General features: G+C 42.1%; 4 protein-coding genes and 1 long non-coding RNA gene across 5 annotated transcripts in view; 4 read left to right on the forward strand and 1 right to left on the reverse strand.

The window, feature by feature from the left end:
* Positions 1-5,104: 5,104 nt before the first annotated feature.
* Positions 5,105-8,170, forward strand: LOC121648689 (C-X-C motif chemokine 10). Its single transcript, XM_041998957.1, has 4 exons — positions 5,105-5,284; positions 5,557-5,674; positions 6,793-6,873; positions 7,795-8,170. The coding sequence occupies exons 1-4, from the start codon at positions 5,221-5,223 to the stop codon at positions 7,844-7,846; spliced, it is 315 nt and encodes a 104-aa protein (XP_041854891.1). The 5' UTR covers positions 5,105-5,220; the 3' UTR covers positions 7,847-8,170.
* Positions 8,171-8,172: 2 nt separating this feature from the next.
* Positions 8,173-28,172, reverse strand: cnot6l (CCR4-NOT transcription complex, subunit 6-like). The gene is made up of 12 exons (XM_041998912.1): positions 28,052-28,172; positions 24,778-24,899; positions 23,955-24,141; positions 22,398-22,483; positions 22,210-22,299; positions 22,010-22,078; positions 19,827-19,984; positions 19,135-19,289; positions 18,900-19,051; positions 17,726-17,953; positions 17,387-17,589; positions 8,173-15,247 (listed from the first exon to the last, which is right to left on the reverse strand). The coding sequence occupies exons 2-12, from the start codon at positions 24,887-24,889 to the stop codon at positions 15,026-15,028; spliced, it is 1,662 nt and encodes a 553-aa protein (XP_041854846.1). The 5' UTR covers positions 24,890-24,899; positions 28,052-28,172; the 3' UTR covers positions 8,173-15,025.
* Positions 23,276-23,482, forward strand: LOC121648698. Its single transcript, XR_006012019.1, has 2 exons — positions 23,276-23,368; positions 23,411-23,482. It is a non-coding gene; the product is annotated as an uncharacterized LOC121648698 (long non-coding RNA).
* Positions 28,173-28,562: 390 nt separating the features above from the next.
* Positions 28,563-44,728, forward strand: mrpl1 (mitochondrial ribosomal protein L1). The gene is made up of 9 exons (XM_041998944.1): positions 28,563-28,686; positions 31,445-31,553; positions 31,746-32,016; positions 35,312-35,395; positions 35,606-35,677; positions 37,145-37,256; positions 37,467-37,567; positions 39,452-39,533; positions 44,584-44,728. Exons 1-9 carry the CDS (start codon positions 28,656-28,658, stop codon positions 44,673-44,675), a joined length of 954 nt encoding a protein of 317 aa, XP_041854878.1. The 5' UTR covers positions 28,563-28,655; the 3' UTR covers positions 44,676-44,728.
* Positions 44,729-51,707: 6,979 nt separating this feature from the next.
* Positions 51,708-71,289, forward strand: part of fras1 (Fraser extracellular matrix complex subunit 1) — a 290,358-nt gene continuing 270,776 nt past the window's right edge. Inside the window, exons 1-2 of the mRNA XM_041998958.1 lie at positions 51,708-52,148; positions 58,486-58,517. Of these exons, the coding sequence (XP_041854892.1) occupies positions 52,082-52,148; positions 58,486-58,517 (99 nt within the window). The 5' untranslated portion in view covers positions 51,708-52,081. The remainder of the gene's footprint in view (positions 52,149-58,485; positions 58,518-71,289) is intronic.

Below are 71,289 nucleotides of genomic sequence, written 5' to 3' on the forward strand. Positions count from 1 at the left end.
CAAATCTAAAAACAGTTAACATTAAACTTTGATTACAAACATATGTCATGCCTATGATTGAAGGTAATCAGGAACACTTGAAGCGGTGTAAGGAAGTGTTTTATAAGCTTACACTTCCCAAAAACTCATTCAAAGTTCAGCTGAAACTGATTAAAAGTTTTCTTCTGCATAGTTCATCATTTGAACTTCTAATCGTCACAGACTTCTAGTATATTAGGTAAAACGTTAACCCTGTAAATGATTGTAAGTTGTCATTTAAAATAATATCTTTTAAAATAACGTACTCTAGTGGCGATGTAATCTGTTAGTCATCATGTGTTTGATTTTTACAAGCCAGCTGTTCAGTACACAGCCTGCTAACTCCTCTCTTTTCCTACAATCTGCAACTGGACATTTCCACATAGAGATTAAAGAATTTTAATCAGCAGAGGACCAGTGAGAGTTTTTAATTAACATCATAGAAGCTGAAGGTAACTTACGCTCCACTCCTGAACTTTTTCCCACATTAACACCCCTAACAGCTAATTCAGCATCTGTATTGCATCCTGTCTCTTTTCTGAGATCTCTCCAGCCAATAAGTCAGTCTTATCTTGACTCTTGTCTTATCTTTTGCTCTGTCCCTTTCTGTCTTTTTCCTTTCTTCTTCTCATCCTGTCTTCTTGCATGTTGTAAACACCTCATGTGTTCATATCCACTTGCTAGCGTGTGACGCGGTGTGAAAAGCGTGACTCAGCTGTAACGTAAGGAAAACAACGACATGCCTCATGTGCAGGGCTGAAGTTTCCAGAGGCGGCACGAATGCTGGCAAATTTACCACCAGCTACTTTATAAGCATGTTGGTCGTCGTCACATGAAAGAGCACGAGGAGTTTGTTGCCTTAAAGAGGTTTCCCTGCAGTTCTGCCTTCTCTTCCTCTGCTCCTCTTCCTCCTCTCTCTCCGGCTGTCGGCGATCAGCTGATCGGCTTTCTTTGTTGCTAGCACCGTCTTTCTTGTTACGCTCGTTTAATCGTGATTAATGAATTGATTAATCTGATATATAAATTTAATGTTTTATAGTTTAACCTATGCTAGGCCATTTAATGACAGTAATAAATATAATTATTTAAATTGTAAATTTAATAGACCTCTTAATAAAATAATGCAGGTATCGGATCGATACTTGGTATTGGCTTCAAACCATGGTATCAGAACATCCCTAGTTTTCAGATGATTACATTGCAGGCATTTAGCTTTTATCCAAAGCGACTTACGGTGGTCAGGCAGTAGCGTTAATGGTCTTGTCTAAGGACCAGCTGGAAGGTGTGAATGTTTGTCCTTTGGGGGAATCAAACCCTGGTCTCCCACATGGGAGATGGATGCCCTGCCAACTGAGCTATCCACGTCATGATGAAATGCACCCTAAAATATTTTTTAAATTACAATTTCTTTTTTGGCCATATTCCCTGTTTTTTAAAAATAGACTTCAGTTTTCCTTATTTAGCTTCTTTGTTCCGTTACTGAAATGACAGAAATAATTTAAATAAATAAAAAAAGAAGCTCTTTGCTCCTTTGACCCAGTAAAAATTTGGGGGTTCCCACCATAATCCCAGCAGACTTCATTATTTATTGTATATGACTCATTCTAAATTTAATTAGGGAACATACATCTCATTTTCATATGTGGGAAGTACAGTCTCATTTGGCTGAGGGGAGTGTTGGGGGGAGGGTTAGATTTCCCTCAGGTAATTACTTACCAGAAGGAAGTGGTTATATTCATAGTCTCTGGGGCAAATGCAGAAGTGCGGTTCTGCTTGGGTTTGGTTCCTGGTACTCTCCAGTATTTTCTGTTCCTGATTGTGGACAGATCCAACCCAGACTGGTGTAATAAGACGTTTTCTGTTGTTGACCAAATTCTTTTTCAGTATATAAAACTATTTATGATGATGTAACAACTGAGCTGTCGACAGCTGATTTCTAGCATAGGACTGGACGTCCCCTTGGAAACAGTTTGAATTCATGTGACGTTACTTCTGCCTTGTAAGCTGTCATTTGAAGTGGTGGTCAGCCAAGCTCATTGTAGACCAGAACCTGTGGCAAACATGTTCTTGATGGTAGAAAAACCATTCAATGCCTTCAGTTTGAATTTTCTTTGCTGGTCTAATAGTCCAAATCATAAAACCAAACTAAGTTACTTCAGGACTCAAAGTGAGTGAAGAGAAGGTTTTATGAACCTTAGGAGGAGGTTCATAGGAGTCTTTCTGACGAAGACCACACAGACTGGACCCACGATAGGCCACGATAGCTAAACACACGTAGCAATGACGCTAATAAAACAGCAAAAGTGGTAGTTTCAGGAGCAGAAACATGTAGGATTTATCATGAATGGTCTTAATCCCACCTGCTTTCACCATCCACACACCAAGATTTTCCATGTTTATATCTGCTTGGTTGTTTAGAAACTGGTCTAAAGCAACAAGCAGTTCCACATATCTGGAACCGAACCGACGGGATTTTCTTCAGTTTGAAGCTTAAATCTTTCTTGCACAGCGTATAAGGATCTATGACATTGGCATCACTTTACTTCACATCTCCTTTAGATGACACACAACACAGAGAGGATCAACGCTGCCAGCAGCCCTCTCCCTTCAGAACAACGCCTTATCATCGAGTTAGCTTTTATTTTTATTTTACTTTTTAATTATTTATTATTCATTCATTTCATTCGCCATTTTGGATCATTTCACCACCACTTTGTGAGTCATGTGAACAATCAATAGCATCTAGCAAGAAATCCTGAGAAAGCAATAAAAACGTTGTTGTCGACCAAAAGACTTAGTTCCCTTTGTCTTTATTATTTATTTTTTTATCTATTTTATTTCTGTTTATCTTATTTATTTATTTGCTCTTTTTTATGTTGTATTTTTACATTATTGATGTTTCTTTAATTGGTTTTTGCTACTTCATTCTTCTTTTTTGTGTTATTTTTTGCCTGATATTCTCCTGTATTAATGAGTTTTTTAGATAATTGTGAATAAATGTAGGTTTTAAGGGGTCAACGACGCCAATGTTTGGGGTAGTTTTCAGTTCAGGTTGAATATTCTTCCCTGTTGCCATTTTGTACCTGGTCCTCGCTGCAAAGTGTCTCACCTGTTCCCTTTTAGTAATTAGCTCCTCAGTTTATTTAAACCTCTTGGTTTCTTTGTTCTGGCCAGATCCTTGTCCTTCCTCGTCCAGCCTGGCCCTGGTTCCCTCGTGTCTTTGCAGCCTTAAATGGACACTTTTCCTTGTGCTTAATCAGTTTCTGTGTTCTTGTTAGTGTATCCTGCCAGTGCAGCTCCCCTTTTACTAAATAATCTTTATTCTACCTCCAACTGCCTGCTCACCTGGAATTTGGGTCCTTCAACCTCCATGCCTAGTGACACAGTGGTTGTAATACTGCATAACATAAAATTGTTCTCAGAAGTTTAACACCAAACTTCTCACAAATGAACACGTACAACAACTGATCCGTCCATGTTCTTCTTTAATGCCCTCTGAATAGCACTTTGGTGATTTTCAGTGTAGAACCAACTGCACATATAATATGAAGTGGCCAGTTCATCAGCTCTAACTTTTCAGCTGCTTGTAGCCATGTAGACATGGTGAAGACGATTTGCTGAAGGTCAATCTGAGTGACTTTGAACATGGCATGGTCAGAGGATTTTCACATGCAACCATGTCTAGAGTTTCCAGAGATGGTCTGAAGAAGAAAAAATATCCAGCGAGCAGCAGTTGTCTGGACCAGAATGTCTGGTTGATGTCAGACGTCAGAGGAGAATGGACAGACTGGTTGGAGATGACAGAAAGACAACAGGAAGTCCAATCAGCACTGGTTCCTACCAAAGATCTGCAGAACAACATCTCTGAACACACAACACGTCCAGCCTGGAAGCAGATGGGCTACAGCAGCAGAAGACACACCGGGTGCCTCCTGCCAGCTAAGAACAGGAAACTGAGGCTACAATTCACACACACTCACCAACACTGGACAATAGAAGATGGAGAAACGTTGCTGGTCTGATGAGTCTCCATTTCAGCTCCACATTCAGATGCTCGGCTCAGAATCTGCTGGAAACATCATGAAAACATGGATCCATCCTGCCTTGGATCAGCGCTTCAGGCTGCTGGTGTGATGGTGGGGGGAGATTTTCTTGGTCCACTTTGGGCCCCTTAGTACCAACGTGGCCTGGTTTAACCAGCACAGCCTACCTGAGTATTGTTGCTGACCATGTCCATCCATTTATGACCACAGTGGAGCATCTTCTGATGCTACTTCCAGCAGGATAATGCACCATGTCACAAAGCTCAGATCATCTCCACCTGCTTTCTAGAACATGACGATGAGTTCACTGGACTCCAACGGCCTCCACAGCCACCAGATCTCAGTCCTAAACTAAATTTAAAGAACTGAACTAATAACTTATTCATGAATGCTGAAAGACCTGGTATCATAAAGCAGCTTGTAGATTAACCTGTATTTACATCAAGGGATGTATTAGATATTAGATTTTCCCAACATCTGTTACAACAAAAGGTTCCTACTTTCAGGGATTGTTGTTTTCAAGTCTATGAGTGCACATGCTTTTCTTTCCGTTGCAGAGAGGAGAATGACTTTATTGTCACTGCACATGGTGTTACAGTGAAATTAGGAGAATGACTCTTACAAGGTGCATAGAAAAAAATACACATTAAACCTTCCATACTGAAACATCAAGAGAACCTGAAGTCTCCACTGCAACTGGAAAATTAAAGAGACTGATGGCTCACTGGAAGATTTAGAAGTGAAGCTTTCTGTAGGGATGTGCAGGGTTTAATTTTGGACTGCATCCTAAATACTGATAATAAAATTTAAAACCTTTTCTTCAAATATCACTGCATCCCAATTCAAACATTTGCATTTACAAAACTAGTGGCTAGATCAGCAAAAAACACCCAGATTTAGTTCATTCAGTAACCCCCCCCCCCCTACACACACACACACACACACACACACACACACACACACACACACACACACACACACACACACACACACACACACACACACACACACTTCCTTATCTGCAGCTTTATAAGCCCAGACTCGACTTAATTCATTCTCACATCCTCACTGGGGCTGAAAGATCAAACCAACCACCAAGAAGAAGAAGAAGAAGAAGAAGAAGAAGAAGAAGAAGAAGAAGACGAAGAAGAAGAAGAAGATGTCTAAACCACTGCTCCTCCTGGCTGCTCTCCTTCTCTGCTGCTGCATCAGCTCCCTGCAGGGTAAGAAATGATTCAGATGGATACCATTCAGTGATAGTTGTACCTGTATTTATTGTTTTCAGATAATTATCCTCATTTGGTTTGGAAGTAAACTTTAATTTATGCTGCCATAAAACACAATGAACATTATTTGAATTGAGTATATTGTAAAATATGTGTTAAAAACAAACAAAAAAACCCTCAAATTTAAGATAAACAATCATTTAATGGTCTATTAAAAAGTGACTGTTTCCACGCTGACTATGATAACAGCTAATATTTATTTTTCACAGCATTTCCGAGACAAGGGTGTAACTGCATTCGAACGGTCTCCAGTCCCGTTCCTCTCAGGACCATCATGAAGGTGGAGGTGGTTCCTCCATCAGGACGGTGCCGCTGGGTTGAACGAATGTGAGTAATTATGATAGATTTTTAAGTTTTTTAAAGTTTTGTTTTTCATTATGATCCAGATACAGTAAATATTGGTATCATTGGGCAAAACCCTGACATCTGTATTAGCTCCATCGCTGTGCAGTCGTCCCACAAAACAGTCTGATAATCACTAAACGTCAATGCCGTCATTTAAACTTGTGGGGAAATAAGTGAGATATAATTTTCTAAATGGGAAAAATAATATTTTTTTAATCTAAAGTGTTTGACATAATGTAAAAAAATATATATATATTTTGTATATATTTACTGTTTATTACTGAGATTATGTCAAGATTATTGTAGTGCAAAAGGTGTCCAGCAGGGGGCAGAATACAAATATCAAATGTTTTTACCATGAAGTGATGCAAACGGTCTCAAACTGTGTGTATCAAATATGATACATACAGCATTAAAGGGATAAAATGTTTGTATTTAAATTTAATTTAACATAAAGTTTACAAAAGGTGTTACGGGCACAATAAACTAATAATGAAAAATATATTTTATGGATATCTGTCATTATGAGGCATCCTATTGCATAATGTTTATTTTAATCTATATTAGTTGTAAAAACAAAGCAGAAAATAAATAGAAATCTCAGTTAAAGCACATATATCTTTTATGTTTTCCTAATGCAACAGTTTTGTGAGAATACACATTATTTTTTCTTTCATTAGCTCAGTGTGACATACGTTTTAAAGCATAATAAAACTGTTACTGTACATATATATGATTATATAAAACTCAACTCAACTCAACGATTCAGTGATCAGTGATCTAATAACATTGATCCAAGCTGAATATCGATCAAACATTGATACAGGAATCATTTGTCAGATGCTCCTGAATCAAACTGAAATGGTTTCGTGGCAGATTTCTGATATCTTCAAACATCAAATTGTTTCCAACTGAATAGATTTATTTGCAGCCGTGATATTTAGTTTGATCCAGAAGCTGTCATTTATTACCTGTATCTATGTGTTAGTTTAGAATATGTCCCTCGTTTTAAGCTGAACTGCACCCACCATCACTTCTACGTTTACTCTGCATGACAAAATGTGAAAATCTAGAATGAAAAAAAAATTCTTTCTCTACAGAATCACCAGGAAAAATGGCTCTAAAGTGTGCATCGATCCAAAGGCCACATGGTTCCCACAACTTCTCAGCCTCTTGGAAAAGTAAGAACATCACAAACACTTCACAGATCAACTTCGTTTCAATCTACAAATAGAAAATGTTAGGAGATGTGGTGCTTCGGTGGAATCTGAAAGCTCCTGTGTAGCTAAGTGAAATGATGGTGGTCATGGAGATGCCTGCAGCCAACACCAACAAGTCATGCTTACTGATGGCATAAAACTCAACTACGCAGCTATAAACGAGCTGCAAGGACATGTTTTGAAGTAATTAATTGCATAATTGAATCCTGCTGTGTACAGTTTGACACATCTTCTGCCCCCTAGTGGATGTATGGTGGTTCTGCAGTTTAAACAGTCCCTACCTGTTTCCTGGTGTCCCGTCTCCATTTGTTGTTTTGTAGCCGATTTATCAGTTAGGTGAACCCCTTTAAGCTCACTTACATCATTATAATTAATCTCACATTTAAGATAAAGTAAAATTCAATCAAAATGATCCACGTTACATGTGTTATAGTCATAAATTCCCACACATGACGAACACGTGCCAAGAGATTAAAACCTTTTCTGTTGATGTCACCTGATGGGCTCCGTATAATCATCTAAAATTATATAAAAAATAACTCTGGAGTGAAATTTTTAAAGGTTTTTAAAAGTTAAACCACTTCTGTGTTCCTGAAAACAAAGTGAGAGTTTTTGCCGCCCTCTGCCATGACACTGTTATTCACATGAATGTTGTTGTGTCCCAAGGAGGGGCTGTGGCGTAAGGGGGACCACACCTTGTGTTCACCATCGGTAATTGTGATAATGGTAATATATAACTGCATTTTACTAGAATCATATGAGCATAGTTTCATCCCTCTTCAGCACAAAAACACTAAACAGCTGTTTTAATTGTGGCTTTTAGTTCGTTTTCAGCCCAGCTGTTACAAACAGACCTTTTTTCTTTTCTTGGTTTCATTGCAGGCAGAAGATCAACTCAGCCACTCAGATGCCCCCTGCTTCTACGACCTTCTGATCACATAATCTGCTGCAGAACGTTCCTCTGTAACTCCTTCTTCAGCTTTGTTTTAGTTTAATTATGCCATTTGTATTATAAAACAATCTTAATGGAGCCATTTCTATCCACTTCTACTGTACTGTTGTATCGTTTGAAGTCTGTTTTGTTGTTGGAGCTCATCCTAAAACACAACTGTGAACAGAAGCTGCAAAATGAAAGCTGATTAGTTAGAAATGTACTTAACCTGGGATTCAATGTGAAATGTGCATCATCTCCTTCTGTAATGTCTAATAAGCTTATGATGTGTTTAGTTTAATAAAGAAATAAAGAACAGACAACAAGGCTCTTCAAAAAAGACATTTTATTGCCTATGAGGGGGTCTGTGTGGGAAGAGATGATACAAGTGCTGCTTGATCGGTTTCAACTGAGCTGTAAATCCTCACAGAAAATTCAGATGTGTCCTTTGTAGAAGTCTTTATTCATGGTGTGTGAAAGGCAGATGTTCCAGGCTTATTCCTGCAGTATACCTTCAATTCTCCTAAAAGCTCAAATTTAGTGGCAAACTTTTACAACAGTGAGTGAATCAGATCTCTGTAGAAGCTGTGATAAGACCTGATTTATGCAGATGATCCTGCTTTTTATGTTTGCTGTGATTAGAATCTTTTCACTCATTTATGAAGCGTTTAAATTCCACTTCCATGAACAAACAGGACCGTAACAGAGGACACATCCATCATGGGATTAAAACAAAATCAGCACCCAAACTGTGCTGTCACCTCTCGCTGCAGTTTTCCACATTTCACTGTGAAATCTGATGCATAATTTGGCTTCCACAGTTCATAACCTGCCTTGTAGAGCGTCCCTCAACTCTGGTGGAGGTTGGTTGGATTGAAAACCAACGTGGTGGAAAACTACCTGCTGAGATGTCACATGGCGGCCTCGCTACATGGACCAGGTCAAAGTGAAGCTCTGAAATAATGTAGCACCTCTGCTGGTGACTGCTGGTGGCTTAACAACCAGTTTTAGGTCACTTCCTGGATGCTATTTAAACAGATCTGCTTTCATTAACACAGAGCCAGGACTTGAGGTTATTATTCTGGGTACACAATACATTTTTAATAGTATAAAGTTTAAATTGTGCATAATCTCTTTTTTTCCTGGTGTTTGTTTTAAAATATCTAATGTACAAGTTAATACACTGGGAAAAAAATATTTATGCAGCATCTGTAAAAGTTCAACAGCCTTTTATCTTTCCATCAGATTCAACATGTTAAACAAGAAATCACTGGGTTTAGATGGGCGTCGTACCGGCCACCCAAGACCGAGGGCCTCCTACAGCAACCTCCATCTGCATTAACACAATAAATTAAAACCATGCTCACACAAAAGTCTTCTATTCAGAAATGATGAACAGAAATCACAAACATGCGTGAAGTTTGCGTTTAATGACTGACGGCAGTCTGAGGCGAACCAAGAAGTGGGTTTTGGAAGGATGAAAGGATGTCTGGACGGATGAGGACGGGATGGCTGAGTTAATCTCTGAGCATCTTGGTCTCATGGGCAGTGCTGCTGTTGGAGAAACTGTACAAACTAGGCACGTTCTTTGTAGAAAAAGTGTATGAGGTGCGCCCTGCAGTGACAAAAATCAACATGTCACCTGCTGACAGGTGAGGGTAGCTGGATATGATGGAAAACGTAAAAGATGTGGCCCAAGATGGAACAAAAATATTTGGTTTAAGCATCTTTGACATAATACTGGAGACAAAAAAAGAAACAAGACACACTGCTTTTAAACCTAAAACATTTATGGGTTTTTTCTCAAAAATTGGTAATAATGAAGAGTACAAAGAACCAATTGAAAGACTGGACGTTAGAAAATGCCCGTAGTTCAAGAACAAACATGGACAGATGTTCGGTCTCTACAGGTGTACCAGAGGCAGCTGGAGGTGGGATTCACATAAGAGACCTTAGTGCACCGGGCAAAGGAAAGAAAAAAAACTAACAGAAAAAATAACACCAATACCTCTTTGAGAAACATGACACCCCTTTTATCAGGAGAATGGAACATTCCTCTCACAGACAGGATAGACGCCCCATCACCAAAGACAGTTGCATTTCTATACAGCTGTTGTACAAAAACCAGAAATCCCTGTGAGCTTAGTTCAGGAGTGAAGTATAGGCCTGGAAATGCTCCCAAAGGTGACCTCCACGAGGACCGGATCAGCACATGCTGCTCGTCAGGGCTGCGTAATCTCTTCAAGCTCATCGCATTAAAGGCTGCGGGAACTTTTTGTCCCAAAACATAAAATGTTGTAATGAATCTGATCTGAAACTGAGTCAGATGAGCTGATTCGTCAGTTCATTTCTTCTTTTCTATTCATAGATTTTGTGATTCTTAAAGCTACTGGTTGAGGAAACATGTAAGATTTGGATTATTTGTGATTAGAGAAATGTTTTACCCAAATTATTCAGAATTCTCTGTATATTAATTTAGCACTGAGAAGAGAAACTGCCCTAAGGATGCATTCACATCAGGACAGTCCGGCAATTCGGTTGGATAGGGCGGCGAAATCCTGAATGTTGCACCTTTGTTTGGGTTGTTTGCTTCCACGCTGCCTTACTCAAGCACGAAACTGCCTCGACCACATCACGCAGCTACAACAGCTCCTCGCTAGGGGGCGATATTCCCTGAAATAACCACTGACCAACAAGAAAGAAGAAAATCCAGCTCATTGATTGTTAACCGCAAGCAAACAAATACTTCGGTATTAAAACTTAATCAGGTTTTCACCAGAATCTGTCCAGTATGAGCAGCCAGATTTCCACCATGTTGCCGTATGACGTGTCTTACATCACTTCCTGTCTCTGGTCCGCTGGATGGTCTGGTTGCTTTCACACTGCAAGTGAACCGCACCAGAATTTACTTGGAAGTAAACTGAGATCCTCTGGGTTTCAAGCTAACAAGAGTTAGCTTCTTTGTTCTGTTCGAGTGCAAATGTGTGTTCACGCAGCTCCAAACACACCAGACTCTCGTGGAAGCGGACCAAACAGTGCCGGTGCATCCGGTTCATTTGAAGCGAACTCTGGTCAACCTTCAAACCGAGGTCTCGGTTCACTTCAAGTGAACCAAATGCAGGAAGTGGACTACAATGCCAAGGTCATTGTGGGTAAACACAACCGAAACCTATGCGAGTGTAGGACGATAGCCAAAGAAACATCTAAAAAAAAAAAGAAGTAAAGGTTTAGATAAGAAATCTCCAAAGATCTCCGCTAGGATCTGATGACAATAAAACAAAAACACCTAAAACGTGGGTTAAAAAGACTTAAAATAAATGTATTAATTTGTATTCATTTAAATGTTGAATTGTTTTACTGATTTTTTTTATTTACTTATTTTACTTCTACTTCCTTGTACTTTTTTTTACTCTTATTGTTTGGTTTTGAAGTTTTATCTGCGTAATATAATTTTTAGGTCTGGTTTTTCTTCGTGATTCGTCCTTACTGTGTCGGTGGGTGGGTTTGGATAGTTTGTCAACATAACCTTTTTTGTTTTGTTTTTATTTTTGTACAGCATTCTGAGCTACACAATGTGTGAAAAGTGCTATATAAATATTTAGTTTTATTCTGATGTGACGGAAACAGAAGATGTTTGTTTTCCTGTGAAAACAAATAGATTTCCAAGTGTTCGTATCCGTTGTGTCTCGTCTTCTCCTTCAGTAATTCTCAATGCGGCGCCGCCTCTGGTGAGGAGGGGAATTACTTATTTAAAAGGTCCGGTTTGAGTAGTGCAGCATAAAAGCAAACTTGTATTGGAAGAATGTTGCACCCACAAATCGTACCAAGTCTAGTGGACTATTTGATGTGAATGCCCTGTTAAGATGCAGTAAATCAGCATTGATACCAGTTCTAATGCTGCCACAATCAAAACTTTTGTGGATTGTTTTTAGTAAATCTCAACTCTTATCTTATTGGCACAAATCCAATGACAGAAAAAGTCACAATTTTCCGTTCCCAGGTTACCCAAAAGGGGCAAAAGTGCATCAACAGTTTATCTCAAGAATGCAGAAAGACAAAAACAACATATGCGTATGTATGCATGTACACACATTACCTGTGCTTGTTAAGGGTTTTCAGGACAACAGCTTCCTGTTTTGTTGAAACAACGCAAGTCTTTAGTGTGAGAGTTGCTGCTGAGTGCATAGCACAGCCCTGAGTTAAAGCTTACATAAAGGGCTATTACATCAAATTATCTGACACAAATACATCACGGAATCTAACTAACACCCAGTTTCATGCTGAGCCTTTTGGTAAATACATTCGACTCTTGATTAGGAACCTTTAGCTGATTCTTTACAGGAGTATTTTTAACCCTCTGGCACAGGTAAATAAACATGGACAGACAGATTGTACGTCACTTGCTGTGGGGGGAGATTCTTTGGCCAGTCAGGCGACGTGAAACACGGCAAAGCTCTGAGGTGAAAAATAAAAAATCTGTTTCACGTCAAAGCAAATTATAGATAAAAAATTAAGGGAGGCGGATTTCAGTTTTAGATTTGTTCACTGGAGCACTCCACAGAAATAACTTTGACTCAGACGTTCATGCATTTCATCTACATGTAAATTTTCCATCCGATTTATACGACCTTAGGATTTAATGTATATATTTTCTTGGCAGTTTGTGGGTGAAACCACCTTATCTAGACATAAATAAAACCAATGAGATGATTGTGGATTTTAAGGCGAATCAGGAGTACACAAAGCACCATTTACATCCGGTCCTAAACGGCTGTAGTCCTGCAGGTTTTAGATGTTTTCATGCTCCAACACACCTGAATCAAATTAAATGGCTCCAACAGCTTGTTGTCAACTTCTGCCCATCATGTTGACCCCTTATCTGATTCAGGTGCTGCAGCAGGAAACATCCAAAACCTGCAGGACGGCAGACCTCAAGGACTGACTTTGGACACCCTGGGTTTAGATCCTGGAAGTAGAGGTGGAGGACCATAAACACCCGTTAGCTCTGCTGGATGACTAGACTGGAAATCCCTCAATGTCCAAGCACCAAGATGCTTCATATCGTCTATTAACCTGTTTCGTAAAGAGCAATCAGCTTTGTAGAATTTGCTGGGGCAGCAGGACCAGAACCAGAGGCTTTAACAGAACAAACTAATCCAGAAGTTCTGGTTCTGTTCTGATCTGGAGCTTCTGAAACTGATTCTCCAGAGAAGAATGATGCACAAGCTGAACGTAATAAAAGACTCTTCACATCTTCTACACCAGTAGTTCTCTAACTCTGGACTCCCATGGGGGTCGCAAGATAATATCAGTGGGTTACCAGATAACTGTAATGTGTTGCCTACATTTATCAAATAAATTTGGGATTTTTACCAATGAAATGATTAATAAGAAAAATCTTTAAAATTAGCACCTTAATTTTTTAAAACATTAATGCAAAAACAACAAAGTCAGCACACATGCTGTATTAAATTTCTGAATTTGACATTTTCTCCGCAAGAAAAGCTGATTTCGGGCATGTAGGTGCCTTGTCACATTGGTGACCCACCAAAAACCCTTTTATCCTCCTTATTTAGAAGATTCTGACAGTTTTCCAGCCTTAGATTTAAAGGATGAGTGTGATACATCACACAATTAATCCCCAAGTCGCCGCGTGGAGGTGGGGATTGGAAACACACACACGTTATTTTGGGCGTTGTGGCTCAAAAAGTTTGTGAAACCACTGCTCTACACAACACAGTGAGGAAACAAGAGAGTGTTCAGCCAGAGGCTTCTTCAAGTTCACAGCAAGACAGAAAGAGACAGGAGGTCATTCCTGCCAGCAAACCCTCCAGAACATCTTGGACTGTCAATAATAAATTATTTCTCATTAAAAATCAACGTCAGTACAGTTTCCTGTAGGATATGCATAAAGTTTTTTCCATTTCATGTCACTAAAACAATGTAAACAGTCACATTTTACAGGATGTTTTTATTGTGTTGAGTAAATGTTGATGTGTTCATTTATTTCCACGAAATCAAGACGGACCTCTACATAAACTTTATTTAGTTATTATATGTTAATTATGCATTTCAAAAGGTTAATCTATAATCTGTATGTTTATTATAGTTTTATTGGTAATCTGAGGTTTCAGTCAGAAGCCAGAAGTTTTAGTTTGATAAAAGAACAGAAAAATCTAATGGAAATAAGGAAATTAGTGTTTGGTGGGTTATTTTTTATTAACGGTTCTTCTTACACCACTGGAAAGCCTGTTCACATCCGACTTTATGGAACATTTTCACGTTTACACAAGACAAACATCTATTTAAATGTGACTGTTTACATTTAATGCATGTAATTAAATTGACGGTATAATTTACAAGTAACTGAAATGCATGAAGTCAAAATTATTATTTTGAGTGCAAGATATTTATAAAGTTTCCTATTTTCCTTTTTATTTTGATCACAACAGATTCTCAAAGAGAGAAGGTGATATAATCCAGAAAAAGAGAAGCGTAGAGGCTGCTGTAACATCCCTTTACATAAAGCAGGCTTTCTGTCTGAAAGCCCCCCTCAGTGATCTGGGATCAGTCTGAGCTGGTAGGGGATGGTTTCATGTTCTACCGCTCACATTTTAAATATCACTTTAAAAAACTTAAAGCTTCCATAAGATTGGACTAACGGAGGTACTTTGGTGTTGCTTGGCTGATGAAAATTTAAAATGTGCAGACGTCTGGATGCCTTACATGTTTTACATGTTACCTGTCAGCTAAAAACAGCTTCCATGTTGTGGTGCAGCAATAAAATTATCTTGTGTACTACTCTTAAAAATATTTATTTCATATCTGTGTGGGGAAAAAAACAAAAAGCAAATTCATTTAAAACAGTTGACGGTGTTAGTTTGATGTTGGAGGACAAACTACGAGCCGCCATGATCGTATCTATGAAAAAAAAAAAAACTGGAGATATTTTAACATTTTCATCTCAAGCCCAATATTTGGCATCAAGCTGTTTTTTAAAGGGGCAGAAAAAAAATACCCAAAACACAAAAAGGAGCAACAAACGGGGCAAATACTTCACTCCTTTTGGGTCGGTGGGGTTCAGATGTGTCACATGATTGGTAAACTGTACAGGGTCCAGTGCAAAGCTGGAGGGGGAGGACAGTGTTTAAAAGCTGAGGGGTGTGGGGGTGTTGGGCTGCACTACCTGTGGACCGGCAGGTGCAGCCCATTGAGCGGGTTGAGCGGGTGGGGCAGGGGAGGGTGTAGCTCCAGCTGGGCCAGCAGTGAGAAGTGGTCTGAGGGGATGTGGGGGTGGGGGCACCCGGTGATGTTGTTGTCTATAAGCCACTGGCTGTCAAGCGGTCCCAGGACACCCAGGACACTCATATGAGTCTTGGAGTAGAAGATGTAGTCGATGACGCCCTGCAGAGACGAAGACAGCTTCAGTTTGGAGAGCAGTTCATAGAACTGGACATAAAGACAGAGAAAGATTATTAGCTTTGCTTGGTGTAAAGATAAAAAATACGGGCAGCTCGTGCTCACGTTGGTCAGCGTCCACTTCGTCAGCTCCACCTGTTTAACTGCTGTTAACACGAATCTAATCAGCCAATCACATCTGACCATGTAGACATGCTGAAGACGACTTGCTGGAGTTAAAACGGAGCATCAGAACGAGGAAGAAAGAGGATTTAAGTGACTTTGAACGTGGCGTGGTTGTTGGTCTGAGTGTGTACTGGGATTTTCACACACAAACATCTCCAGGGTTTCCAGAGATGGTCTGAAGAAGAGAAAATATCCAGCGAGCAGCCGTTGTCTGGACCAGAATCTCGGTGTAACGTTGGACAGTGGGCTGAAACGTGATTAGTTTTGTTGTTAGAAGAAGCTTTTTTCAGCTTCTGGCTCTTTCTCGGTCGGCAGGATCTTAAGGCAATCCATGCATCCAAGTTCAAGACCGGACTCATATAATTCCTTTAACTTTCGCCTCAGTCAGTTTTAATTGTCTTGTACAGAAAGCTGCTGCCCGAGTTGTAACGAGCACATCCAGACGTGAGCAGCCCTGCTATCGTTGCTATTAATGCGAACGCCGGTAATGGCCGGGTGTGGTCTTCTGCTGCCATCATGTCAGAACGGAGTAAACTTCTGAGGAACGTCTCCTTGTTCAATCCATGACACCAAGAACTGAGGCAGTTCTGGAGGATGAGGGGGGGCGGACTCGGTACTAGAAGGTGGAGCCGGTAAAATGGACGATGAGTATAGATGACAACAGTCAAATTTACATGAGTTAAAATGACAAATTCAGACTCAAAGTTCTTGGTGTAAGACATGTAATCCTGAAACTGACGATCTAATAATGTAAAAGGGACAGTTTGGGGTTTCTTTTCCTTTTGTGTCATCACAAGTCACGCAGAGGAAAACTGGATTAAACTGCTCTGGTCTTCCCACTTTGGAATTAAATAACACTGGAATCCCATTAAAAACCAGATGACAGTTTTCCACCAGCACTTAAACGCAGCATGTGTCTGTGGAACTGAAGAGTTGTGTGTGTGTATGTGTGTGTATGTGTGTGTGAAACTCTACATGCACAGGAAAGCTGATTCGTGCACATCGACCCTTTTTTGATTACATACAAGATATTCAAACTCGATTTCATCACAATTTTCTCAAGTTCAGTGGAAGTAAAACAGAATTCCTTCTCATTCTGACAATTTTCATCATAAACACCGTCCGTGCCTGTTCGCTCCTTCACCGTCACCCCGTCTGCATCCTTCCCCCAGCACCAGTCACCCCGACGGCCCGCCGTACTGGTAATGCTCCTCACATCTTGTCTTTATTCCTGTAAAGCTATTTTATTTAGTTTACGCCACAAACTCCTCTGTAAACATCCCAGTCACTTGCTCCCAGTCTGTTTCCACAACTGTTTCACACACCTGAAGAACATCTGTAAACGTGATGAGACTAATTTCTCTCCCTTTTTACTCACAGCAACATTAAGTCGCCGGCAACGCTTTGGGTATGAGGACTCGGTGGTTCTGCTTCCTACGATCAGTTATTCATCTGAGTGTCTCATTTGTTTGTAGAAATGTGCACTGATACAAAAGAAAAGGAAAGCTAAAAGAAAAAAGGGCAGAACAGATATTTTGACTAAAAAACAAAACCAAAACAGTCAAAAACGCCTTGAAGATGAGTCGACGGCAGCATGACTCATTCCAAACCAGAGCCAAGAAGACGAGACATAGCAACACGTTAATAAAAACCCTGCTGCGCTCCGAAGGCTCGGTTACAGCCGACATGCTGCAGGGTTTGAGGTGTTTTTCCACAGCAAACTCAGCGTCATGTCTGCAGGATTTGGGTTTTTACCGCTCACTGTTGCACGTCATGCTCTATAAGTTTATACCCGTAATGATATATTTTCCGGTTATTTAGAAAGGCATCTTAACTTTTAGCAGTTCCCTTTTTTTAAAGGGGAAAATCAAATCAGGGTGAAAAAAGCTGAAAGATTCAAAACTGTAACCGGGAAGCCCTCAGACAGCTGCTTTTCCACCAGTAAAGGGGATGCTCTACCTTGAAGTCGTAGGTGTAGTTGGTGTAAGGCATCAGATTGCTGTCGTAGGCGCTCTTCAGCTGGAAGCTGTGTGTGATGCTTCCGTCCGAGTTGCCGTTCTTGCCGTTGCAGCTGAAATTGGTCAGACATTCGTTGTAGCGTAGCTCCTTAAAGTCTTTGTGGTTCTCGGCCACTCCTCCGTTGCTCAGGTATTCCACCACACCTGGATCCAACAACAGGAAGCAGTCATTGGAAATGTCCAGAAAAATCTACCTGAAGTTCTCCAAACCCAAAAAAAGCTGAAACAGTTGAAATGTGGGGAAAGAGAAACGTTATTTCTTCATTCAGCAGCAGTGTACCAGAGTCAGGCAGTGAGTTGAGGTCAGCACACAGGACGATGGGGATGGAGGAGGGGTCTGAGGTGGGCGAGCCCGTCGCCATGGAGCCCGAGGCCCTCTCCGCGATGCTCTTCAGCTCCGACAGGAACATCATGGTTTGGATCAGCTTGACGTCTGAGTACTCGGGGTCCCAGTGCATGTGGGCGTTGGCCACCAGGATCAGCTGTTTCTCTGGTGGCAGCTTCACACCTGAAAACAGAGAAAGCGAAACGAGGCGGGTTTACTGACGGCACGCTGCATCTAGGCAGAGTTTACGTCTAAATTTGGATTTATATTTGTTTCCTAAGCAACCCTGGGAAGACTTTCTGGATTAAAACACATTTGATGGAGGCCCCACGACCAGAACAAGATCCATGTGGGAACAGAAAGGATCAGATTTAGAGAAAACAAATGGAAAAGGGATTTCCACAAGTTGTACATGTGCCGGAGTCTTTCCCTGAGGTCACGTTTCTAAAACTACATGATAAAAATCTCCCCAGGAGGACGGATGTCTTCAGGACAGGTTTGAGGACCTTTTAAGATCAAGTCCGAGATTCTGGGGGATGTACACAAGACCCCAGAATTGTGGTTTATTTACTTGTAAACACCTAGAAATCCTGGTCTTTAGAACTTTAATAGCACTTTGGCACCTTTTGCTTGACTGGATGACCAACAGGCCCCGCCCCCTTTTCAACAGCTGCAAGATTTGGCCTCTGACTGTAAACAGCTGTGTTTCAGTTCATAAAAGGAAATAAGGAAGACTGGATCCAGATGTTACTGATACCACATTGTAATATCTGTCAGGCTTCTCAATAAAAAACAAAAACGTGACAAGACCCTAAATCCTCAAATAAATCCTGAACTTAATAATTTGGGGTTATGGAAACCAGCTCAGAGAAGAGCCGGCTGAAGAGAAGAAGAGGAATTTCTGAATGTAAATAAACACAAACTGGGACATTTTACAGCATCTGGAGAAAAAAAAAGAAGAAAAACTGAAAGTAAACCAGCTGAATGTCTGATAGAAATAACATCATAATGTTCAAATTCTACATTTTTGTCTCCTTGTGACACCTTGAGGTGAAAAAAAAAATCACAACTGCAGGAAAACAATCTTTTAAATGTCAGATCTCAGGCTGACGGGACGACAGAGTCTTACCACCGGAGACGGCGTCCTTATTGACCTCCAGCAGAACGGCCACGCCGATGTTGTCTTTGGTCATCACTCTGTTCAGCATGACCTCTGAGCCCTCGGAGTTGGCCATGGCCACCTGGTTGAACTCCACCGTGTGTTTCTGGACCAACGTAAACCTGCAGAAAGGCACGTTTCCAGTCATCCTCTGCAGAGCATGTTCTGTGCAGCATAGAAACACAGAAGCTGGAAAAAACCTGACTTTTCAGTCTTGAAGAATACGGCGCAGCCGTCCACGTGTTTCCGCTCCTGCTCAGAAACCAGTTTGGCACGAGATTTGGGACAGAAGTAGCCGTCATAGCCGCGAGCTTTTAGTGTTTCCAGAAACAGAGTGTAGTACTGCTCCGTCTCCACCTCCTGCAGAAACAACAGTCATCATCAGACGGCTGGAACACAGACAGAGAAGCTGAATGATCAGAACTTTCTGGAAATCACGTGCAGAAATGAATGTTATTTCCACTCGTTCATTTAACGATGTCAGTAAGCTCCTCCTCTTTTCTGACTCAGAAGACGACTTGTTTGTGCCGACTGGAAAACTGTTGAACTCGTGGTTGCAGCTTTTCGCTCTGCAGGTTAACGTTTGGTGCGTCAGCTAACGGCTCTGCAGGGCCGATATCGTCTCCACTAACGTACTGGTTAGACCGATAGATGGACAAGTTATTAGCGGTGTTTACTAGAAACATGGAGCTGAACAGGTGGAGCTGATGAAGTGGACGGTGAGGTTGTCTCTTTATCTCTGATCTGTCTTGTAAGAGGAATCCATTTGCAGAGACAAAAACCATTTTGTTGACAAGCAGCACAAAAGCTAAATTTTATTCTTGTCTTTATTTATTCTGTCAGTTCATTTTTGGGGGTTTCTTTCGCTCGTGTGTCATTTTAAACCGTTTCCTTCACCTGCAGGCTGATGATGTCAGCATCACAGCTGGTAATTTCCTCCATGATTCCCTTCTTCCGGTACTCCCAGTTCAAGGCCCAGGATGGACAGTATCCGTACAGCTGTCGCGTGGCGTACTTGTCACACAGCACGTTGTAGCACATGACGGTGAACACAGCTGCGAGGAAAAGACACACACTGAGCAGGGAAATTTAAAACACCTAAAAATATCTCAACTGATCAAATGCTCTCTTCAGTAAAACCCTGAACACACCCTGAAACATCTGACTGGTTTTATCCTGTTTGTAACAACGTTCAGGAAGTTCTTCAGCTTCCAACATCAGTGTCTTAATCCACCGTCCTCATTTAACTCATCAAGTTTCAAATGCAGCTAAAAGAGAGACATCAGTTTGTTTCCATTTTCCTGGTTCGGAGAGAATAAACCAGACTACAGGTGTTATTACACATCACTGTAATAAACAGAGCGCTGGTCTCTAACCAGACATAAACTGAGGAAGAAGACCAGCCGGTGCAGGAATATACAGGTTTAAAACCAGCGAAAAATTCAGGAATTTATTTCAGCCGCATAAAACATTTATTCTGTCATGTCAGAGTTTCAGTTCTATTCATTTTCTAGAAATGTAAACAGAAAAAAATAAAATAACTAAATAAATAAATAAATAACTAGATCAAACAGACGGTAAACCAGATCAAACAGATGGTAAACTGGATCAAACAGACGGTAAACCGGATCAAACAGATGGTAAACTGCATCAAACAGATGGTAAACTGGATCAAACAGATGGTAAACTGGATCAAACAGATGGTAAACTGGATCAAACAGACGGTAAACCGGATCAAACAGACGGTAAACTGGATCAAACAGACGGTAAACTGGATCAAACAGATGGTAAACTGGATCAAACAGACGGTAAACCGGATCAAACAGATGGTAAACTGGATCAAACAGACGGTAAACTGGATCAAACAGACGGTAAACAGCATCAAACAGATGGTAAACGGTATCAAACAGAAGGTAAACGGTATCAAACAGATGGTAAACTGGATCAAACAGACGGTAAACGGTATCAAACAGACGGTAAACGGTATCAAACAGATGGTAAACTGGATCAGACAGACGGTAAACGGTATCAAACAGATGGTAAATTGCATCAAACATACGGTAAACCGGATCAAACAGACGGTAAACTGGATCAAACAGATGGTAAACTGGATCAAACAGATGGTAAACTGGATCAAACAGATGGTAAACTGGATCAAACAGATGGTAATCTGGATCAAACAGACGGTAAACGGTATCAAACAGACGGTAAACGGTATCAAACAGATGGTAAACTGGATCAGACAGACGGTAAACGGTATCAAACAGATGGTAAACTGGATCAGACAGACGGTAAACGGTATCAAACAGATGGTAAACTGGATCAGACAGACGGTAAACGGTATCAAACAGATGGTAAACTGGATCAAACATACGGTAAACCGGATCAAACAGACGGTAAACTGGATCAAACAGATGGTAAACTGGATCAAACAGATGGTAAACTGGATCAAACAGATGGTAAACTGGATCAAACAGATGGTAAACTGGATCAAACAGATGGTAAACTGGATCAAACAGACGGTAAACGGTATCAAACAGATGGTAAACTGGATCAGACAGATGGTAAACTGGATCAGACAGACGGTAAACGGTATCAAACAGATGGTAAACTGGATCAGAAGACGGTAAACGGTATCAAACAGATGGTAAACTGGATCAAACATACGGTAAACCGGATCAAACAGACGGTAAAGTGGATCAAACAGATGGTAAACTGGATCAAACAGATGGTAAACTGGATCAAACAGATGGTAAACTGGATCAAACAGACGGTAAACGGTATCAAACAGATGGTAAACTGGATCAGACAGACGGTAAACGGTATCAAACAGATGGTAAACTGGATCAGACAGACGGTAAACGGTATCAAACAGATGGTAAACTGGATCAGAAGAGACGGTAAACGGTATCAAACAGATGGTAAACTGGATCAAACATACGGTAAACCGGATCAAACAGACGGTAAACTGGATCAAACAGATGGTAAACTGGATCAAACAGATGGTAAACTGGATCAAACAGAGGGAAAACCGGCGCTTTCAGGTGGTGCTTTTTGTAGCTGAGGCCTGATAAACTGACCTGAGGGGATCATCTGGTCTCGCTCTTTCAGAGTGATCCAGGGTCTTTGGGGGAGCTGCTCTGGGTGGACTGGGAAGAGGACCGAGCAGGGAGAAGAGGGATTAGTGCTCACATGGCAGACACAATGATGCCCCTGCTATAATATTCCTGCTGAGTGCAGGTTTCCACTCAGCCGCTGAGGTGAAGCACCGAGTCTTTACCTGCAAGATTGTCAAGCATGTAGTTCAAAAGCTTTCTGGTTCCATCGGGCTCCTGGTACAGGTTGAGGATGTCTTGGGACAAAGGATTGCCTGCAATAAATCCAGATTCACCAAACATTAAATTAATGTAAAAAACCACAAAATGTTTCGTTTTTAGGAAAGTAGCTGGTTGGAATGAAATGTCTCACCTTTCAGTCCCAGGGTTTGTAACTGGAAAAGCCTCCCAAGTTCATAAGGCAGAACTCGTAAAAGATTGTTGTTTAAAAGCAATTCCCTGCAGAGTTGGGAAGGAAAAAGATCTATCAGAGTTTTATCTGGAGCGTAAAACCACAGAACATGGCTTCATCTTCGTCCTTCAGTCTCCTTTCATCACGTTTCTCATCACTCGTCTGCTCTCTGTGACTGTGTGATATGAAAAGAAGGAAGTGAGTTCGCTGTCGTCACGCCGTTAGCACCACGTTTGTCCTCCGAGCCAACGAACCTGTGGATCAGTAAAAACGGCTTCCCACCACGCCGTGCTGACAATAACGAGCAGGTGCGCCTGCTCCTCATATACCTGCATAACCAACTTTCTGCGTCTGATCTTAGACGGGTAGCGTTGTGCGATCTTGTGGCGTAAACATGAAAAAACTCCTGCGAGGGTCATGCTTTAGCAAGAGCAGGATAAACTGAACCAGGTGTGATCCTGGACTCCTCCATTTATTTTACTTTTGAGTTTGATTTGAGTCATTTTTATTAATTTGAAATAAAAAAGATAAAAAAATAGAATATTAAAAATGTAAATGAATATAAAATTAAGATAGAATAAATAAAATGTGTTTAATTAAATTTTAGTTTTACTGAAATTTATGATTTATTTTTCAAATAAAAAAATAAAGGGAAATAATTTCTTGTATTAGGGCTGTCAAAAATAACACGGTAACGATTCATTTTTAAGCTGTGATTAATCTGATTAAAAATTGTTTAAATTTGACAGCCCTAATATATAAAAAAGTCATTGAACAAAATTAAAATTTAATAAACAATTAAAATGAAAATAGGTTGAGATAAAAAACTTAAATGATAATTGAAACATTAATTTATTTTCTGTTCCGCTTCGTCCAGTTCAGGGTTGAGAGGAAGCTGGAGCCTCTCCCAGCAATAAGCAGGCGAGAGACAGGTACGCCTGGACAGGTACGCCTGGACAGGTACGCCTGGACAGGTACGCCTGGACAGGCCGCCAGCCCGTCGCAGATAAGAGAAACAGAAAAGTAAAATAAAATAAAATAAAATAGGACTCATTTTAGTTTAACTGAAAATTTGTGATATTTTTAAAAGAATAATAATAGTAATAATAGTAACATTTGAATAACTAAAATTAAAATAGGTTAATATTAAAACTTTAAATTAAATTTAAACAGAATAAATTAAATTTGGCTCTTTTAGTTCTGCTGAAAATTAAAATTAAAGAAAAAAAAATGTAAAAAAGTTAATATAGTCTGGGAGTCTGGGTTTCCCTGCTTAGGCAGCTGCCCCCCCCCCCCCCCTCCCAACCCGACTGTGGACAAGCTGCAGATAATGGATGGATGGATATTAAAATTAAATAATAAAATAGTTGAACAAATAATTTGGATTAAAAGTAATCCGGATAAAAACTTAAAATGAAAGTAAAATAGAAGAAATAAATGATTTTCTCCTGGCCTCTCTGTAAAGTAGTCTAGGTCTTCTTGGGGTGGGAGTAGCGTCCCCGGCTGCAGGCGGCGTACCTGAGAGAGACCATGTGGCCCAGTTCGGCGGGCAGACTGCGGAGCTTATTGGACGACAGGTTCAGGTAGACCAGGTTGGGCAGCTTGGCGATGTCTGGCGGGATGCGGGTCAGGTTGTTGTCGTTGATGTGCAGAGCCGTCAGGTGGGTTAGCGTCCATAAGGAGCTGCTCAGACTCCTCACTCGACCTGAGGGGCAAACAGCCACACGGAGTTTAGCTTCACCACCTTCATCTGAATCAGACTCAGTTAGGTAATATAAAAATATGTCTTTTTATTGGCTGAGGAATGTTTTTCCTTTCCAGTCATTCTGAAAACCGGATGAACTGACATCTCAGGTTAAAGAAGCATCAGCACTGCTGACCATCAATGTTCTCTAGAACAGTGTTTCTCAGTCCTGGTCCTCGGGGACCACTGCCCTGCATGTTTTAGAGATGTCCTTCTTTAACACACTCAAATGAATGGCTCGTTAGCAGGCTTGCAAAGACCTTGACAAGCAGTTCAGGTAATCTGAATCAGGTGTGCTGGAGTTGGACAGAACTAAAACATGCAGGGCAGTGGTCCCTGAGGACCAGGATTGAGAATCACTGCTCTAGAACAGTCCTGCTGCAGACTGCAGCTACGTCAACACGTTCAGTATGGATTCTGATGACCTGACAAGCTTTAAGCTGAACAGAAAAAAAAGAACAATTAGAGAGACGTGGATTTAATTATTCAGCTTTTATCTGTGTTTATTATCAGGAAAATGAAAGACAGCAAGAGAAAAGTCTGAAGCTTCAGCGGCTGTTATTTTTAAGTAGTGTGTATTTTTTTAGTCAGACTAACCAGAAATCTCGAGTTCAGCCCAGTGAGACTTCTTCCCACTGGCCACCTCCTCAGCGGACATGATGGTGTAACATCTCCGGGGATCTGGAGGATCATATTTTTCTTTTGGCATACCTGTTAATCTGCAAAACAAAACCCAACAGAGATTTGGTTTGACTTCAGAAAGGACGACAGACGTTCATTTCAGCATGTAAATGATCATTTTAAAACAAGTACAGAGAGAAAATCAGTAGAAACACCTGCAAGGTTTCTATCAATACTTCGTTTTCTCACGGACAGCTAAAGAAGCAGTTTCTTTTCTTTTTTCACACTTTCTTCTGACACATGAGCAAACCAGAAAACAAGAAAAATTATGTGAATCCTGATAAAAACAAACTGGCATGTCTGGATGGGAGTGGGATTAATCTGGACCTGACGCCTCGTAACACATCCAAACAGAAAAGAAAAACAAGACACACAAAGCAGCGAAGGTTCATAAAGGTCCTGTAGAGAGAGTCTGATCGCTTCCTTAATGATCTGTCAATCAAACTGACCGAAATGAAGATCTACAGAGATTTATGATTACAGCCAGATAAACAAACAAAAAACACAACTATGGAAGTGTGTTGCAGTTATGTAAATAAAAGAAAAGAAAAAATAAAAGCTCCTTTTTCCCCTGAACTAGACAAATTTACAAAAATATCCATGAATTTTTTTTCTGAATTTTCCAGATAAATCTGTTCTCCTGTTTTTCTGAACTGACATTTTCTTATCTAAGTTACTAAAATAAGCAAATAAAGAAATAAACTTAGTTTTATCTGAATGCAGACATACATACATACATACACACACACACACACACACACACACACACACACACATATAAATAAAGGCTGTAAATCATGTCAAGCAGACAGAAAACAGGAAAAACTTTGTGGAAGGAACAAACAGGAATCGGTGACACGCAGCATCGTATGGATCTTGGAACGGTGACTGATCCGGTAACGCTGCCGCGGTTTTTATTCTTTTATGTCTTTTCCCTGAAAGGTGACATAATTATTAACAGAAATAAGATTAGGAGAAGTACAGCCTGCCAGATGTGGCTCGTGGTTTAATCCAGACGTGATTAACTAGCAGCTCCTGGTCCAGATTCTTGGACTCCATCCCTGATATTATTGGGTCAAAGAGAAGGCCCACCTTGGACAGGTTCCCAGTTCATCGTAGACAGGAACGAGACAACACCCACACAAACTCACACCTGAGCAGTTCACCAGATCTGGATTTCTAAAACCCGGTCTTCAGACCTGCACATTTCAAACACAAACTCAGAAAATGAGACAACTTTGCTGCTTTCTGATCAGGATCCAGGACCAAACATCGTAAAAGTTTAAATAACTGCCAACGTTTTCCAGCCTGAAAGTCTTTGAAGAACAGCTGCTTGTTTTCCTTCAGATTCATGAGTGAGAGTCAAATACAAAAAAGGAAATGTGTCATCTCCTTAACCCCTAAAACTCCACCGGATCTCCACCTCCGAGTGCCATCGTTTATATCACCAGTGTCTCAGGAGCGGTGGTGTGTAGCTCTGTGGGGTAAATGTGATGGATATTTAACCCTTTAGCTGATCTACGGACATTTTCCAGGCATTTCTATCCGTCCAGGAGGTTTACAATCCAGCCACTAAATGTAGTTTTATTCACAGACTCTATCTGGTAAATCCACAATGATCCATGATAACAGCATTATTTACCACATTTCATCATAAAAACATCACCATCACTACTATGTTGCTAAGAGACCTCTATTTAGACCTGGACATGATGATGAAGCCACTTCCTGTCAGACTTTCCACCAATCAGAGAGCTTAGATTGACGGTAACGTCCAATCAGGAGCAGCCAAAGATCAACCAGTGAGCAGAAAGTTCTATGTGTGTGTGAAAAGAAGAAAAATAATGCTCCTCTATGGCTGGAATAAAGCCAAGAAGACGTTTCTGATGCACGGTGGCGCCACAAAGCAGCTGAGCTGGAGTTGCTTTAGTGAGGATAGCAGGTAAATAGTAGCAGGAATAACTGGAAATGAGGAAAAAGTGGAAACATGGAAATAGTTTCTGTTGTGTGTTTGTTTCAATAACAATATTTTTTCTCCTGAAAGCCAAGACTTGAGAGAACGATGAGATGAGAAAAGGTTTGGTCACTGTTGATCTGTGTGTTATTTCTACAAAGTTCTGTTAGTAATAAATTCTACTTTCTTCTTCTGGTCGACCTTTATGCTGCTATATCTATTCATACATTCATTTTACATCATTTTAGCCTCAGAATCTGACAGCTGAGGCTGGAAACATCAAGCCTGCATGATTACTGGGGTTTAAAGGGTTGAGCTTTGGCATGTATTTACATATAAATAAATAAATTTAAAAAGAAGCCGTCAGACCAAAAATAACAAATAATGTCTTGGAGGTTTAAGGGTGAAGCAGCTGTGGGAGGTATCTTCAAAACGCCTGCATGTTATTTAAACTCTCCAGCTGTCCATGAACACATGCATGGCGCGGAAGCACGTGTAACAAACGTGTAATACTGCATGGCTTGTGAGTGGCATGCAAATGACAATGAGAAGAGGTGAAGAACGAGGTGCATGGGTTTAGTCTCTGAGGTTGGCCGAGGTGAACAAGTTTGGAAAAGAATTACATAACGTGTTTACACACTACTAGGTCACAAGTAAGCAGCAAGAATGGCTGCAGGCGAATATATAGCCTCTTGGCATCGGTTCATTTCACAGCCATATGGAGACATGCACAAACCGCGAATGCAGAGGCGGCTTTGATCACATACCTGATACTGTTTGAACTTTTTAGACTTGTAGTTACTCTAAGCATGAAGTTATGCTGGAAGGCGCTGCTGTGAAGATTGAGGAGTTGCTATTTTTGCAAAGTGGAAGTGTGGAAAAAAAATCCAGAGATGGCAACTGCACAACCAGCTGACGGACAAGTGTCCAAACATAGCTATAACGTCACACCTGACACCAAGGTAAAGCCGCCCTCTACAAATCTGCTTGTTGATATTTACCAAAGCCACAGACAAGAAAACACATTCAAGGCAAACCACCGTACAGCGCTTTCAAAGCACGGCGCTGGATTTGTTTGGCTAGCGGCTTTTGGACGCACGCCACCCGGGCTCAACGAGACTGACGGCGGGGGAGACGAACTGCCAAGTCTGGAGGCCGATGTAACCGATTAAATTAACCCGGAACAGCCCGGAAAAGTTGGCTGGAGCGTACGTACAAAATCAGACTGAATGTTACCTTCATTCGGTGGCGGTAGAAGACGATTTATTGAGGGGACTGGCAGAGACATGCAGACGCGGCTGTTGAACCCGCTTAGACCCTGAACGTCTCGGAAACAGAAGGAAGAACAACAAACGCAACTTCCGCTCGGGGCGCGCACGCTAGTACTGTTTTACAACCTTTCCCCCGGGACACTTAAAATTATGTAAAATGGTTCTAGCACTTATTTAAAGTTTAAACTGTCTGATTTTTTTAATTAAAATAATTTCTATCTGAGAACTTCTTTCTTTCTTTCTTCTTTCTTTAAAAAGAACATGAAACAAAATAACATAAATGTTTAATATAAACATTTATACATGTGTAACGGGACAATACTTTGTGTTTTTCTTTTAAAAACAACAAAACAAACAAAAAAAGGCAAGTATGCTTAAAATTCAGCATGCTATTAATTTACTATCAGGTTTTTCTCTTGATAAAATTATTAAAATTATATCAGTTGGCGGCGGTAATGCGTATATTCATTGTCTACCAACCTTAAATAAGCAAGAAGACGAGCTGCTCGGGCGGAACTTCTGTTTAGCCGCTGTTGTTTACGCACGGACAAGTTGCGAAATTCCCAGACATGGCAACCTGCACACGGACTGCGTGGAAAGGTCAGCTAATAAAGTGTTAACCGTGTTTTTTATTTATGACAAGTAACCGATTTTGAAGTGTGAGTTTGTTCTTTTGTTTTCTGTCTGTTTTCATGTCCATTTAAAAATGAGTCCGATAGCCGGACCGGTTTCCGTTAGCTAACCTCATTAGAAAGCTTAGCTAAAATGAGTCATTTTACGAGTTCATAAATAACTGAGTCACTTTTTGTGGTAAATATATTTCAGTATATATATCGGTAGCTCATTAACACACAGGCATATCTCGGCAGTTAAATTTAAACTTTTGTGTTAAATATAAGAAACACTGCAGGTGTTCTGCTTTAGTTGGGCTACTTGTTCAGTTTGGAAGATAAACTCAAACCAAACGGTGGTGCTTGGAAGACTTTAACACAAATGAGTGAGATTTTGTGGATAAAATGTTAGCAAACTAAACTAACACTTTGTTTATTTATGTTTATGTCTCTTCATATCTCGGGAACCATGGGCAGAAATTAATGTTATAGAAATATACACTGTACCAGATTTAGTCACCAGCTTATTTCCATTTGCAGTCCCAGGGCAGGCAAACATAAATATAGTTAAATTACAAGAGTACAACTGCAATTAGGCAAACAATATTCCACTTAAATAAAACTCATAACTATAGAAACTTGATTTATAACCCTTCAACATGATTTCATTTCCTGTCATAGATTTATTAACGGCTTGCATTACTGTTGACAGCACTGGTTCATCAGAATTCATTTTTACTCCATTGTCATTTGTTCAGAACGAAGTTGCACAAATAACTTCAACAGTGGAGGCGTGAGGTCATGAATTATTAAAAAACAAAAATAAACAGACTGCTTTGTACAACATTATGTTCTCTAGCATTTTATGTTTGGAGACTAAAATAAATTGACAATGCTGTCATGGCTTTCTGTTCACTACATTCAAGGTTTGATTTTATTATGCAGCAATTAATGTGTGAAAATACGTGGCAGTTACTGAACTTCTGATATTTCTAAGAACAACTAGAATATATTTTATTCTAATTTTCTTTATGTGCTTTTTAAATCCTAGAGTTGGATCCAATTTCACATCTAAATGTTTGATTTCCTCCACATTATTAATTATTTGACCATTAATATGAACATTAGGAAAACGTCTTTGGTTACACTTTGTAGTGGAATGCATTGTTTACAGATATTTTCTTACAGAATGGCCACGGCGGGGTATCCCCTCTCATTTCCTGAATGGATTCAACTCACAACAGCCTGTTTAGATCAGATGTTGACTTATTCCCAGATATTTATGTAACAACACCAGGTACTCTTCAACATTAAAGACATTCTCACTATTTTTCTAAAACACTGAGCCCGTTTACATGACCATCAACATCAGATATCTGGGAGTAATCAGATTACTGTAATTATTTGAAGCATCTACTTCTGAAATACGATATTGAAAAGATGGTTTTTCTACATTTACAGGTCAGTATTTCCTCCAGGTTCGCAGCCAGAAATGCTGTGATTCAGGACAGGAAAAAGTTAAACTTTTTAATGTCCTGATGACACGTTTCATTCAGTGGAGTCCTTCTAAATCAGGGATCCCCAACTCCGGTCCTCGTGAGCTACTGTCCTGCAGGTTCTAGATGTCTCCTACTACAACACACCTCTGCACAAGCCTGTTAATGACCCAGTGATTTGAGTCAGGTGTGTTGCATCAGGGTAGAATCCAAAACCTGCAGGACAGTAGCTTACGAGGACCGGAGCTGGAGATCCCTGTTCTAAATCTTCCTAAAGTTCACATCTCAGATAATGTGATGATATTAATAAAACCTACAAAGAATGCTGGATTCATGACTGCTCAACCAGCCATAAACATTCTTTCTTTTGTCATGCACGTCTGCAGCAGCCTCTCCTGTCAGTAGCTTTGTGACAAGGATCATTTTTCCTTCCAAGGATCTTCTCCAGGACAGCCTCCAGGTGCAGCTCAAACATACGGGGTGACTGAAGGAGACTTCTGGTTTTCTGCTGACACAGCCAGTATATTCTCAGCCTAAAGCTTCACCACAAACGGATGCAACTCTTTAAACTTTTCTGGAGCCACTTAGGGTAGCATTTCCTAACCTTAGTGTTACTGTCGGGCTATCAGCCACCACTGAACTTCTGGGGGAGGCTTGATCCCCATCAGTGCAGGTGGTGTCACACAGACGGGAGGCTGCAGCTAATTAATACGTTTTACTCTCGTCTTCCTCTTCTTCTTCATTCAGCTCAGAGACCAGATCACACACTCATATTTCACCTTTTACAACTGATTCCATTTTTATTGTCGAATTCCAGCTGTGTCGTTCTTCATCGTACTAGATCCCTAATGTTCACCACTCGTAGTTTCAAACCAACAACTGCTGATCAGAGCCAATCAGAAGAGAGAACGCATCCTTTCCCGCCTTAAATGGGCTTTTTTCACGCTGTCATTCTTCCCTGAGACGGGAGTGAACACAGAACACACAGAAGTCAAAGTTCGACACCTGGACTTGAGAAACGTTAGGAGTGTGACCAAGAAAAAAAGTTCTCTGTAGAGCCCTGGTAGATGACTGTCATCTCCATATAGCAGGATTTCCTCTTCATCTCAACCTGATCGAACGTTCACGGACAAGCTGGACAACATATTGATCCCTGTGGCACTGCCCCCCGAATTACTGACACTCTGTGATATTTCATGTTGTTAATGCAAACATAGTTCACATGGCACTTTTTTCTCCCCATTTGTCCAGTTTTAGCAGGATGCCAGAGGCAGCTGCTGATCACCGGCGGGCCCACCTGCACAGGTGTGCTGCAAACTGCACCCAGAAACACACCAGTCAGGACCTTCGCAGCCGTAAAGTAAGTCAAAGTAAAATTCATCATTTTCCAGCTTTCGAGGTGTTTTTAAACTTCGCCTTGCTAAATGTTGTGCACATCAAGTCCACACCAACATGTTTCGTTCACTGTGTGGCTGATAAATGTTAATGTGTTTAAAATGAACCTGCTGACTTAAACATGACTCAGCTTAACGTCACTTCTATTGATTGTCAGGGCGCTAAAAAAAAACAAAAAAAAAGAAGATGCACAGAAGGAGGTGAAGAAAGAGAAGAGGGTCATTGATGATAAAGACAGGCACAAGCCTATTGGGTTGACGGCGTGGGTGCCTGTGGATGACGTGTACATTAAGCGGTACTATCCCCGGACCGTCCACGGCGCAGCCGACGCCGTCAACATGCTGAAGAAATTCCAGGCGCTGGATTTCACCCCCCTCAATCAGCCCGTATATGTTGATCTGAAGCTGGACATGAAGCTGGAGAAGAAGGTAAGAAAATACATGGGATGGGATTATTATTATTATTTATTTATTTATTGTTAATGTTTTTATGGAACAACTTTTCAGGTGAAAACATAACGAAGTGCATGCAGAGAGAAATGAACGTGCAGATGATGTCAGTCCCAGTGAGATATAGAGTGAAGTATCTAACGGCGTTAATCTTACACAATGAGAAGATAAAAACAACCCGTAGGAACCTGTGGCGTGGGTGCCTGTGGCGTGGGTGCCTGTGGCGTGGGTGCCTGTGGCGTAGGAACCTGTGGCGTAGGTGCCTGTGGCGTGGGAGCCTGTGGCGTAGGAACCTGTGGCGTGGGTGCCTGGGGCGTGGGTGCCTGGGGCGTGGGAGCCTGTGGCGTGGGTGCCTGGGGCGTGGGAGCCTGTGGCGTGGGTGCCTGTGGCGTAGGAGCCTGGGGCGTGGGTGCCTGTGGCGTGGGAGCCTGTGGCGTGGGTGCCTGTGGCATAGGAGCCTGTGGCGTGGGTGCCTGTGGCGTGGGTGCCTGTGGCGTGGGTGCCTGTGGCGTAGGAACCTGTGGCGTAGGTGCCTGTGGCGTGGGAGCCTGTGGCGTAGGAACCTGTGGCGTGGGTGCCTGTGGCGTGGGAGCCTGTGGCGTAGGAACCTGTGGCGTGGGTGCCTGTGGCGTGGGTGCCTGGGGCGTGGGAGCCTGTGGCGTGGGTGCCTGTGGCGTAGGAGCCTGGGGCGTGGGTGCCTGGGGCGTGGGTGCCTGTGGCGTGGGTGCCTGTGGCATAGGAGCCTGTGGCGTGGGTGCCTGTGGCGTAGGTGCCTGTGGCGTGGGTGCCTGTGGCGTAGGAGCCTGTGGCGTGGGTGCCTGTGGCGTGGGTGCCTGTGGTGTAGGAGCCTGGGGCGTGGGTGCCTGTGGCGTGGGAGCCTGTGGCGTGGGAGCCTGTGGCGTAGGAACCTGTGGCGTGGGTGCCTGTGGCGTAGGAGCCTGGGGCGTGGGTGCCTGTGGCGTAGGAACCTGTGGCGTGGGAGCCTGTGGCGTGGGTGCCTGTGGCATAGGAGCCTGGGGCGTGGGTGCCTGTGGCGTAGGAACCTGTGGCGTGGGTGCCTGGGGCGTGGGTGCCTGTGGTGTAGGAACCTGGGGCGTGGGTGCCTGTGGCGTAGGAACCTGTGGCGTGGGAGACTGTGGCGTGGGTGCCTGTAGCGTAGGAGCCTGTGGCGTGGGTGCCTGTGGCGTAGGAGCCTGGGGCGTGGGTGCCTGTGGAGTAGGAACCTGTGGCGTGGGTGCCTGTGGCGTGGGAGCCTGTGGCGTGGGTGCCTGTGGCGTGGGTGCCTGTGGCGTGGGAGCCTGTGGCGTGGGACCCTGTGGCGTGGGTGCCTGTGGCGTAGGAGCCTGTGGCGTGGGTGCCTGTGGCGTGGGAGCCTGGGGCGTGGGTGCCTGTGGCGTGGGAGCCTGTGGCGTGGGTGCCTGTGGCGTAGGAGCCTGTGGCATAGGAGCCTGTGGCGTGGGTGCCTGTGGCGTGGGAGCCTGTGGCGTGGGTGCCTGTGGCGTAGGAGCCTGTGGCGTGGGTGCCTGTGGCGTAGGAGCCTGTGGCGTGGGTGCCTGTGGTGTAGGAGCCTGTGGCGTAGGAACCTGTGGCTTAGGAGCCTGGGGCGTGGGTGCCTGTGGCGTAGGAGCCTGTGGCGTGGGTGCCTGTGGCGTAGGAGCCTGTGGCATAGGTGCCTGTGGCGTGGGAGCCTGTGGCGTGGGTGCCTGTGGCGTAGGAGCCTGTGGCATAGGAGCCTGTGGCGTGGGTGCCTGTGGCGTAGGAGCCTGTGGCGTGGGTGCCTGTGGTGTAGGAGCCTGTGGCGTAGGAGCCTGTGGCGTAGGAGCCTGGGGTGTGGGTGCCTGTGGCGTCGGAGCCTGTGGCGTAGGAACCTGTGGCGTGGGTGCCTGTGGCGTGGGTGCCTGTGGCGTAGGAGCCTGTGGCGTAGGAGCCTGGGGCGTGGGTGCCTGTGGCGTAGGAACCTGTGGCGTGGGTGCCTGTGGCGTAGGAACCTGTGGCGTAGGAACCTGTGGCGTAGGAACCTGTGGCGTGGGTGCCTGTGGCGTGGGTGCCTGTGGCGTAGGAGCCTGGGGCGTGGGTGCCTGTGGCGTAGGAACCTGTGGCGTGGGTGCCTGGGGCGTGGGTGCCTGTAGCGTAGGAGCCTGTGGCGTGGGTGCCTGTGGCGTAGGAGCCTGGGGCGTGGGTGCCTGTGGCGTAGGAGCCTGTGGCGTAGGAACCTGTGGCGTGGGTGCCTGTAGCGTAGGAGCCTGTGGCGTGGGTGCCTGTGGCGTAGGAGCCTGTAGCGTAGGAGCCTGTGGCGTGGGTGCCTGTGGCTTGGGAGCCTGTGGCGTAGGAACCTGTGGCGTGGGTGCCTGTGGCGTAGGAACCTTTGGCGTGGGTGCCTGTGGCTTGGGTGCCTGTGGCGTGGGAGCATGTGGCGTGGGTGCCTGGGGTGTGGGAGCCTGTGGCGTGGGTGCCTGTGGCGTGGGTGCCTGTGGCGTGGGTGCCTGGGGTGTGGGTGCCTGTGGCGTGGGTGCCTGTGGAGGACTCTCCTCTTGTTTGAACTCATGCCATATTGAAAAATCTGAAATTGCTGTTATCGATCTGATTTTGGGCATGTAGGTACTTTGACAGCTCTGAAGAGAATCCACTAAAAACCATTTAATCCTTATTATGAAGATCCGGACCGTTTCCCAGCCCTGCGTTTAGAGGACTGTGTCAGGATGAGACATTTTATATCTAGAATAACTTTGTTTTCGTTCCAGCTGCAAGTCGCGCTGATTGTTGTGGGTCAGACTTTATGTGTGTTATGAAGTTATGACACTGAGGAATCTACTGGGTTTCATACTGCAATTAATTGTAAGATGAAGTAAGTGTGACATCCCTACCTTTGACTGCTTCTACTGGACCTACTACGTCTACAGAGGGCCGATAACCTGCCAGTCAGAGATGCGTTTTAGCCGCCAGCTAACTTTCTGTAACACCTCGCCTCCGCTACTCTGAGAGAAGCAGGAAGGGCATCAATCTTTGAAACTCGATCAGCTTTCTGTTGATCAGTTAAAAACGGCATGACACAGAGGAATAAAAACCCTCAGCAGTTTGTTTCCACATCACAGAACTGCAGGCGGCTCACAGAACTAACCTTCCTGTACAGCTTGAAGGCTCCAGAGAGACGTTGGTGGGATAAATTTTATACTTGATAATCTGGGCTTGCTCTCTGTGACTGATCTTTTATCTTCCTGCAGCACACGGAGCATTCATAACGACAGTAAATGATAATTTTTTTCTTTCCTCGTAGAAAACCGTCAGCCCCTTCGTCAGCACGGTGCATTTACCCCACCCGTTCAAGATGGAGATGAACAAAGTTTTAGTTTTCACTGAGGTAACTTCCTGTCGGCTGTTGATGATGAATTGTTTTAATTTTGTGTGAGTGCAGAAGCAGCATCCTGTCACCAGCTGTGATTAATATTCCTGTCAGGTGACACGGGGTGGGGGTTGTAGCTGCGATGTTCATGCCAACAACCTGAATGAATGACTTTGACACACCCACATCAAAGTAAAGTGAAGTAAACTTCCTTGTTTTTCTCTGCAGGATCCTAATCAAGCCAAAGTTGCCCAGGAGAGCGGAGCAGTGTTTGCAGGGGGGGTGGAGCTCATTCAGCCTGTAAGTTGGTCTCAGTGAGATCAGGAGTGCTGGAATCAACATATTTTTCGGGGGGGGGGGGGGGGGGGGGTGTATTAACAGATGGTGAGAATTGGGTTTAGTTTTATTTATACACACACAGCGGTCGCACACATTTATATTTGACTTCAGCTGATGGTGGTACGTTTTATACTACCAGTAACTTTATCAGGACCACCTTCTGGTACCAGCTGGACCCCTTTTTCCTCCAGAACTGCCTGAATTCTTGGTGTGATAGACGGAAGCAGGTGGTGGAAACCTTCCTCAGAGGTTTTGCTCCATATTGACATGACAGCATCACACAGCTGCTGCAGGTTTGTCCTGTCACGACAAGTTTATTTACACACATTTCATGTACAAGACAATTCAAAGTGCTTTCCATAAAACATTTAAAGCATTACAGCGGGGGCAGAAGAAGCATTTAAAAGTAAAAAAAAAACGTGAAGAGAAACAGAACAATATTAGGATCATAATAAAATCATATAAAATAACACAATTAAATTGTGATTAAAAGTTACAGTCTAGATAAGTTAACCGTGTAGATCAGGACTTAAAGTCTTCCCACACCATGCCGGATCTCCGGCCTGCAGCTGTAACGTCGGTACCTCAGTTTTGTTGCTGGGGTGGAGGGTAAACCTGGTTTAACCCGAGATTTATGCTACGTATTTTTATACACATGCTCTGTGTCTGTCTTCTAGTGGGAGTGTGCTCACCTGCATGAGCGTGCACCTGCCTTAGCACATCAGGGTGGAGGAGAACTGTGAGCGGTGATCATGTACAGTCTGAAATGACCACACACACACACAGACACACACACAAAGTTCAGGTTCGGGTTCCGGTTTAACCCCCGATTGGTGCAAAGGAAAAGAAATCCTGGATTCTAACCTGGATTTAAAAATGTCTGCGTTTGGTGAAAGTTTTATCTCCACTGTGTTTGCTCCACTGTGTTTGTTCCGCTGTGTTTGCTCCACTGTGTTTGTTCCACTGGTAAGTGGTCGGATCAGTTAGGTTGGTCCCCAACGGAAGGGTCCCGGTAAAGTTAGTAGGGTCGGATATTAAGGTGCGACACCTGCCCCGATCTGACCCACACCCGTTGGTGGAAACGGGGCTTTAGTCCTGGTTAAAACTCCAGCAGCAGCATCTGGACGAGCTCTTTTTAAGAAGTCCTGTTAAAGACCAGTACAGTAATCCAGGCTACTGGAGATGGATGCATGGAGGAGTTTCTACTGGTCTTACTGGGAGACTAAACTTTTAATTCTGTTTTTGAACAGGTGGACTTGATAGTGGATGATGGATGTTGATGGATCAGTCTTTGTTTACACGTTCCTCTAAACTGACAGACTTTTCATTCATTTTCAGTTCATTCGATTTTATTGATCAGAATCACAGAAGCAGTTAAAACCATTAACGAACAGGACTTGATGGCGTGTGAACTGAATTCATTTCCAGATCTTGGACGATGAGATTTCAGCTGACTTCTACGTAGCCGTCCCCGACATCCTGCCGAAGCTCTTATCTCTGAAAAACAAGCTGAGAAAGAAGTTCCCGAAGAGCAAGAGGGGTAAGCTGAGGCTTCAAACACCTCCACACCCTTTACTTCCTGACAGCTCCAAGCCTAATGGTTAAACTGGGTTGGGAATCATTCTGTTCATTAACAGTCATCATGTTGATCATTTCATTCTTCTCTAACTGCGACAGCAGAATGTCTGAAGTGTAATTTATTCCTGAGTGGATGACAGGAGGGCTGGTGGGTTATTTTCTGTGTCTGCAGGCACAGTCAGCACCAACATTCCCAAGACGCTGGAGATGTTTAAAACGGGTCACGAGTACCTGGTGGAGAGTGACTGCTACGTCAGGACCCAGATAGCCACAGTACGTCATAACAAGCTGCTGCGTGACTTCTGTAAACACAGGGTCTAATTAAGCTTTAACATTTACATCTCAGCCAGCGTAATATCACATTTTGGGGGGAAAAAAGCACAATTTTAACCCTGAAAATGGCAAATAATTTAGCTTTTGATGTCAGTTTTTTTAAACACAAAAATAATGACTTACTGTGGTAAAATACTACATAACATTTTCTATTTTACGACAACGAGCAACAACTACCAGAGATCAAAACAATAATAATAATGTTAAAAAACAAAATAAAGTAAAACGTGGAATATCCTGGAATTTGCTCATATGTGGTTTCCATCTTTAATCTCCACTAGTTTAAGAGTTTTCCACATGCAGCAACATTCCCACCGCCCTCCTGGAAACACTTCCGGTGCGGCGATACGAGCCAAATGAAAACTAGATGAGAGTTGAATGCACTTTGACCTTTGCAGGCCCGTCTGCCGGGGCTCAAGTCTCGCCCAGAAGTTCAGCAGTGGCTACACGGCCAGAAGAAATTCAATGCTGCCGCCCCCGAGGAAAAAGAAAGCTGCGTCTGGCTCTGGGGAAGCACCAGACTGAGAATAAACTATAATTCTTGTGGCTTCCTGCTGCTGGTTTGTTTATAAACTTCTCTCTAAATTTCACTGTGAAATCTGAACAGGAAACATTAAAATGAAAAAACAGACTCAGATTTGCTGCCGGCAGTAAGTCGGATTAGTTTCTGGTGAGGCTGGACTCTTCCAAGGCTGCACCGATTCTGTTCATAACTTTGATGGACAGAATTTCCAGGCACAGTCGAGGTGTTGAAGGAATTTGGTTTCAGTCAGTATAGAGTCTCTGCTCAGATGTTGTGGTTCTGTTGATCTTCAGCTCTCGTTGGAGCGATTTGCAGCCGAGTGTGAAGTGGTTGGGATGAGAATCAGCACCTCCAAGTCCAAGACCACGGTCCTCAATCAGAAAAGGATGGAGTGTTCTCTCTGGGTCTGGAATGAGGTCCTGTGCCCAGTGGAGGAGCTCCAGTATCTCTTTGTCATGTTCAGGACTGAGGGAGCTGGAGGTCTACAGGAGGATCAGTGCTGCATTGATGCAGACTCTGCAGGTCCTGGTGAACATGGAGCTGAGCTGAAAGGAGAAGCTCTGGATTTACTGGTTCATCTACGTTCCCAGCCTCACCTATGGTCACCAGCTGTAGGTAGAGACCGAAAGAACCAGATCATGAATACAAGCGGCTGAAATGAGTTTTCTCCTCAGAGTGTCTGGACTCTCCCTTAGAGATGGTATGAGAAGCTCGGTCATCCAGGAGGAGATCAGAGTAGAAGTGCAGCTCCTCCACATGGAGAGGAGCCAGATGAGGTGGCTCAGGCATCTGGTCAGGATGCCTCCTGGATGCTTCTCTGGTGAGGTGTTCTGGGCATACCCGACTGGGAGGAGGCCCCGGGGAAGACCCAGGTCACGTAGACAGACTACATCTCTCGACTGGCCTGGTAACGCCTCGGTATCCCCCAGGATGAGCTGGAAGAAGTGGCTGGGGAGATGGAAGTCTGGGTTTCTCTGCTTAAGCTGCTGATGGATGGGTGGATGGGTGGATGGATGGATGGATGGATGGATGGATGGATGGGTGGGTGGGTGGGTGGGTGGATGGATGGATGGATGGATGGGTGGGTGGTACACCAGTGCAAAATATCCTGTAAATGACACAAACATGAACACGTTGTGCAGGATGGAAGCATTTTACTTTATTCTGTGGGTCATGCTCATTAATGGACTCCAACATATAAACCAACATGTTTACTGAAGCACGATGATAAAAAGGGAAATAACATTTGAGTAAAAGGTGTAAAATAAAATGTAATTTCCTGCGTTCTCTCTGCCGTGTAGCTGGACATGCCCAGTGAGCACATCTTTGCCAACCTGCAGACCCTCGTGACTGACGTCTGTTCCCACCGACCAGCTGACATGGGTACGTTCACCTCTTACTCAGCTTCTCCTCCACCAGCTGCAGCTCATCTCTGTTCTCACATCTATTTACGAAGAAAACGCATGTCTAGTGATTTTTATCACAGATTGATTCAGACAACGAGGAAAAGTTTAGCTACAAAGCAGCTGACAGTCCTAACAAAAACAAATAAAAGCATAGCTTAGAAAAAAGATGCCTCTCCTTCAAGCTGCTGTTAGAAACTCCTTCACGGAGGATTTCATAGTTTAGAATCAGGCTGGATGCAGGTGGACGCAGGTCCTGGGTTTCCTGTGTGGAGTAAGTTTGTTTTTATTCAGATCATTTCATCTGATTGTCCCCAAGCCATGAAATGTAGGACGAAAGTGTGTTTTCCAGTTCATTCTGAATTCTTGAGTTTCATCCTGATCAAATGTCCAATGAAATCTGTTTTCATATGTTTCCAGATTTCATGTTTCTTTTCCTCCCCTGAGTTCTGTTTTTTTTTTTCCAGGGACGTGTTTAATCGGTGCATAAAGGTCTTACAAGAAAATAACATTTATGTTCCCATTTTGCAGTTTTTTCTGCTCTACATGGCTCATTTAGACGGTTGTTTGACAGGGAAGCGGGTCAGAGAGGGAGGGAGGGGTGACCTGCAGCACAGGCCGTAAGCCGGGAATCAAACCTGCATCAGGAGCTGTAGCCTCCAGTTTCTGCATGAATACCTCACCTCGCTGCCCTCAGGGCCCAGATACAGTCATCAGAGATGCACTGATGCAGGTCAGCAATAAAACACCGGAGATCAAATGATAGTGAGTGAAATAAATAAGAGAAGATAAATAAGCGGTCGTTGCACCAACAGCAGAGTGTGTGTGTCCCATGTTTACTGTCTTCTGTTGAAAAGACGGGTGGCAGAGGACAAGAAGCTGTTCCTGGTGGAGGGACATCACGGTGCAGGAAGGCTGGCGTTGAGCCTGATGCCTGCAGTCACGGCAGCCCGCTGAGGACGCCCTGGACTGTTTTATGCTCTGCAGTTAATGATCCAGGGAAGAATTTCCCTCAGGGACAATCAGGTTTTGAAATAGCATGAGTAATAAGTGTGTTATTAATCCATGAAAACAATGAACCTGTTAATTCCACAGATTAATCTTTGCATTATCATGCTAATTTTGACAGCACTGGTTTTTTTACAGTTAGTATCGGGTTCTGTAGCATCGGGACACTTTTATAAATACATGTGTACGTAGAATCGGTCCAGTACCGGTACTGGTGCATCCCTTTTTTAAAATTAAACCTGGTAGTGGTTGTTTATTTGGATTTATTACGACATTTTTTTAGTTGTTTAAACAAATAAATAAACTCAAAGGACATTTTCTTGTCCAGGTCAGTAAACAGGTTTGGTCTGAGGACCAGTCAGAGCAGATGCTTCATCCTGATGAAGATCCTGCCGGGACTCTTCCTCTCACCGTGGAAACGTTAACACTCAGCTGCAGAAACGTCCCCTCACAGCGTTTGTGTGAAATGTCTCATTCAGTGGCTGCATCCTCATCACCGAGCGTGTCGGGTCGGACCACCCGGGGTTTCCTGAGCTCTGTCAGCACAGACCAAGTCTTTGAGTTAATGCCAGCTAACGTTACACAGCAGTAACAGGCTCGCGAGGAGAATTTAATTAACTCTGCAGCCAGAAGCCAAGCATCTGAGGATGGAACACGTCCTGCTAACTGGATTTAGCTTCTGTATTTACATTCATGTCTTTTAATAGTCATTTGGACGCAGGGTGATGGCAGAAACTAGAGGGAGCCTCACAGATGAAAGAAACAGATAATAGTATGTAAATGTGATGTGTGGGTGAGCGGAAAGAAAGGAAAAACCTGAGCGCTGTGGGAATTATTAATGACACGAGCACAGGATGCTGACAACAGGAAGCATGATGCTGAGACAAGGATTTGGGAGTTAAAAGTAAACATGTAAGAGAAATGAAAGACTGCAGGGAATTCGCATATCTTCAAATAGAAAGTGAAGACGGAGCAGAAGAGAGATAGAAGCTGTTATCAGAAGCAAACCGAAGCTCAGCATGACTGGCACCGTTTTCCACAAACACTCGCTCTGTATGTTAAATAACTTTTCTAAACACATCATTCCCCTTTTTTTCCCACAACTCCCATTACATCCGCCTGATGTTAGAAGCTGGAGATCGTTGACAGTTTTATTTCAGATATGAAGAATTGTGCTACAACACGTTTTAAGGGGATTGTTTGCTCTGATAAGACAGATTTATAGAGTGTAAACTCAGCTTCTTTAAGTTCTGAACTAAGTTTCTAACAACTTTTAGTCCCTTTTGTGTGATCCTGAGTTCTGGTTATTCATAATGAATTTCTTCAGTGACCTGAAATAAACTCACCGTCCACTTTATCAGGACCTCCTTCCAGTACCGGGTCAGACCCCCTTCTTTCCTCCAGAACTGCCTTCATTCCCGGTGTAATAGATGAAGCAGGTGGTGGAAACCTTCCTCAGAGGTTTTCTCCATATTAACATGACAGCATCACACAGTTGCTGCAGGTTTGTCGGCTGCATCCATGATGAGAATCTCCCGTTCCACCACATCCCAAAGCTGCTCTACTGGACTGAGATCTGGTGGCTGTGGAGTTTGATTCACTTTTTTAGTCGTCTTGTAAACAAGATGTTCTTCCAAAACTTTAGCAGCTACTAGTTATTAACTTATAAACTAGTTTATAAACCTATTTTTCTATTTACTGATACGAGATGATTATTATGATTATTATTATTCACTAACCTGTACCTCCTGGAGGGTTTCCAAGTACCCCAAAGGGTGCATGTACCCCCATTCCTGAAACATTAGTTTAGGGAGATCTTAGTGGACATCTCTAAATACACTCACTGGCTACTAGTACCTAGTAACAATGCCAGTAAGCGATCCAACGTGTGGATCCATGTTTTCATGATGTTTCCAGCAGATTCTGAGTCTAGCATCTGAATGTGGAGCTGAAATGGAGACTCATCAGACCAGCAACTTTTCTCCATCTTCTATTGTCCAGTGTTGGTGAGTGTGTGTGAATTGTAGCCTCAGTTTCCTGTTCTTAGCTGGCAGGAGGCACCCGGTGTGTCTTCTGCTGCATCCTGGTCCAGACAACTGCTGGTCTGGATATTTTCTCTTCAGACCATCTCTGGAAACCCTGGAGATGGTTGTGTGTGAAAATCCCAGTAAACACTCAGACCAACAACCATGCCACGTTCAAAGTCTTTTAAATCCCTTTTCTTCCTCATTCTGAGGCTCAGTTTGAAATTAAGCAAGTCGTTGACACCACGTCTCCATGGCTACATGCTGCCATGTGATTGGCTGGTTTGATGACACCAGTAGAACAGGTGGAGGTGAGAAAGGGAACAGGGAAGCGAAACATGCTGGTGAGAAAGTTGTTGAGCAGTTAGCTGCAAACATGTTTGGAGGACCAAGAATGAGTGAAACTAAGATCAGCTGCCTCCACATCCTCAGATAAACGTAAAAAAGATGGACGCTGGAGTCGGGTGTCACTGTGCTACCACATAAACATCAGAGGTGGCTGGAGAGGACCAGCACCATCACACCCTGATCAGAACATATATCTTTTCATTCAACAGTCCCTCATTAAATTGTAATTGTCTGTTTTAATCTGCTGCAGCAGTTTTTCTGTCAGTGAAACTGCTGCATTTGAGGATAATACTGTAATAAATCATTGATGTCAAAGCACCCAGCTGTATGTGAGCCAGTGATGGGACTCCAGGTCTAGACTCCAGGTCTGGACTCCAGGTCTGGACTCCTGGTCTAGACTCCAGGTCTGGACTCCTGGTCTGGACTCCAGGTCTAGACTCCAGGTCTGGACTCCAGGTCTGGACTCCAGGTCTGGACTCCAGGTCTGGACTCCTGGTCTGGACTCCAGGTCTAGACTCCAGGTCTGGACTCCAGGTCTGGACTCCAGGTCTGGACTCCTGGTCTGGACTCCTGGTCTGGACTCCTGGTCTAGACTCCAGGTCTGGACTCCTGGTCTGGACTCCAGGTCTAGACTCCAGGTCTGGACTCCAGGTCTGGACTCCAGGTCTGGACTCCTGGTCTGGACTCCTGGTCTGGACTCCTGGTCTAGACTCCAGGTCTAGACTCCAGGTCTGGACTCCTGGTCTGGACTCCAGGTCTGGACTCCAGGTCTAGACTCCAGGTCTGGACTCCTGGTCTGGACTCCAGGTCTAGACTCCAGGTCTGGACTCCAGGTCTGGACTCCTGGTCTGGACTCCAGGTCTAGACTCCAGGTCTAGACTCCAGGTCTGGACTCCTGGTCTGGACTCCAGGCCTAGACTCCAGGTCTGGACTCCAGGTCTGGACTCCTGGTCTGGACTCCTGGTCTGGACTCCTGGTCTAGACTCCAGGTCTGGACTCCTTGTCTGGACTCCTGGTCTGGACTCCTGGTCTGGACTCCTGGTCTAGACTCCAGGTCTGGACTCCAGGTCTGGACTCCTGGTCTAGACTCCTGGTCTAGACTCCAGGTCTGGACTCCTGGTCTGGACTCCAGGTCTGGACTCCAGGTCTGGACTCCTGGTCTGGACTCCAGGTCTGGACTCCAGGTCTGGACTCCTGGTCTGAACGAGGCTCTGGATGCAGTTTTACAGGGTTTTTGTTGAGTTTTTTGCACCGTGTCGAGAAGCTAAATCAGTGATTCTGACACTCGGCCTGGTCTCCGTTTTATCTCTTTAAAACTGAAGTAATTAGTGTGTAAACTGATGAGCTTTTCAGCTCTAAATTACAGCTTGGGATGTTTTTCTCAGACAAACGTTGAAACTGAATCCTGTTAAAGCTTCTTATCTGTTTATCAGGTGCTAGCAGAACACTTGCTTCATGAATGATGTGGACAAAACCAACTCGGGGATGGTTCAGGATCCTCTAACCATAAACTACATCATGTTTTGTCTTTCTGAACCCAAACTGGGAGCTGCGTCGGCTTCCTCCCATTCTGCCTTTTCAGGCTTCAGCAACCACAGGTGAATCTGCCGTCTGATCAGGCTCTTTCTTCTTCTTCTCTCCTGCTGTCAGGACCCTTCATTGAGCGAGCGATCATCAGCAGCCAGACCAGTGAGGCCATTTGGTTCAAGAGTGAAGATCTTCTGCCGACAACGGAGGAATAAACTGGTTCAGATTGTGTAAATAAAGACTGTACTGAATAAAGTTTCTGACTGACTCTGCATGCGGTGCTTTTCTCTCAAACAGGCCCAGTCGGAAGAAAACGTACAGGAGACGCTGAATAGTCCACAAAGTGGAGGTTTTTCAGTGACACCAGATTTCTTTTATTTAGACCAAGTTTGCTATGAAACTCTCCGTTTATACAGAGGAGATAAAAGAATCAAACATTTCCAAACTTTTCCAGCCTTTAATGTGACCTTTGATCTGTACACTTTCATTGGAAAAATAAATCTGTTAGAGGAAAAGATGTAGAAAAAAAACAAAACATACAAAATATTGGCTGCATAACTACGGACACACACACTTTGTGTCCTGTCCAGCATGGTAGCTTTGCCAAGGGGAGCTTTGTGGGAATAAGGCTCCTCTTGATAATCTAATTTTTTATTATGTTTTATATCTTATTGATTTAACTTGAATTATGGAATTCTTGTAATCTTGCTGGACCTGACCGGAGGGGACGGACAAAATGATCAGTGAAAAGAAGAAAAACGGAAAATTGAAAGAAGGAAGAGACACAGACAGAAGCAACGACCTTGAATCCAGCCTAACGCCAGACAACCAGCTGCTACAGAAACACAGGACTTCCTACAGGTAAACCAAGCTGACGCTCATCAGGAGTTCCTAAAAACTTCCACCATTTAACACAAATAAAATACATACAATCCAAAATGGGTTCCAACATCCACGTCCAACTATAATAATCCAAATAAAATCTCAGCAATACAACAAAAAGTGTCCCACAACGGGTCATAAGTCATATAAACAAAAGAACTCAAAATTCATACCGTAGCTCAATTCAGTCTCATAACTTAAATAAAGAACTCGAGCAGGGACGGTAGTCTCAACTCCACGAACAGTAGATACGAATTTAACGCCTTCTACGAAATCCCTTCACCACATAACAAGAATCGATTTCACTCCCAGAATAGCAAACTGTCCCACTGCTGCTTCCCACCGTCCACAAATTATTTTCTTTGTGTGGTCTATTTATTTTTATTTAATCTTATTTATTGTATTTACTTAGTGTAGTTAATTTTTTCTATTAGCTTTAAAGTTTTAAATGACTCCACATTCAGTCAGTTGTGAGTTTTTGAAAAGGCCAAATGCAAAATGATGTTTCTATCATCAGCGTTTAAACCTTAAACCCAAACAATCCCAAACCTAAATCTCTTTAAAATCCTGTTTTGTGTCAGAAACATGAATCTACTTCATCTTTTCTCTAAATCCCTTCAAGCACAAACCAGTTTTAAAAAGAAATGATTTCCCAATTTAAGGTCAGGAACTTGAACAGTGAGCCTCTAACTTAATCAGGAATTATATGATAATTATTTGATCACAACTAAATTCATGCTGCGTAGAGGCTTGTTCCTGTTAAAATGTTTGTCCACATGATTAAAGTGTTTAAATGGTTTATAGTAATACTCCTATGTGACCACTAGGAGGCAGTGTTTACACAGTCTGTGCTTCTGCAGGAACTGCAGAGATAAACTGAGGCGTCCTGCAACCTGTTGCAGATTAAACTGAAGAAAACCTTTTACTCACACATGCATGAAAGCACACGGATCCACCTTCATTTAAAAATGCATCATTCTGGGGAAGTAAACGTGTTTAGCTTTGTTTACCGGATGCGCGCTCTTTCATAATTCATAAACTGTCTTGCAGCCTCTATTACAGCCTGTGTGTATGTTTTAGCTCCTGTTGGTGTAATCTGGTTACTGATCCACAAATCAAAAGGAAAACAAGCTATTTTATGTCTATTCATTATCTTTTGTTCCTCATCACTTTCAGCTGTTTTTCCTGCTGAATGGAAACAAAACTTATCAAAAATTCAGATTAGGAATCATTAAAAAGGCCTGGATTTAAACCTGAAACCGTCCACTTTAGGCAGAACATCATCTCTGAACACACAACACGTCCAGCCTGGAAGCAGATGGGCTCCAGCAGCAGAAGACACACCGGGTGCCTCCTCCAGCTAAGAACAGGAAACTGAGGCTACAATTCACACACACTCACCAACACTGGACAATAGAAGATGGAGAAACGTTGCTGGTCTGATGAGTCTCCATTTCTGCTCCACATTCAGATGCTCGGCTCAGAATCTGCTGGAAACATCACGAAAACATGGATCCATCCTGTCTTGGATCAAAGCTTCAGGCTGCTGCTGGTGTAATGGTGGGGGGATATTTTCTTGTCCCACTTTGGGCCCCTTAGTACCAACGTGGCCTGGTTTAACCAGCACAGCCTACCTGAGTATTGTTGCTGACCATGTCCATCCCTTTATGACCACAGTGGAGCATCTTCTGATGCTACTTCCAGCAGGATAATGCACCATGTCACAAAGCTCAGATCATCTCCACCTGCTTTCTAGAACATGACGATGAGTTCACTGGACTCCAACGGCCTCCACAGCCACCAGATCTCAGTCCAGTAGAGCAGCTTTGGGATGTGGTGGAACGGGAGATTCTCATCATGGATGCAGCCGACAAACCTGCAGCAACTGTGTGATGCTGTCATGTTAATATGGAGAAAACCTCTGAGGAAGGTTTCCACCACCTGCTTCCACCCATCACACCAGGGATGAAGGCAGTTCTGGAGGAAAGGGGGTCTGACCCGGTACTAGAAGGTGGACCTGATAAGGTGAATATTAGACTACATATATTTTAACCTCCAGTAGTCAGTGAAACGTTTGACTTTTCAAACTGAATTAACACAGCACATTCCACCTTCCATCCTCTGATGAGCTTCAGGTTCACAGTAAGATTGGGACCATTTTAATGGCCCCTGTGGGGCTGCAGCAGCTGATTGTGATAGAATTTCAAGAGGGAATAGACGGAGGTAGAGAATGCCGTTTGAAAACAATAAAAACTAATGAAAAACCTTTGAATGAGTCTTTGATGAGCGGGAACTTGACATTAACCCTTGTAGGCCATTTTAGTTTTTTTTTTATATCTTTCAGGTCACTTTCCCTCAATTTCTGGCCACCATTTTGGCTAAAGTATGTATATATATATATATATATATATATATATATATATATATATATATATATATATATATATATATAGGTATAGTATGTATAAAATACATATTAAAGGGTTTAGGATTTGATTTAAAGATCAACTTTTTTGTACAAATCTTTAGTACATTTAAGATTCTTTGGGGGGAAAATGTAAAAAAATGCATTTTTAAAAATGAAAAACAACGACATGATAATAATGATAATTAAAATAATGACATGTTTTCTTTTTCTGAATACAGCTGAAGTTGACTAAATGATATGAGGGGAAAAAATACAAAAACATTCATACAAATGTTTTCATAGCAGCTTTTGAGAGAGGACTTTTTTTAAAAGGTGTGAAACTGAGTTAAAACAGAGACAGTAATTTGCTTTTGTTTTCCATGATTTACATGTAGAGTGTATAGATGGTGCAAACACATAAATACATTAAAATTCTCTTTTATTGTATAAGTTTGACACTATTAAGGTTTTCGTCTTCCCTCCGCAGCGTCTGAGAAGCACATGATCACATTTCACAGTTTAATTCAGTCACACCGATTTATAAAGCTTAAAACATAAAGAATGTTTTCCAGACTAAATGAAAACAGCCAGTTGTCTTAAAACCTGCTTTATGTAAATAATCATGAGCAGAAATTTATTAAACCTCCCAAAGAAGTCTGGCCTCAATATGTGAATAAAAAGGGTAGAATAATTACTGATACTGGTTCTTTGTTCACATGTTAGAGGTCAGGGTCTACCCTCCTTCTTTAGGAATAAATAAAACGAATAAATCTCCCACTGTGTTGCCTCCACCGTTTATTAATACTCAGGCTTTACACAGCAGCAGCATTTTAGCCACAGAAAAAAACACTTCTTGAAAGGCAAAACTGATTCTGATGCCTGTTTTTGGCAGAGGACAAAAGGGCTGATTAGAGATCAGATTACTGCCATGTGACACTGAGGAATCTCAGCCCTGCACTCCTGGTTAAAGCTTGTCTCAGAGCCCAGGCTGCAGGTATGCCTTCACACAGCATAGGACGCTGCTGCACAGACACACTCTCACGCTGGGAATGAAAAATACGCAGACTGGAAATGGTTTCCAGACTCTGCTCGAATGCAAAGTGCTGGTGACACGTGGGAAGGTTACGGAGCAAGATTTGGAAACTCCCTGTAGGCCGGTAGAAACAATGGAGATGCAGAAGTGTAACATATCACATCTAAAGTGCCATAGAGTCATTTATCAATGACATTATGTGGATATATCAATAAAAATATGCAATAAATATGTGTTAGAGAGCAGCAGACTTTTATAAAGTTAAAAAACAGATAACTGTGCACATTGAAACTCGTACTTCATCCTTCACATTTGCCCTCCAGCTGTTCCTTTAAAAGATTCACAAAAAGGCTAATAACTGAAAACCAGACAGGAGTCAAGAACATGTGTTAAATGATGTTTTCATTAAAGGTGCAGTGTGTAAGAATTACAGCCATCTAGTGGTAAAGATGAGCATAGAAATGACTTCAAAGACCAAACACAGTTTGAGTGGACGATGGTCATTAGTGGTGTGCATGTTTACTATCTTCCTCTACGGTGTTTTATCCCATATGGTGCTGTAGCTCTTGTCAAACTAAGCTGGTACTGCAATTTTAAAGCTTAGAAGGTTCTCACCTCATACACAGAGTTGTTTGTCCACTCAGAGACACCGTAGTAAAAATCTTGGCAAAATATGGCAGAAATATGACATTAAATTTGTTATATTTTAATCTTTCTCTAATTTTACGAGTTAGATTTGATCATTTAAAATTATTTTCACGTATAAAGCTTTTAGTGACCAAACTTTATTGGATCTTAAAGGTCTGAGCTCCAGATTTTCCCAACAGAGACCTTACTGGTGGTTCCTAGAGATTCTACAAGTAGAATGGGAAGCAGAACCTCCAGTTATCGGACCCTCTCTGTGGAACCGGCTCCCAGTCTGGCTTCAGGTATCAGACCCCCTCTCTACCTTCCGATCATCTTCAAAATTTCCTTCCTGAAAAATCTTATAGCAGGTCTGGCTTGGTGACCCTGATCCATCCGTTAGTCCTGCTGCTATAGGCTGAAGCTACATGAGGACATCCCACGATGCACTGGGCTCCTCTCTGCTCTCTTTACTCTCCATGTAGAAATATCTGACGTTGTTGTTGTCATTCATTTATGTTTCTCTTCTTCCTTAGTAGGTATACCTGGATTAGAGCTAAGGCCCATTAATTCTGGCTCTGATGGAGGTTTTCCTTCCTGGTTCTGGCTCTGATGGAGGTTTTCCTTCCTGGTTCTGGCTCTGGTGTAGGTTTTCCTTCCTGGTTCTGGCTCTGATGGAGGTTTTCCTTCCTGGTTCTGGCTCTGATGTAGGTTTTCCTTCCTGGTTCTGGCTCTGATGGAGGTTTTCCTTCCTGGTTCTGGCTCTGATGGAGGTTTTCCTTCCTGGTTCTGGCTCTGATGGAGGTTTTCCTTCCTGGTTCTGGCTCTGGTGGAGGTTTTCCTTCCTGGTTCTGGCTCTGATGTAGGTTTTCCTTCCTGGTTCTGGCTCTGATGTAGGTTTTCCTTCCTGGTTCTGGCTCTGGTGGAGGTTTTCCTTCCTGGTTCTGGCTCTGATGGAGGTTTTCCTTCCTGGTTCTGGCTCTGGTGGAGGTTTTCCTTCCTGGTTCTGGCTCTGATGTAGGTTTTCCTTCCTGGTTCTGGCTCTGATGTAGGTTTTCCTTCCTGGTTCTGGCTCTGGTGGAGGTTTTCCTTCCTGGTTCTGGCTCTGATGGAGGTTTTCCTTCCTGGTTCTGGCTCTGGTGGAGGTTTTCCTTCCTGGTTCTGGCTCTGATGTAGGTTTTCCTTCCTGGTTCTGGCTCTGATGTAGGTTTTCCTTCCTGGTTCTGGCTCTGGTGGAGGTTTTCCTTCCTGGTTCTGGCTCTGATGGAGGTTTTCCTTCCTGGTTCTGGCTCTGATGGAGTTTTTCCTTCCTGGTTCTGGCTCTGATGGAGGTTTTCCTTCCTGGTTCTGGCTCTGATGGAGGTTTTCCTTCCTGGTTCTGGCTCTGATGGAGGTTTTCCTTCCTGGTTCTGGCTCTGATGGAGGTTTTTCCCTCCACTGTCTCCTCAGCTCAGGATGAAGGACTGAATTAAAGAGAAGATTTGATCCAGTCTGTTGGTTTCCTTGGTTTGTTGGTGTCCTTGTAGGTAATATTATTTTTATTAACTGATTTCTATGGACGCAGTTATAAAAAGTGAACTGATCACGGATTTATTATTGATACAATGAGTTGGATTAAATTGGACAGATGCTTCACATTTTAAGCTGAATCAAGCGATTTTATTTTACCCTTTGTCCAAATTTCAGGTTTGAAATCACCTTAAATACAGAACCAGAGCGCAACATTATCATATTAAACATGGCACAGAGCCAGAGGACAAGATTTTAACAAGGTCGTTCATTAAGTTTACAAACCGTTATGAGACACAAAGACAAAAACGCTGTAAATAAAGTTGCCACTGTGTTAATGCAGCAGGTGTTTAGAATGATGCCACAGGTGAGACTGGTGTAAAGCATGATGGACTCCGCGGGGCCACGGCGGGGCCACAGCGGGGCCACCGAAGGCTGCGGAAGGATTTCATCATTTTACTAAACCTCAGATTTACCAGCTGTAAATGAGATTTAAAAGATGGATCCGTCAGATGATCTTACACCACCAAACACATCCAGAACAATAATTCCCTCCCTCATGATCTAATCCGTGAAGAGTCCCCATCAAGCGAGATTACGATAAATGCGAGGTGGGTGGAGGAGGAGGAGGAAGAGGAGGGGTAGCAGCAGAGGAGAGGGGTGGGACGTCCTCAGTGAGAGAGGACGAACAAGAAAAAGAAGGAGAAGAAGAAGGTGAGGAGGGAGTGGAAGGGGACAAGAAGTGACTTGAAACGGCGCGAGCGGCTGCAGAAAGTCCGGCCGCTTCTCGTCGTCACGCGCCCCGGCTGCTGGTTCTGCTGCGGTTCCGGACCGGACGGAACACCTCGCATTGAGGGACTTTTTCTTTCTTTTAAAAATTTAATTTGAATGTTTAAATTCTCGGGAGAGTTTTGCTGCAGCGTGCGGAGCAGCGAGCGGGCGGAGTGAAACGAGGACGCGTCTCCGCAGCATTCCAGCCCCGGAGCGCAGCGCAGGAGTCCGACCCGGTGCGCGCCGTCGCTCCGCTCCTTCTCCGACCTGTTCTGCTCGTTTGTTCAGGATACCGGTGATGCACGAGAGGAGCGCTTTAATCTGAGCTAGACACACGAACGCACATCGCGGTTTCTCCTCCTGATCTGGATTTAAAGCCCGCTTCGGCTCGGACCATGAGCGGATGGTGGATATTTATCAGCGCGCTGGTTGGGATCCTCGTAGCCCCCAGTGGGACACATGGTTGGTAGTTTGCTCTCTTTTTTCTTTACTAACCCAGTTGTCCAGTCTGTTATCTAGGTCAGGGTGTCAGGACACCACCATGAGCCGCAGACTCGGGTTGAGAAGTTTTCTTTGACTGAATCAGCCTCCTCAATACACCTAAAAACTCAAAGACTAGAATAAGTTTTTTTGTATAAAGAGTTCTAATTTATAAGCTAAATGGCTCCATCACAACTTAAGGGATTGCAGAGTTTACCAAAGAGAAAAAGTTGCTTTAATAGCTGACTCCGATTAAGCTCCCTGAGACTAAAATCACCATCAAGTTGAGTCAAACGTGCCCTCTAATTATTTACTAAGCATTTGGCTTTGTAATGAAAAACAAGTAAATTTCAAAGACTTTATTTCAACCCCTAACACGTGTTGCTCTATAAAAAAAGAAAAGTTGAGTCCTCACAGCTCTTTATCTACAAATCACCAAAGTCAAACTTCAAAGCCAGTGTGAGAATTTTAAGAGGGCTGAAATAAATCCAGGCTGCAATTATCAAACTATAAATAACTCGTAATGAATAATTCTTCAGAAGCAGAATTCGACTTGTCTGAGGTTTTCACCTTAAAAACGGATCCACCTTTCTCTCCTAAACGTTCATCCATGCAGGTCTGCGTGTGCACGGCTTCAGCATCCTACAGCATCCTAACCACGAGCAGAATCTTAACTGGGCAGCTTTTACTGAACTGACCCAAACCAGAAGAAACCAGAAACTTTCTCTCTTCATCTCGGCTTGAAGCATCTGCTTGGCAGCGGTTGCTGCTTAAATAAAATGAATGCTTTGTGTTTGTCTTCTTTTGATGTGAAAAAGAAGCTTGTTGCTGTTGGCAGAACAAAATGCTTCTAAATGTTGAAATGTTATCGACTGTTGCTGCTGTGGGTTGAACTGAAGGGATGCTGAGATGAGGTCACAGTTTGCTGCAGGTTCTGAGTCAGTATGAGATTTTTGTTTTGGAACTCCATTTCTTTCATCATTTTAAGAGTTTTTTTTAAACCAAAGTCCATTGCACTTGTATCCCATGAATTATTGATGTGATGCTCTAAAGGTGTTTTCTCAGCTGTTGAAGTGAAGTTGTGAGTTTTTAATGCTAAATCACTCAGATACTGTATAAACGAGGAGGAAACCTTCAGTTTGGACCAGTTTCCTTTTACAAGAGGAAACATCTGCACAGACTGCAGCCTCATCGCTAAATCACTGAGAAAAGTTGTGTGTTCGGGCTGAGCGGGGCCACATTTCAGTGTGAATCTTAACACCGATTATTTAATGTTGCATGTAAAAATGAGAGAGAACCATTTAAAATATGGCACAGAGAGCCTGTGAAATGTACTTTGATGTTGCCTCCTTTTAAGATGGAGGAGAACCAAACTGATTAAACTCATTTGACCATGATTACAGTACTGAGGAGATATCTAAAGCTTGATCAAGAAGGTGTGATATGTTGGGATTCTGTTTGGTTCGGCAGTTTTAAAATGTAAATATATGCCATGCTTCTTTTTTCAGGTTTGTGCAAACACCGAACCTTCATTTGTTGTTTCTTATTACAAAAAATAATAAAATGTGCAAATCTCATCAAACAACATGTCAGATGATGAAACTGAGACGTTTCACCATGTGATGAAAAAATGAGCTGATAGTGAATCTGATGCAGCAACACATCTGTAAAAATGTTGGAACAGGAGCAACAAAAGGCTGGAAAAGTACCTGGTACAAACCAGAAACACCTGGAGGAGCATTGGACAACTAATCAGATTAACTGGTAACAGGTCAGTAACATGACTGGTATAAAAGGAGCATTTCAGAGAGGCAGAGTCTCTCAGATGGAAAGATGGACAGAGGTTCACCAATCTGAGACAAACTGGATCTAAAACTTATAGAATAATTAATAAAAATATTCTTCAGACTTTGAAGATCCTCCATCTACAGTATAGAAAATCATCAAAAGAGTCAGAGAATCAGAAGGAGTCTCTGTATACATGGGATACAGAGACTTGGTGATCTTCTGCATTAAAAGCAGACATGATTCTCTACTGGAAACCACTGCATGGACTCAGGAAGACTTCCAGGAACCACTGTCTGTGAACACAGTTCACCCTGAAACCCACAAATGCAGGTTAAAGCTCCATCATGCAGAGAAGAAGCCAGACGTGAACAGGATCCAGAACCAGCTTCTTCCGTCTTCTCTGGACCAAAGCTCATTTAAAACGATGGAAACCTGGATGAAGCTGTGAACTAGTTTGTGGAAAGCATGGACGGCGTGTCCTGCAGACTAAAGAGGAGAGGGAGCATCCAGCTTGTTATCAGTGGACAGGTGAAAAGCTGCATCTCTGATGGGATGGGGCTGCATTAGTGCCTATGGCGTGGGCAGCTTCCACATCTGTGAAGCTCCATCAATGCTGAAAAGTACATGGAGGCTTTAGAGCAACATCTGCTCCCATCCAGACAACGTCTCTTTCAGGGAAGACCTTGCAGATTTCAGCAAGACGATGCTGAACCACATCCTGCATCCATCACAGCAGCATGGCTTCACAGGAGAAGAGTCCGGCTGCTGAACTGGCCTGCCTGCAGTCCAGACCTTTCACCAGTACACAACATCTGGAGCTTCATACTTTTTCCACTGTGCTGAACATCACCCTGGAACTACTTTTTCCAGACGTGTTGCTGCATCAGATTCACTATCAGCTCATATTTTCCATCACATGGTAAAAAATCTCAGTTTCATCATCTGACATGTTGTTGATCTTCTACTGGGAATTAAATATGAGGTGATGAGATAAATCATTGAATTCTGTTTTTTATTCAGTTTTTACATGGCATCCTTACTCTTTTGGCATTGGAGTTGTATTAATTATACAATATTCTGGAAGCTTCTTCCTCCGAACTATGACAGCAGTAATGAAAGGAAGTTAGATCAGCGTTATTCTCTTTGTGGTTTTTTTTTTAGTTTGCGATGATGGTTTTTAAAGTCAAATTAAGTACAATGTTTGCCACTGCAAAAAGCCCTATAGACGCTATAAAGAAAAAACAGAAATCCATGCACTTTGGCAGTTAATAAAGTCCCCTCTTGCATGAAGATATGAGCATAATCCATCTATAAAACCTCCAAAATAGATTACATCAGATCCATGCGATGATAAAATGATGAGCTGTGTTGGAGATGCCACCATTTGATGTGTTAATTAATTCCGTGTACATTTGCCGATAACTGTTTAAAATCTGAGACGAGCAGAAGAGCAGCATGAAGCTCTTCTGTGTCTTTGTCCCAAACTGATTACAGCACCAGATTATCGTTCTCCCACACAGACACAGAAACTAAATCATGAGGCAGCAGTGGAAACAGATTTGCTTTCAGGCATCTTTTATGTGAACTGTAACTACACGCTTGTTCCCCCGTCTGCAGCATTATGGTAAATGTTTACCTCTGGCTCTACTTTCCCTCGAGGCAGCTCACACTTCTTTGGTCTTGGCGTTGTGAGGCTCAGAGCTCAGGTTGGGTGGAGGAGCAGGTTTTCTGTTCATCTGTTTCTGTTTTCATCAAATTTATCCTTTAAACTCAGCAGAGGTGTTTGTGGTTTATGTTTCTTGAAGTGGCTTTAATGGACATAATTAATGACGCACTGAATAAACAAGGTAAAAAAACTGTAAGGAGAATGCAAGGTGGGAGAGGTAATGGTAATTCTCAGTAATTACTTCATGTGAAACATGTTTCCTGAGCTGGAAGTGAAGCTGAAGGAGTACAGTTAGTAGTTCAGCTGCATGCACGGAGTCAGTGGCGGTTTGAACACAGAATGAGATTCATGAAGTTTTTCATAACTGAAGAATGTTCAGAAAGATTTATATTTCTTTTTGTTTGTAGATATTTGTTTTATTCTGATTCAGAATCTCCCAAGTCTTTGGGCACCTGGAGATGAACAAATAGATCTGAATGTGAGAATAAAAATGGCCTCTCCGCTGTTATGCGTCTGTGTCTGGAAGAATTGTTCATGTTCACAGATCAGTAATGGTCTGATGTTAACTGGCTCTGTACTGTCGCCGTCTAACTTTTTTAAGAGGGACAAGTGGTGTTCAGCCTCATGAGATTGAGCAGTAATGGGTCTGTGGTGCCCTTAAATGTCCACAGATGGCACACTGGATCAGAACCTACCCTTCGCCAGGAGGCTTGGCAAACCTGAACCCTTCTCGTGAACTTGGGACAGGGATTGCAGTTGTTTCCCAAAAACAAGGAATTCCCAGGTTAGGTCATAAGTTTGCGTTAAGTTTCTGCTCTTGGTGCCCACCACCCATCGCTGCGATCGATTGGATGGTTCAGTAAAGATTTCGTCTCCGAAATGTGGCTGAATCAGTTGGACCAACTTCAAGATGATGGATGTCAGATGAAAGTAAATTAAATTGTTGCAGGAGGCTCCAGGAGGTTGCAGCAGGCTGCAGGAGGTTGCAGGAGGTTGCAGGAGGCTGCAGGAGGTTGCAGGAGGTTGTAGGAGGCTGCAGGAGGCTGCAGGAGGTTGCAGGAGGTTGCAGGAGGCTGCAGGAGGTTGCAGGAGGTTGCAGGAGGCTGCAGGAGGTTGCAGGAGGTTGCAGGAGGCTGCAGGAGGCTGCAGGAGGTTGCAGGAGGTTGTAGGAGGTTGCAGGAGGTTGCAGGAGGTTGCAGGAGGTTGCAGGAGGCTGCAGGAGGTTGCAGGAGGTTGCAGGAGGCTGCAGGAGGTTGCAGGAGGCTGCAGGAGGTTGCAGGAGGCTGCAGGAGGCTGGCTTGAAACTCATTAGTCAATCACTTTCTTACCATTAAGCCTTTTGTGGAGGTGTTTTCTTCCAGTAAAAGAACAAACTGGTTCCATTGTCGAGCCTCGTCATCGTTGCAGGTTCAGCTCAGCAGCACCATTGCTGGTATTTGCTGAAATGATCATCCTGCAGATTTGTCTGCACACACTCCTCCTCTTGATAGTGGAGAAATCTTAGCTTGATTGGGTTTAAAACTTGAGGATTAAGACTGAAAATGGTAACATCTCAAGAGGTGGTTGAACTCAGATACAACAGGTTTTTTACCAACCACAGTATACCTCTACAGAAATTGTGCACCAAATTAACACATTTCTTAAAATTCTGTTTTCTACAACTTGACGCATGTCTTCTGCCCCCTGGTGGATTTACTGATGTTCTGCAGTTAAAATCGGTCCTTCGGGAGTCATTTTAAACTGGATGCTGCTGGTGGTTATACTGTAGACAAGGCTGGATTTAGTTCTTGGAAAGGTTAAACACGGGGAAGTTTTGCAGATACGTTCATGTTTAAAGTTCAAATCTTGACAAAATTCTTATACTATAAATGCTAAACAGCCAAATAAAATACCAATACTACAGAGATCTGTTTGCTTGTACATAAAAACCTTTTTTCAGTCAAAACAATCTGCAGCAGATGGAAATCTGGTGACTGAATCTGCTGCATCCTGGTCCAGACAGCTGCTGCTCGCTGGATATTTTCTCTTCTTCTGATGGTTCTGTGAGAAAATCCCAGTAAATACTCAGACCAACAACCAGGCCACGTTCAAAGTCACCTTAAACCCTTTCTTCCTCATTCTGATGCTCAGTTTGAACTTCAGAAAGCCGTCTTCACCATGTCTACATGGCTACCTGCTGCCATGTGACTGGCTGGTTAGATATTTGTGTTAATAAGTCATTGAACGGGTGGCTGGTGAAAGTATATGCAGCTGGTGCTTCTTCATCTCTGTAGCTGATTGCACTGGGAAAGAATGTCCACGTTTTAATGTAATAAATGTTGTAATGTTTTACAGACAGTAACATCAGTGTGGTAAATTGAGGTTTTACAGGTTATACTGGAACTTTACCATGGGATGACTGGGACAGAAAAGTCACTTATTTAGGTTCTATCAGGGCTGTTTTTAAACGTCTTACTGGGGCTTTGTTTAGCTCCTTTAGCCTTGCATAGGAAATGCCACAAAAATCCTCAAACATGTGACATTAATCTTTAAGATGTGATGTCTTGACCCACCAGGTTTCAGAATTAGTTAATTCATGCAGCATCTCTCCCTCCCTCTGAAACATATTGATCCCTCTTGACATCTCCCACCAACACATGACTCTGAGGCTTTCCACCACCTCTCAGAGACTGAAGGGAACTGACAGCTTCCTCATCCTTCATGAGGCCGATCTGCAGTCTGACCTGAGCATCTGTCAGAATTACAATGGCAGATTTGCTAATCTCTGTGAAAAAATAGTTTCATGATATGCCAATACCAAATATGTGATCACAGCCAGAGTCTCTAATGGAATTGTCTTTCTCCTTCTTATCTCTGTCATCCTAGGAGCTTGTGTCTACGAAGGATCGCTGTACGCGGTAGGTCCATGAACTCTTCTCATCCTGTTTAACTGCTGCTTGTAGTTTCCACCATGTCTGTGCACAGAATTTGGTTAGTGTGTAGAGCATGAAGGGTGTGTGCTCATGCATTATTCACGTAGGACACCACCAGGTTAGTGTGACTGACAGCTGGAGCTAATAAGTGTGTGCATGTGCAGAGTTGGGTGGTAAAAGGAATGTGTATTATCAGCGGGGATTGCTGCCCGCTCTCTGTTGTCTGCTGTTTCATTTATAATGCAAGCAGGATCCTGACATATTGGATAATGGCGGTGATGAGGATGCATGATGCGGCTCTGCGTCAGACTCCCGTCACTCTGCCTACTGACACTCAGGTTCCTCTTAAAGACAGAGAGAAGTCTGAACTTCATTCTGGTGGCTGTGCTGGCTGTTGGAAGACATGCCGCTCTTTGCTCTGAGATGTGCTTTTTATTTGATGTTCTCTCTGTTCTGTGGCTGGATACTCGTGGCCCTGACTTTAGATTTATTTAATGCTAAAACGTTGCTGTTTTGGTCTCGAGGCATCAGAGAGGAGACCTGGCCTTGTTCATCTGTGCAGGCGGCTGGAGCCTGAACTCAGATGTAATTTATGGGATTTTAAAGCTGAAAGTAGCTTTGTGAGGGACTTTTTCTCAGATGTCACACACAGTGAACAGTTGTTCTCCTTCAGATTTTAGAGCATTAGTGACATTGGGTGATGAAATCTGGCTTTTCCAGCTCATCTCTAAGATATTGGATGAGGTTGGGGTCAAGTCATCAAACTGAATCAAGTGGTTGAACTTTAACCCCACAGAGTAAATAAATTTGCTTCACATTTCCTCTTCATGCTATATTTCTCATTCTGGAACTGTTTTATTCAGTTCTCTCTTTTTGTTTCTTTTTTAGACCTAATTTAACATCTGCAAGTAGAAAAGTTTAATTTTTGTCCCTTGGCAGCAACTGACATTCACAGTGATGACGACTGTTTGCCCTGAATAATTGTACAAAAACCCCCCAAACAGTGGCATTTCTGTGCACGTTACACTTTGAATAGTCATTTTATGGTTATAAGTGAAATAGCTAAATACAGGACAAAGTGTCCTTCCTCAAGTGAGCATCCCAAAATAGATAAATAAATAAATTTGATATTGTATTTATTATTTTTATTTATTTTACAATCTAACCTCTGCAGCATTGTATATAATATAACACACACACACACACACACACACACACACACACACACACACACACACATATATACATGTATATTTATTACATGTAGGTTCCTGGTTCGGCCTTTCTGTGTGGAGTTTGCATGTGTGAACATGAGTGGCTGTCCGGGGTAAACCCCGCCTCTCGTCTGTAGCTGCTAGCATCGGCTTCTGCAACCCTGCGTTGGAATAAGTGAGTATAGAAAATAGATGGATGGAAAACAGACATCCCAGCTAAAGAATGAGTAGTGGAGAAAACTAAATAATTTTTGAGTAAACTCAACAACAAAATGGTGTTGTGTCAAACTTAGATTAGGAGTGTAAATAAAAATTAATTATGAAGTTGGAAAAACTACTGCTCAGATTTACTCAAGTTACTTGAACTGTTTAACAGATCATTTCAACTTGACTTGTTTCCGTTCAGACATGAGTAGACCTGAATGTCTCCAAACGTTCTTAAATTTAAGATTTTACTTTAAGTTGGCCTCTTCATTTAAGTTCACCAACACCTTTAGTTGAGTTTGCTCCACTAAGCCTTGCAGCCGGTTGCCTTACCTTTCTAAGTTCACTTTACACGGTGTGTAAATAGCGAAGTAATCTCAGCTCATGTCAGCAGAATGCTGCAGCATCCTCATCACTGCAGCTGAAGGAAACAACCATGATATTGACAAATGATTTCAATCCTAAGAAGGCCTCGGGACAAAAAGCTGAAGACATATGACTCCAGCACAAGCTTCACCTCTGAGGCATCCTTCCCTCCTCGAATTGGAATTAAAGCTGCTGTCGTACACTTCAGAAAATCACCTCTTGTGTCTCGCAACAACTGCTAATCTCTCTTAAAAGCCTTAAACACGGTTCTCAGTGGTAGAGTTGTGGTTCCCGGACAGAATAATGAGAAACTCCTGCTTCTTTCCTGCCGTGTCATCAACATAATTACAGTAAGCTCAGAACATACCTACAGTCCTGTAAAAGCTGAAGAACACATCCTGTTTCCTGGTGTTACCTTTCTCCTGGCTGTGAAAGGGTATAATTTCAGGAGCAAGGATGTGAGGGTAGAAATAGTTCAGTTAGTGTTCAGGAGGGAAGACGGGGAGACGAAGGGAAGGGAGGAGGAGGAAGGTTTGTGGGAAAAAAGGGAGAGAGCAGCGAAACAGGTGGGACATCCCAGCATGTTGCAACAGTGTCGGGTGGGGGGTAACACCTGGATCGGTGGGCAGATAGGAGCACAGGGCTTACGATGCAGGTCGGAGCAGAAGCCTCCAGGCTTCTTCTCATCACACATAGTTCATCCTTCTTCTTTCTGCGGATATTAATTCTTTTGATTTGATTAGATTCAGCTCGATTCGTGCTGGTGATAACTGTGCTGATCCATGAAGAAAGATCAGTGTGATCACCGGTCACAGATAAATTTAAAACAACATCCGGCCCTCGGTAACAACACAGCCGTGCATGTAAGATTACAGCCGCTTAAAACCACCGGCTACTTGCAAACTGGGACAGTTTCCTATGATTTGTTTCAGCATCTTAGCAACATATGTTAAGTTTCAGGTAACAAGTTACCTTTTTAACCCATAAAACCCCGCTAGAGCTCCAACACCCCCCCCGAAGGCTATCGCTTATATAGTCAGTAATATCTCAGGAGTGGTGGTGTGTAGCCCTGTGGGGTAAACTGTGATGGAGAGTTGCCCTTTAGGTGATCTGCGGAAGTTTTCCTGCCATTTCTATCCGTCCAGGAGGTTTACAATCCAGCCACTAAATAGAATAGAATAGAATAGAATAGAAATACTTTATTAATCCCTTCGGAGAGCCCCCAGGGAAATTTGGGTACCAGCAGCAATACAACACCAACAGTAAAGCAGGACAAGCACAAGACATAATATATACAAGTACAAAGCAAAATAGAGGCAAATAGAATGCAATAAATATAACAATAATAACAATAAGATAAGTTAAATAAAACAATATAAACAAGCAAGCATGTATGTAGTTTTATTTAGAGACTATCTGGTAAATCCACAATGATCCATGATAACAGCATTATTTATCACATTTTATCATAAAAACATCACCATCACTACTATGTTGCTAAGAGACCTCTATTTAGACCTGGACATGATGATGAAGCCACTTCCTGTCAGACTTTCCACCAATCAGAGAGCTTAGATTGACGGTAACGTCCAATCAGGAGCAGCCAAAGATCAACCAGTGAGCAGAAAGTTGTATGTGTGTGTGAAAAGAAGAAAAATAATGCTCCTCTATGGCTGGAATAAAGCCAAGAAGACGTTTCTGATGCACGGTGGCGCCACAAAGCAGCTGAGCTGGAGTTGGTTTAGTGAGGATAGCAGGTAAATAGTAGCAGGAATAACTGGAAATGAGGAAAAAGTGGAAACATGGAAATAGTTTCTGTTGTGTGTTTGTTTCAATAACAATATTTTTTCTCCTGAAAGCCAAGACTTGAGAGAATGATGAGATGAGAAAAGGTTTGGTCACTGTTGATCTGTGTGTTATTTCTACAAAGTTCTGTTAGTAATAAATTCTGCTTTCTTCTTCTGGTCGACCTTTATGCTGCTATATCTATTCATACATTCATTTTACACCATTTTAGCCTCAGAATCTGAGAGCTGAGGCTGGAAACATCATGTCTGATGTCTTTGCTAAATATTTTCTCCTTGATTTTTATTCAGTGACGATATAATCAATACATTCTGGTGCAGATTTTGTCTGTGCATCAGTTTTTAGTAATCACCACTGCTGGTGCATGTGGGACAGAATTTACAAAAGGTGACGAGAAATTTCAACCTAAATGAGCAGGAAACTGACAGTAACATGAAGCTTGTTCTTACACTGAAGTTCCTAAGAACATTAATCTTGAAGCTTTTTATTATTATTATTATTATTATTATTATTATTATTATTATTATTATTATTATTATTATTATTATTATTATAATTATTGTCTTCAGAATTAAGAAGACTGTACACTGACACAGTTTTCTGGACCAGAAGCTCCAGTTTCCTGAGCAAAGGAAGGAAATCTTTCAGTAGTGCCAAATTTGGAATTTTATGACATGTTCCAGTTTAATGAAATGCACATCTAAGGTGTTAATTTAACATATTTCTGTGAAAGCCAGAAGCCAGTAACATGCTGCTTCTGTGTGTGTTTTTGATTGACAGGAAGTAGAAATATGGACTCGCAGATGGGCGAGAAAGTTCTGGCAACATGTTAAAGTTGAAATCTTTTGACAGCAGCCATATGGGAAACGCAGTCGAGGAACTCAAACTGCTTCCAGCCTACATGTCTGTGGCTGATAATCAGGCATTTCCCCCTCCTAAAAAACAGAGCTTCAAACTCCAGATGTCCTGCTTCCAAAATGAGTTAGATCCAACTTAAATGAAGCTCAGTGTCTGCTCTGAATGCATGATGAAGGCGCCGTACTGAGCATAACTTGATGGAAGTATTTGATTAAACCGAATATTAAGCATTGATTTCCTTCGGTGGGCATTTTAATGGAGATATTCTTATGTATCCATTGAAATTGATCCTCTGCTGAGGCGAAATGCTTGTGGAGGTATTGGTCAGTTATGTTGTGTTCTTCAAAAAGACCCTTTTGATCAAAGGCTTTGTTATATTTGTGCTGAAACTGGCTTTGATGGGCTCTCATTTTGCCTCATGGATGAGTTTGACTTCCAAACCAAAGCAGTTTGATTTGGTTTTTTGTGATGAGTTTCTAAAACTGAGACAGATGCTGCACATCTGCACTGAATCATTCAGCAGTCAGCATGAATCTGCGCTCAGAGGAGGCTGGATGCAAACAGGAGCGATGTCGCCTTTAGGCTCTCGTAAATATCTCAATCTCTTTACTTCCTGTCGCAGCCTTGATGGCGTGATCATGGTTCCTGTGACTGAAAGTAGAGCTATAATTGTTTATACTGTATTACACTGATTCTATTTTTATTACAAATCCTGCCTTTTATCTGATTCTGATTCGATTAGGTTCAGAATCTATGAGACAATATCACATTCTGATTTAAAACGTTCATATTGAATCACAAAAAAGATCACTGAACCAATTTTAATTGATGCTTTAAATTTTGATCAAAGCTAGTGGACTGTTCAACTCAACTCAACTCAACTCAACTCAACTCAACTCAACTCAACTCAACTTTATTTATAAAGCCCTTTAAAACAACCACTACTGAAATAAAGTGCTATACATAGACATAAATTGATGTATTGAAGCACCCTTAATGTTTTATCTCAGCATGAAAGATGTTTTTATTTTAAGTTTGTGGGTAATGATTTTCAAACAGTCATTTAATTGTGAGAAAATGAACATTTAATGTAACTATAATCTCCATATGCGACTGTTTTGCTTAAACTAGAGCCTAGTAGTGATGTTTTAATACCACCACAAGGAAGCATGAATTTACCAAACAGTTAACGAGTCAGGAATAAACACCAGAACACTTCACTAGTTGCTCAGCTCTGGTACAAAGTCTGTGTAGTTGAGATTCAATGCTAATGGAGTACAAATTTAAACCTACGTCTACTGAATTTTTCTTTTTGCAGAAATTGGACTTTTTTTGTGTGTAGTTGATCATATTATTGTTTACATGCTGCCTCCATCGCAGATCAGTATGAACAATCTAAGGCCCTGAAGGGACCTGCATGTGCAAAAGAGTACTTGTCTGTGCTCACAGATGGATATTACACGTTAGTGTGTGCATTACTTTTAAAGTTGTAGTGCAACCAGTGGCAGAAACAAGGAATATATAAGTTTAATTCAATAAATATTGAATGAACAAAAAAATGCTGAGTATGATGGTGTAGTTGCAACCGACTGTGTGTGGACTCGCTGGTCTTCATTCAGCTGGTTGTAAAATGGCTGCATAAACATTTAATGATCAATAGTTTAGGAATTTATGACAGGTGTAGGAACTTCCACTAAACACCAGGTAAACACTGACATCTAAGACTGAAACAGGTGGGAACATCGAAACCTGAACTTCGTTAGTTTAAGAAAAAGAGGTACATTAGGCTAGCTTAAAAGAGCATAAAAGTTAGCAACAGCTTAACAACTGCTAGCATGATATATGCTTGTTTTATATATTATCTTCCCACACTTGTTTATGTGGTAAGATCAGAATAACCAAACAACTTTAATCCATTAACTCACATGGCACTACAATAAAACAATGAAATTCTTCTTAAACCTAAGTGTTTTCTTTCAAATGTGGGCTTTACACTTCAGAGAAATGATGTTGGAACACAAGCAATGAGCAACTGTTGAACGGCTGCTAGCATAACGCATGCTTATTGTATTCATGCTTTTTGTTTTACTAACATCAAGCTAACTAAACACCTTTAATAAGAATTTCTAAGAAAAGCCAAATACTTTTAAAATGTAAAGGTTTTATTTCAATTTGTGTTTAAGAGTTTAAGAAAACGAGCTACATTAAGCTAGCTTAATAGAGCATAAAAACTAGCTACAGCTTAACAGCTGCTAGCATGATATATGTTTGTTTTATACATTATCTTCCCACACTTGTTTATGTAGTAGTGTCAGGATAACCAAACAACTTTAATCTATTAACTCATGAAATGGCACTACATTAAAACAATGAAATTCTTCTTAAACGTAAGTGTTTTCTTTCAAATGTTGGCTTTACACTTCAGAGAAATGATGTTGGAACACAAGCAATGAGCAACTGTTGAACGGCTGCTAGCATGACACATGCTTATTGTATTCATGCTTTTTGTTTTACTAATATCAAGCTAACTAAACACCTTTAATAAGAACTTCTGAGAAAAGCCACATATTTTTAAAATGTAAAGGTTTTATTTCAATTTGTGTTTAAGAGTTTAAGAAAACAAGCTACATTAAGCTAGCTTAATAGAGCATAAAAACTAGCTACAGCTTAACAGCTGCTAGCATGATATATGCTTGTTTTATATATTATCTTCCCACACTTGTTTATGTAGTAATGTCAGAATAACCAAACAGCATCAATCCATGAACTCACGTGAAATGGCACTACAATGAAACAATGAAATTCTTCTTAAACCTAAGTGTTTTCTTTCAAATGTGGGCTTTACACTTCAGAGAAATGATGTTGGAACACAAGCAATGAGCAACTGTTGAACGGCTGCTAGCATAACACATGCTTATTGTATTCATGCTTTTTGTTTTACTAACATCAGGCTAATTAAACATCTTTAATAAGAACTTCTAAGAAAAGCCAAATATTTTTAAATGTAATGGTTTTTATTTCAATTTGTGTTTAAGAGCTCAAAAAAAGAGCTACTTTAAGCTAGCTTAATAAAGCATGAAAGCTATAGCTACAGCTTAAGAGCTGCTAGCATGATATATGCTTGTTTTATACATTATCTTCCCACACTTGTTTATGTAGTAATGTCAGAATAACCAAACAGCATCAGTCCATGAACTCACGTGAAATGGCACTACATGAGAGAAAATCCTTAAACTTGAGTTTTTCTGTCAAATGTAAGCTTTAGAATTCAGAGAAAGTATGTTGGAACACAAACAATTAGCAACTGCTGAACGTCTGCTAGCATTACACATGCTTATGATATTCATGCTTTTTGCTTCACTAATATCAAGTTCAGCAGCTAAAAAGGATCTACGTCATTATTTTCTGTTTTTTAATCGTAATGGCTCTTTGCTTCTGCTGTTAGCTTATCATGGTAAAGAAATCTCTGGCATGTTTTTAGACATGTTTCAACATAGTTTACTAGTGAGAAACATGAATGTGTATCCAGGTTCACCCAAGATGGCAGGCAAAGTCGTGGTGATGTGGCGTCTGCATTCTCTATAGTATTTTGGCTTGACATGCCCTTCCCTAAACTGATTGAAATGCATCCATCCATTAAGGGTCGCAGGGAAGCTGGAGCCTAACCTAGCATTCTGTAGGTGAGACGCAGGTACACCCTGGACATGTTACCAGTCCATCGCAGGGCCAACACAGAGGGACAAACAACCACTTATGCTCACTCCACCCCTAGGGAGAATTTAGAGTGACCAGTTAACCTAACATGAATAAAATGCAGTCATTTTAAAATATCTCAGAACCCAATTTTGTCTGTCAGTGTGACCTTCAGTCTAAAACTCAAAGATAAACAAGTTACAGGCATTTAAACGAGAAAAGCGGTGACTTCATTGATGTATGTTTGATGTTTGATCTTTCGATTTGGTTGGCGAAAAGAGAGCTGGACAGGAAATGCAGTGTGACCAGAACAACTTTTGCAGTTAATCACCAATATTTTCAATATGTTAAATCAAACCAAAACAAACCAACTCATAAAAAACTTAGTCGTTACTAAAATTTTTCCAAACAATCCAACAGGAATAAATGAATTCCAATGGATTTAAATATTTTTGTAAAAGCGGTCACTATTAGTTGTCCTACAACCAGGATTATATGATCACACACTTCATGTGCAGGAAAAAGCTGTTATGGCTAACAACATGTATTCTGACAGATGTAAGTAGCTCCAGACTTATTGCAAGGCTGTAGTGTGCTACCAGGCCTGACATTCTGCTGAAAACTAACATAATGCCCCCAGTGAAGGACAGCAGGGCTCGGCGACATGCCGCACCATGTCCAAATATACCACATGCCCCTCAAGGCTTAAATTCCAGCCATTTTCAGTCCCAGTTCTTGTAGGAATGAAAATGCAGGGCACAAACATAGTCAAGACAGAAGCCTGGACTTTAATACCAATGTTTACAAAACAGCAGAGCTGGGATTTAAGAAGGCTTTAACACAGTAGAAGCAGTGTTAGTTTAATGTGATTCTCCCTGTCCTGACTTGTCCCAAGCAAACAGTCTTCCTTACCCCCTTTCACTGTGGACAAATAACATTTTGATTGGTTTGGAGTGATTAAAATAAGCAACATAATGCCATTAGTTGGAGGTTTAAGATTTTTACATGAGTCTAATGTAGATGTCACAAACCTCTTTTCTTATAACTTTTGTTAACGTTGTCTGAACTTCTGCACAGTAATGACAACAAACAAACAAGTTATAGGGATTTTGTTAATGATCATATGGAAAGATGTCGACTCTACAGTTGTTGTTGGTAGAATCTGCTTTGCCATATAACCAATTACATGTTCATTAAATTCCTTTGAAGAGGCGTTTTAGCATAAAGCTAGCTGTTGTCTGGCTGTAGCACTGGCAGAATGACTGGTTAGCTTAGCTTAGCTTTTAGCCTGCAGATGCTTCTTGAAACCTTAAGTGGCAGAGATCTTTACTGCTGACAGGCTTTTATCATCACCAAGGCATTGCTCTTGTCCTTTTTCATCTACAAATTTAAATTAATGGGAGAACTTTCATGACATAAACACTGTCCTCCATATTTGTCTTCCGATTTGCTAGCTGAATAAGCTAGCTGAATAAGCTAACTGCTGAGCAGAAGAGACTCAAAGGGGAGTTTTCTTTTACTGCCTTTCTTTGGTTTTTGCTTGTTTTGTGGCAACAAAAGGTTTATTTTACTAGGAACTGGCTATTTAAATATCAATAACTAATGCACAACAATGTCTCTATATCAATTCAGCTTTATAGATAATAGCTTCAACTCATGACTAAGGCACTAGTAATGTTTATAAATTAAATTCCCTCACTAAGGAAACCATAGGATTGGATTGAATCTTGTCTTTAATTCAATCCACCTTGCTGAGCTACACAAGGCTGTCGAGCTTCGTTTTTTATATATATATAAATGCAGGCATTTAGACACCTAGTAATTTCTGGCCTTAGTTAACATGAAGATTGTGATTTAAAGTAGGCTTTTGTTGAATATATATTTATTTATTATTTTGTTATATGTAAGCCAACTAATAAAATGGTTCTAATACAACAGTGCACGCTAACCTATTTTAGTTGGGCAGATAAAATGCAAATTTTTTGGTAGCAGGCAGGAATAAAATAATGGTCCTGCACAGCACTAATGTAGAATAATTGTTTAATAATGGAAGTAAGTTCTGTTGTGTTGTGTTGAACAGTCATCAAACGCTACCGCCTAAGGAAAAACAGCGCTGTAAGTGTGCTAAAACTTTTCTTAATGGCATATCATGCACAGTTTATGAAGAATACTTGAAGTGAAATCACAGCAAAATAGTCGTTTTCATATGAGACATTCGAAACGTAGGATCTTTTGAATTTGCTCAGCTGGATGACTTCTCATCAACCTGCCTGTATAATCCTACTGCACCTTAAACGCATCACAGTATCTGTGTGAGTGCGGCGTACCAAGGTGATCTTTCAGGAAAATAGTCTTTCAGAACATTTTCAGCCGCTGTGGGAAGAACAGTCTCAGCAGTAAGTCTGATTGCTGCTGTCAGGCAGGCATCACAACTTGAATTTGAAGTGAATGACTAAGTTAAAAAAAAAAAAGCTTTAGCTAAAGCACACACACACACACACACACACACACACACACACACACACACACACACACACACACACACACACACACACACACACACACACAGAGAGATAATCAGTGAAGGAAAATAAAGAGTCCCTCTTAAAAGAGGCTATCTTTGACTTCCTCTGTGCAAAGGGGTAATATCCTCGGTATGGGTATGCATATCTATCCACATGGTTCCCTCTGGGTTTGGTGGTGAAGTATGATATTAGAAGCCCTAAAAGAGGCTGACTGCTGTTAGACTGCATATGTATTTTAGAAGAAACTGACTTTTCTAGGGCCTCTTAATGGATTAATGCACAAGCTGTAGTAATAATTCGCCTGTGACGACCAGGCCACCACGGACTGCTGCTCACACTGCTGCGTCTTCCCTGTGGGGGCCCGAAAGCACCCAAGTGATCAGTGGATAAGCCAAATCAAACATCATGTCTACCCTCCTTGAGGTTGAGAGTTTTACCACAGGCACATTTCAAGGCTGCAGGACTGGAAAGAACGAAAGAAAAATTGAAGAGGAAAAGATGAAAACAGAATGAGGGGTTGGGAAGGAGAGACATTATTTGAAGGATGAGTGGCCAGGACACGGCAAAGTCAAGAGGGATGAGGAAAAAGTGACGGGGGGGGGGGGGGGGGGGGGGGGCTGACTTCGCTTAAGTCATACGAGACAGAAACTCAGAGTCAGCATTTTTTTCGTCCCATCGGATAAGAAACTCAGGACAGGTACGGTCACCTGACATCAGCACAGGAGGGACGAAGTGTGTGCTGCAGAGTTAACCGAGTGAACGTTGCAGTGTTTCTGGCTCCCTGCCTGGGACCAAGTTGCTGTAAGAAAAACTTGATCTTTGACCCAGAAATGTGAACATAATCCATTTTTTTCTGGTGACATTGCAAAAATGTCAGTCTGTGCAAAACTAATTTTTCGATAAACAATCTTAACATGAGTGTTTTCTTTTTTGGTAAAAATCAGCTGGTTTGGAAGGTGTTACCAGACGTGATCTTATGTCAGCTCATGTTTCAAACAGAAATCCATATTAAAAAGAATAAAGCAATTAATAAAAAAATACTCCTGGGTAAAACTGCTTGTACAACATCGTTTTCGAGGTCATCTTTAACGTTTTCATGAATGTATTTATTTATTCTCACAAGAAGCTCGGTAATTCAAAAGAACTGGGATGTGGACAAGGTTCTAGTTAGCATTTTCTGATGTGGAGCAGCTTGAAACTGCAACTCCTTCAAGGCTGAACTGAGGAAAAAATATTTTGATCCAGATCTGAACAAAAAACCAACCACATAATGTCTGTGGGGAATGAATGAATAAAGAAATAACTTACACATCAAATAAATATATCCATACATTTTTTATTTGACCAATAACCACTAAGTTTTCAAAACTAGTTTTTTAACCCTTAAAAAGCTGCTACATTGCTGACGCCCCAGAGCACCATCGCTTACATCATGGTTTAGTGAGGATAGCAGGTAAAAAGTAGCAGGAATAACTGGAAATGAGGAAAAAGTGGAAACATGGAAATAGTTTCTGTTGTGTGTTTGTTTCAATAACAATATTTTTTCTCCTGAAAGCCAAGACTTGAGAGAACGATGAGATGAGAAAAGGTTTGGTCACTGTTGATCTGTGTGTTATTTCTACAAAGTTCTGTTAGTAATAAATTCTGCTTTCTTCTTCTGGTCGACCTTTATGCTGCTACATCTATTCATACATTCATTTTACATCATTTTACCTCCCAGTCTGACAGCTGAGAAACATCATGTCTGATGCTGACTTGGATTAAAAGAGCTTCTACATGCATTAAAAAAATTAAAGTAAAACAAAAACATGCAAATAACAAAAAATATATATTTTTGAAATTGTTTATTTATTTACAGGTTTTAAAGTGGAAAATTTTAATTAAATCCCCCTTTTACAAATACAGCTTCAAAGCCCTCATCATCCTTGCTATGGCCATGTTGTTGCCTTTGGCTGTTTATCCTGACCAGATAGAACAGATGTCATGGTGTGCTTTGCTGTTCACACAGAGGGGACCATCAGCTCCGACCCCCCCATTCTGCACCTTACAAATCATCGGTCCCACCTTGAACAGGCAGTGTGAAAAGGGCTA

Source organism: Melanotaenia boesemani, chromosome 11, assembly GCF_017639745.1.
Source record: "Melanotaenia boesemani isolate fMelBoe1 chromosome 11, fMelBoe1.pri, whole genome shotgun sequence".
In the NCBI taxonomy this organism is placed as follows: domain Eukaryota; kingdom Metazoa; phylum Chordata; class Actinopteri; order Atheriniformes; family Melanotaeniidae; genus Melanotaenia; species Melanotaenia boesemani.

Bases quoted from the DNA above. Each gene is read 5' to 3' on its own strand.
- LOC121648689 (XM_041998957.1), top strand. From the start codon at position 5,221: ATGTCTAAACCACTGCTCCTCCTGGCTGCTCTCCTTCTCTGCTGCTGC. The intron at 5,285-5,556 runs GTAAGAAATGAT...TATTTTTCACAG, and splicing joins CTGCATCAGCTCCCTGCAGG to CATTTCCGAGACAAGGGTGT. The intron at 5,675-6,792 runs GTGAGTAATTAT...CTTTCTCTACAG, and splicing joins TGCCGCTGGGTTGAACGAAT to AATCACCAGGAAAAATGGCT.
- cnot6l (XM_041998912.1), bottom strand. From the start codon at position 24,889: ATGCCAAAAGAAAAATATGATCCTCCAGATCCCCGGAGATGTTACACC. The intron at 19,985-22,009 runs GTCAGTTTATCA...TTTTCCTCGCAG, and splicing joins AGACCAGATGATCCCCTCAG to CTGTGTTCACCGTCATGTGC. The intron at 17,954-18,899 runs GTAAGACTCTGT...CTCTGTTTTCAG, and splicing joins TAAGGACGCCGTCTCCGGTG to GTGTGAAGCTGCCACCAGAG.
- mrpl1 (XM_041998944.1), top strand. From the start codon at position 28,656: ATGGCAACCTGCACACGGACTGCGTGGAAAG. The intron at 37,257-37,466 runs GTAAGCTGAGGC...CTGTGTCTGCAG, and splicing joins GTTCCCGAAGAGCAAGAGGG to GCACAGTCAGCACCAACATT. The intron at 37,568-39,451 runs GTACGTCATAAC...TCTGCCGTGTAG, and splicing joins TCAGGACCCAGATAGCCACA to CTGGACATGCCCAGTGAGCA.